At 47.7% G+C, this 71,839-nt stretch overlaps 3 protein-coding genes across 3 annotated transcripts in view; 2 read left to right on the top strand and 1 right to left on the bottom strand.

Moving 5' to 3' along the window:
• The first annotated feature begins 38,801 nt into the window (after positions 1-38,801).
• Positions 38,802-41,590, top strand: LOC125511543 (RHOMBOID-like protein 2). The gene is made up of 4 exons (XM_048676942.1): positions 38,802-39,227; positions 39,783-39,946; positions 40,041-40,458; positions 41,225-41,590. The coding sequence occupies exons 1-4, from the start codon at positions 38,923-38,925 to the stop codon at positions 41,334-41,336; spliced, it is 999 nt and encodes a 332-aa protein (XP_048532899.1). The 5' UTR covers positions 38,802-38,922; the 3' UTR covers positions 41,337-41,590.
• Positions 41,591-41,993: 403 nt separating this feature from the next.
• On the bottom strand, positions 41,994-47,974 carry LOC125511542 (COP9 signalosome complex subunit 1-like). The gene is made up of 6 exons (XM_048676941.1): positions 47,462-47,974; positions 44,397-44,717; positions 43,626-43,742; positions 43,446-43,531; positions 42,509-42,743; positions 41,994-42,413 (listed from the first exon to the last, which is right to left on the bottom strand). Exons 1-6 carry the CDS (start codon positions 47,849-47,851, stop codon positions 42,222-42,224), a joined length of 1,341 nt encoding a protein of 446 aa, XP_048532898.1. The 5' UTR covers positions 47,852-47,974; the 3' UTR covers positions 41,994-42,221.
• Positions 47,975-69,108: 21,134 nt separating this feature from the next.
• Positions 69,109-71,839, top strand: part of LOC125511540 (F-box protein PP2-A13-like) — a 2,908-nt gene continuing 177 nt past the window's right edge. The window contains exons 1-3 of the mRNA XM_048676939.1: positions 69,109-69,775; positions 70,672-70,790; positions 71,375-71,839. The exon at positions 71,375-71,839 is cut by the window's right edge and continues 177 nt beyond it. Coding sequence (XP_048532896.1) covers positions 69,446-69,775; positions 70,672-70,790; positions 71,375-71,839 — 914 coding nt within the window. The 5' untranslated portion in view covers positions 69,109-69,445. The remainder of the gene's footprint in view (positions 69,776-70,671; positions 70,791-71,374) is intronic.

Genomic DNA, 71,839 nt, shown 5'->3' with positions numbered 1-71,839 from the left:
AACACGACGGCGTGGTGGTGATGGAGCTCGTGGTTCTCTGGCAGGGCTTCGCCAAGCACTACGGAGGAGGAGGAGGTGTAGGAGAGGGGGAGGGGCTACGCTAGGGGAAGGGGGAGGAGGAGGTGCCCTAGGGTTTCCCTAGGGTAGGGGCGGCGACCACAGGAGAAACCCTAGATGGGTCTGGGCGCCCCCACCCCTAGGAAACTTGCCCCCCAAGCCTGGAGGGGTGGCTGCCCTAGGGGAGGCGCCCCCTGATAACCCACAAGTATAGGGGATCGCAACAGTTTTTGATAAGTAAGAGTGTCGAACCCAATGAGGAGCTAAATGCAGAACAAATGTTCCCTCGAGTTCTATCAACCACCGATACAACTCTAGGCACACTTAATGTTCTCTTTACCTAGAACAAGTATGAAACTAGAAGTACTTTGTAGGTGTTTTTGGATAGGTTTGCAAGATAATAAAGAGCATGTAAATGAAAATTAGGGGCTGTTTAGGTAAAGACACAACTAACTTAGTTTTAGTAAAGAGCTTTTTGTTACGAGAAAGTTATTTGTCCCTAGGCAATCGATAACTAGACCGGTAATCATTATTGCAATTTTATATGAGGGAGAGGCATAAGCTAACATACTTTCTCTACTTGGATCATATGCACTTATGATGGGAACTATTAGCAAGCATCCGCAACTACTAACGTTCATTAAGGTAAAACCCAACCATAGCATTAAAGTATCAAGTCCTCTTTATCCCATACGCAAACAACCTACTTACTCGGGTCTGTGCTTCTGTCACTCACACCACCCACCATAAGCAAATCATGAACATATTGCAAACCCTACAGCAGGGATCCCTCACGCTTGCGCGACACGGAGAGCACCATAGGACAGTACCAATAATAAAACATGCAACTCAAACCAATCACGATCATCAAATAACCCATCGGACAAAACGGATCTACTCAAACATCATAGGATAGCCATACATCATTGGGGAATAATATATAGCGTTGAGCACCATGTTTAAGTAGAGATTACAACGGGTAAGAGAGAAGTTACACCGCTGCATAGAGGGGGGAAGAGTTGGTGATGATGGCGGTGAAGTTGTTGGTGAAGATTGTTGTGATGATGATGGCCCCCGGTGGCACTCTGGTGCTACCGGAAGCGAGGGGGAGAGAGCCCCCCTCCTTCTTCTTCTTCCTTGACCTTCTCCCTAGATGGGAGAAGGGTTTCCCTCTGGTCCTTGGCCTCAATGGCATGGGAGGGGCGAGAGCCCCTCCGAGATTGGATCTGTCTCTCTGTCTCTCTCTATTTCTGCGTTCTCAGATTCTTCCCTTTCACCGTTTCTTATATTCCCGGAGATCCGTAACTCCGATTGGGCTGAAATTTTAACACGATCTCTATCTGGATATTAGCTTTCTTGAGGTGAAAGAAGGGCATCAAATATTTTAGATAGAAGAAACATTTCTTCTATCTAAAATATTAGAAAGAATGTACCCTTCTATCCAAATCCAATTTGAATCGATAAAATAAATCCAAATTCCAGTAGTAGATGAATAATTGCAAATTTGTGTGTGTATGAGATTAGAATAACTTCAAAATAACCGACATAATTTTTAATTCTGTATGGAGAAACAAAAAATCTCTCATTTCCGACGCGAACAGATTTTTTTTATTTCAAAATAAAGGTTCTTGTCTTGTGGGGAACGATGCGCAATCCACCGCTTTAGTCCACTCAGCCATCTCTCCATGTTCCAAAGCGAAAGGTTTCTGTGATATTATATAGGCAAGAAATAAGAAATAACGGTTGCAAAAAACCCCCCTTTTTTCTTTCAAACACGAGTGTCAGGGGCGCGCCTGCCCCCCTGGGGCGCGCGCCCTGCCTCGTGGCCCCCTCGGGCATCGTCTCGCATGGATTTTTCTTCCCAAAAATCACATATATTCCAAAAAAATCGCCGTCAGTTTTTATCCCGTTTGGACTCCGTTTGATATGGATTTACTGCGAAACAAAAAACATTCAACAAACAAGAACTAACACTGGGCACTGGATCAATATGTTAGTCCCAAAAATAATATAAAAAGTTGCCAAAAGTATATGAAAGTTGTAGAATATTGGCATGGAACAATAAAAAATTATAGATACGACGGAGACGTATCAGCACCCCCAAGCTTAATTCCTGCTCGTCCTCGAGTAGGTAAATGATTAAAAAGATAACTTTTGATGTGGAATGCTACCTAGAATAATCTTGATCATGTAATGTAATCATGGCATGAATATTAAGACACGAGTGATTCAAAGCAATAGTCTATCATTTGACATTAAGATAATAATACTTCAAGCATACTAATAAAGCAATCATGCATTTTCAAAATAACATGGCCAAAGTAAGTTATCCCTACAAAATCATATAGTCTGGCTATGCTCCATATTCACCACACAAAATATTCAAATTATGCACAACCCCGATGACAAGCCAAGCAATTGTTTCATACTTTTGATGTTCTCAAACCTTTTCAATTTTCATGCAATACATGAGCGTGAGCCATGGATATAGCACTATAGGTGGAATAGAATGGTGGTTATGGAGAAGACAAAAAGGAGAAGATAGTCTCACATCAACTAGGCATATCAACGGGCTATGGAGATGCCCATCAATACATATCAATGTGAGTGAGTAGGGATTGCCATGCAACAGATGCACTAAGAGCTATAAGTGTATGAAAGCTCAGACTGAAAACTAAGTGGGTGTGCATCCAACTTGCTTGCTCATGAAGACCTCGGGCGTTTGAGGAAGCCCATCATCGGAATATACAAGCCAAGTTCTACAATGAAAATTCCCACTAGTATATGAAAGTGATAACTCAAGAGACTCTCTATATGAAGAACATGGTGCTACTCCGAAGCACAAGTGTGGTAAAAGGATAGTAACATTACCCCTTCTCTCTTTTTCTCTTTTTTTTGTTTTTTTTAATTTTTTTGGTGGGCTTCTTTGGCCTCTTTTATTTTTTTGTGGGCTTCTTTGGCCTCTTTTATTTTTTTTAAAGTCCAGAGTCTCATCCCGACTTGTGGGGGAATCATAGTCTCCATCATCCTTTCCTCCCTGGGGCAATGCTCTAATAATGGTGATCATAACACTTTTATTTACTTACAACTCAATATTACAACTCGATACTAGAACAAAGATATGACTCTATATGAATGCCTCTGGCGGTGTACCGGGATGTGCAATGATCTAGCGTAGCAATGACATCAAAAAATGGACAAGCCATGAAAACATCATGCTAGCTATCTTACGATCATGCAAAGCAATATGACAATGAATGCTCAAGTCATGTATATGATGATGATGGAAGTTGCATGTCAATATATCTCGGAATGGGTATGGAAATGCCATTATAGGTAGGTATGGTGGCTGTTTTGAGGAAGATAAATGGTGGGTTTATGGTGCCGGCGAAAGTTGCGCGGTACTAGAGAGGCTAGCAACGGTGGAAGGGTGAGAGTGCGTATAATCCATGGACTCAACATTAGTCATAAAGAACTCACATACTTATTGCAAAAGTCTATTGGCTATCAAAACAAAGTACTACGCGCATGCTCCTAGGGGGATAGATTGGTAGGAAAAGACCATCGCTCGTCCCCGACCGCCACTCATAAGGAAGACAATCAATAAATACCTCATGCTCTGACTTCGTCACATAACGGTTCACCATACGTGCATGCTACGGGAATCACAAACCTCAACACAAGTATTTCTACTAATCCACAACTACCCACTAGCATGAATCTAATATCACCATGTTTATATCGCAAAACTATTGCAAGGAATCAAACATATCATATTCAGTGATCTACAAGTTTTATGTAGGATTTTATGACTAACCATGTGAATGACCAATTCATGTCATCTCTCTAAATAGATATAAGTGAAGCAAGAGAGTTTAATTCTTTCTAAAAAAGATATGCCCGTGCTCTAACAAATATAAGTGAAGCAAAATAGCACTCTACAAATGACGGTTTTCTATGTAAAGAGAAACAGGCAATCCAAACTTCAAATGATATAAGTGAAGCACATGAAGCATTCTATAAAGCCATACTCAAAAGATATAAGTGAAGTGCATAGAGCATTCTACAAATCAACCAAGGACTATCCCATATGAGCATGGTGCATAAAAGAAAAATGAAAACTAAATGCAAAAGACGCTCCAAGATTGCACATATCGCATGAACGAAACGAATCCGAAAACATACCGATACTTCTTGAAGAAAGAGGGGATGCCTTACGGGGCATCCCCAAGCTTAGACGCTTGAGTCACCTTGAATATTTACTTGGGATGCCTCGGGCATCCCCAAGCTTGAGCTCTTGCCTCTCTTCCTTCTTCTCACATCGAGACCTTCTCGATCATCAAACACTAAATCCACACAAAACTTCAACAGAAAACTCGGTGAGATCCGTTAGTATAATAAAGCAAATCACTAATCTAAGTACTGTTGTAAACCAATTCATATTTTGTTTTTTCATTGTGTCTATTTTAATATAACTTTTTCATGGCTTAATCCACTGATATAAATCGATAGTTTCATCAGAACAAGCAAACTATGCATCAAAAACAGAATCTGTCTAAAACAGAACAGTCTGTAATAATCTGAACATTCACCATAGTTCTGATACTTGAAACATTCTTCCAAAATTAGGAAAAATAAACAATTTGTATATAAAGACAGTGCAAAAAGAATCAGAACCATTTGACGTTCCAGCTAAAAATGTAAAATCACGCACTACAGCCAAAGTTTCTGTCCTACACCGTACAAACCATCAAGCAAATGTAAACATCCTAAAGGAAAAACTTGACACATTATTTTTATAATACAATGGAATTGTACAAGGGGATAATTATTTTTGTTGAAAAGTTTCTGTAATCAAGATTCACAAAGTTTTCGTGAGCATGAACAAAGTTCAAGGCTAGCTCCCACTTCAACAATGATTGTCTTTCTCACATTCGCTTTTCTTTTTGAAAAAGTTTTGGGTTCCCCTCTTTATTTATTTTTTGTTTTTAAACTATATGAAAGCACTCAACAGAAATAAATGACTCTCTAAAACTTCTGGGTTGTCTCCCTGGCAGCGCTTTCTTTAAAGCCATTAAGCTAGGCATATAGTGCTCAAGTAGTGAATCCACCCGGATCCCAAGGTATATCAAAGCCAATTTTAATTAGCAATGATTTGTAATTTAGTAGTGAGCACAAAGCAACTTATATCATGTAATGACGAAGTCTAACTCTCTTCCTATGCATCGGCATGTCATAAAAGAACAATTCATGCACACAAAGTAAAGGCCAATGCATAGTATAAACAGTTTCTTGCAATTTTATCGTGTTGGAAACATAGAGAGGTGGAGATATAGTTCCTCTCTCATAATAATTGCAAGTAGGAGCAGCAAGCACATGCATATTATATCTATCAAAATCATCATGTGCAACAGTAAACGACAACCCATCAATATAATCCTTAATAAGCACAAACTTCTCCGATATAGTGTAGTTTGGAGAATTCAAAAAGATAATAGGACTATCTTGTGTGGGTGCAATAGCAACAATTTCATGTTTAACATAAGGAACTATAGCAAGTTCATCTCCATAAGCATCATTCATATTGGCATCATGGCCACAAGCATAGCAAGCATCATCAAAAAGGGATATTTCAAGAGAATCAACGGGATCATAACAATCATCCTTCGGTAAGCATGAAGTGAAATTAAACAATGTATGAGTTGAAGAGTTACTCTCATTAGAAGGTGGGCACGGGTAGCTAATCCGCTCTTCCTCCTTTTGTTCTTCGCTCTCCTCCTCATCTTTTTCATCCAATGAGCTCACAGTTTCATCAATTTCTTCTTCCATAGACTCCTGCAAAATATTAGTCTCTTCTTGGACAGCGATGTAGTCCTCAATATATGGTTCAACATAGGCATTAGAAGCATAATTATCATAGCAATATTTAAGTATGGCAAAAATTTCAGATTTGTAAAGAGTAGCATCATATTTTTCAATCAAAGAAGCAATTTCGTAAGCACCCTTAAAAGCAACAAATTCTTCAATTTGTTGAACATCATAGTAATTATAAACACCCTTAGCATACGAAGATACGATTCCATTATCACTAAACTCACATTGATAGGGAAGGTGTTTCTTAGGGTTTTCAGAACAACAAGTAATATCATATATTTCGCATAAATTCTAAGCATATCATTGCAAACGATGAATTTGACCCAGTAAAATTTTCTTTTTTTCAGATATTCGGTGTCGCACATAACAAGCATGCTCATCTAAAGATTTGCCCTCAACTAAGCTAGTTGGGGTTTCAGCACGAGCACATAGGGATCGAAGATGATCCAAGTAATAAGCTTCAGCAGTGTGATAGATTTTGAGTGGTTCTTCACCCATTGGTTCCGTAGGTACAACTAATTTTTTGGTATTTTGCGTTTCCTACCCATAAATAAAGATAGAAAACAACTAAGAACAACAAATAAAAATTACTTAGTGATAAAACAAACAAGCACACACAAGAATATTCACCCAACGCTATTGCTCCCCGGCAACGGCGCCAGAAAAAGGTCTTGATAACCCACAAGTATAGGGGATCGCAACAGTTTTCGATAAGTAAGAGTGTCAAACCCAACGAGGAGCTAAAGGAAGAACAAATGTTCTCAGTTCTATCGACCACCAATACAACTCTACACACACTTAACATTCTCTTTACCTAGAACAAGTATGAAACTAGAAGTACTTTGTAGGTGTTTTTGGATAGGTTTGCAAGATAATAAAGAGCATGTAAATGAAAAGTAGGGGCTGTTTAGATAAAGACACAACTAACTTAGTTTTAGTAAAGAGCTTTTTGTTACAAGAAATTTATTTGTCCCTAGGCAATCGATAACTAGACCGGTAATCATTATTGCAATTTTATATGAGGGAGAGGCATAAGCTAACATACTTTCTCTACTTGGATCATATGCACTTATGATTGGAACTATTAGCAAGCATCCGCAACTACTAACGTTCATTAAGGTAAAACCCAACCATAGCATTAAAGTATCAAGTCCTCTTTATCCCATACGCAAACAACCTACTTACTTGGGTATGTGCTTCTGTCACTCACGCCACCCACCATAAGCAAATCATGAACATATTGCAAACCCTACAGCGGGGATCCCTCACGCTTGCGCGACACGGAGAGCACCATAGGACAGCACCAATAATAAAACATGCAACTCAAACCAATCACGATCATCAAATAACCCATAGGACAAAACGGATCTACTCAAACATCATAGGATAGCCATACATCATTGCGGAATAATATATAGCATTGAGCACCATGTTTAAGTAGAGATTACAATGGGTAAGAGAGAAGTTACACCTCTGCATAGAGGGGGGAAGAGTTGGTGATGATGGCGATGAAGTTGTTGGTGAAGATTGCGGTGATGATGATGGCCCCCGGTGGCACTCCGGTGCTACCGGAAGCGAGGGGGAGAGAGCCCCCCTCCTTCTTCTTCTTCCTTGACCTTCTCCCTAGATGGGAGAAGGGTTTCCCCTCTGGTCCTTGGCCTCCATGGCATGGTAGGGGCGAGAGCCCCTCCGAGATTGGATCTGTCTCTCTGTCTCTCTCTGTTTCTGCGTTCTCAGATTCTGCCCTTTCACCATTTCTTATATTCCCGGAGATCCGTAACTCCAATTGGGCTGAAATTTTAACACGATCTCTATACGGATATTAGCTTTCTTGCAGCGAAAGAAGGGCATCAACCGCTATACGGGGTGGCCACAAGGGTCAGGGGCGCGCCTGGCCCCCTGGGGTGTGCCCCCTGCCTCGTGGCGCCCTCGAGCATCGTCTTGCATGGATTTTTCTTCCCAAAAATCACATATATTCCAAAAAAATCTCCGTTAGTTTTTATCCCGTTTGGACTCTGTTTTATATGGATTTACTACAAACAAAAAACATGCAACAAACAGGAACTGGCATTGGGCACTGGATCAATATGTTAGTCCCAAAAATAGTATAAAAAGTTGCCAAAAGTATATGAAAGTTGTAGAATATTGGCATGGAACAATCAAAAATTATAGATACGACGGAGACGTATCACCCCTACCTCTCCAAGTTACGTGAGATGGGGTGGGAGGGGCGCTCAGCCCCTTAGTGGGCTGATGTGCCCCCTCCCCTTGGCCCATAAGGCCCCCCAACGCTCGCCGGGGCCTCCGAAACCCCTTTCGGACACGTCGGTCGTCACCAGGTATCCCTGGAACAATTCCGGACTCCAATACCCTTCGTCCAATATATCGATCTTCACCTCCGGACCATTCCGGAACTCCTCGTCATGCCCGGGATCTCATCCGGGACTCCGAACAACCTTCGGTAACCACATATTATTTCCCATAACAACTCTAGCGTCACCGAACCTTAAGTGTGTAGACCCTACGGGTTCGGGAACCATGTAGACATGACCAAGACATCTCTCCGGCCAATAACCAATAGCGGGATCTGGATACCGATGTTGGTTCCTACATGTTCCACGATGATCTCATCGGATGAACCACGATGTCAAGGATTCAATCAATCCTGTATGCAATTCCCTTTGCCTATCGGTATGTTACTTGCCCGAGATTCAATCGCCGGTATCCCCATACCTCGTTCAATCTCATTACCGGCAAGTCTCTTTACTCGTTCTGTAATGCATGATCCCGTGACTAACTCCTTAGTCACATTGAGCTCATTATGATGATGCATTACCAAGTGGGCCCAGAGATACCTCTCCGTAATACGGAGTGACAAATCCCAGTCTCGATTCGTGCCAACCCAACAGACACTTTCGGAGATACCTGTAGTGCACCTTTATAGCCACCCAGTTACGTTATGACGTTTGGTACACCCAAAGCATTCCTACGGTATCCTAGAGTTGCACAATCTCATGGTCTAAGGAAATGATACTTGACATTAGAAAAGCTTTAGCAAACGAACTACACGATCTTGTGCTACACTTAAGATTGGGTCTTGTCCATCACATCATTCTCCCAATGATGTGATCCTGTTATCAACGACTTCCAATGTCCATGGTCAGGAAACCACGACCATCTATTGATCAACGAGCTAGTCAACTAGAGGCTTACTAGGGACATATTACGATCTATGTATTCACACATGTATTATGGTTTCCGGTTAATACAATTATAGCATGAACAATAGACAATTATCATGAACAAGGTAATATAATAATAACCATTTTACTACTGCCTCTAGGGCATATTTCCAACAGAGGCAGCTCCAGGAAAAACAAGGTAAGTAATAACCTGTTGTGTATTCGAAAAGAGGAAAATGATATGCAATGACCGAAATGCCATGACATGTACAGAGGCGACGACTGAGGTGGAGACCCTGAAACAGGCCCTAGTTGAAGCCGAAGGGAAGGCTGTCAAGGAGCAGACCGCTCGGAAGAAGCTCAAGGACCGGGTCAACGAGGTCCAACAGGAGCTCGAGGATGCGGTGAAGAAGTTCGAGGCCTTGGAGCGCGATGCGTCGGTTCAAGAGACCGAACTCGCCAAGGCTCGTCAGAGTGCGGAGGCAGCCCGAAATGAGGCCCAGGGCGCCCTCCAAGAGATCCAGGAGGCCAGGAAGATCGTGGCGGGTAAGACATTCAATATGCAAAGCAATAATGTGAAGATGAAATATCGTTTACTAACCCGGATTCGGAGTTCTCCAGGGGCTTTTACTGATCTTCCGCGTAGTTTGGCTGACGTCGTAGAGTTCTTCCGAGCCAAAGAAGAGAGCTCCGCGGAGAAGCTGTTCTGGTCGCAATATCTTGTGCCAGAACATCCGGTGTCCTTCAGTGATCAGCTAAAACAACTGGTCGAGCTACATAGGGTGGTCGAACTGGCCATGAAGGATTTAATAATCCGGTTGTGGCCAGCTGAAGCTATACCTGGCAGTTACTTCGGCCTCGTGAAGCGACTAGTGGATGTCTGCCCTCGGCTGGACGTCGTCAAGCGGTCCGTCTGCATTGAGGGTGCACGTCTGGCCTTCTCTTATTGCAAGGTCTGGTGGGCGAAGCTTGACGCTGTCAAATTAGCGACCGAGGGGCCGCCGGAGGGCAAGGAGCACCGCACACCCGAGCGATACTTCGGCGATGTCTTGGAGGGGTCCCGCATTGTTGCGGATCATCGTGCGAAAGACACTATCTTTGTATGAATGTATTCGAGCTCCCTCTACCTTGTATGATAAAACAAAGTGATTGTGTAATATAATTCTTGTTATGTTTTTAAATTTTCACTTCCTGTGCGGCCGTGTTGTATGAAATCTGAGGGTTAACCAATCGTCGGCTTCTGCCCCCACGTAGGTAGTCCGGGGGTGTTCGGGATAGAATCTAAACAATCTTGATCCAATTAGATGGTCCCTGTGTTGGAAATATGCCCAAGAGGCAATAATAAATTAGTTATTATTATATTATATTTCATTGTTCATGATAATCGTTTAATATCCATGCTAGAATTGTATTGATAGGAAACTCAGATACATGTGTGGATACATAGACAACACCATGTCCCTAGTAAGCCTCTAGTTGACTAGCTCGATGATCAATAGATGGTTACGGTTTCCTGACCATGGACATTGGATGTCGTTGATAACGGGATCACATCATTAGGAGAATGATGTGATGGACAAGACCCAATCCTAAGCCTAGCACAAGATCGTGTAGTTCGTTTGCTAAAGCTTTTCTAATGTCAAGTATCATTTCCTTAGACCATGAGATTGTGCAACTCCCGGATACCGTAGGAGTGCTTTGGGTGTGCCAAACGTCACAACGTAACTGGGTGGCTATAAAGGTACACTATAGGTATCTTCGAAAGTGTCTGTTGGGTTGGCACGAATCGAGACTGGGATTTGTCACTCCGTGTAAACGGAGAGGTATCTCTGGGCCCACTCGGTAGGACATCATCATGTGCACAATGTGACTAAGGAGTTGATCACGGGATGATGTGTTACAAAACGAGTAAAGAGACTTGCCGGTAACAAGATTGAACAAGGTATCGGGATACCGACGATCGAATCTCGGGCAAGTACAATACCGCTGGACAAAGGGAATTGTATACGGGATTGATTGAATCCTCGACATCGTGGTTCATCCGATGAGATCATCGTGGAACATGTGGGAGCCAACATGGGTATCCAGATCCCGCTGTTGGTTATTGGCCGGAGAGTTGTCTCGGTCATGTCTGCATGGTTCCCGAACCCGTAGGGTCTACACACTTAAGGTTCGGTGACGCTAGAGTTGTTATGGGAAATAGTATGTGGTTACCGAAGGTTGTTCAGAGTCCCGGATGAGATCCCAGACATGAAGAGGAGCTCCGGAATGGTCCGGAGGTGAAGATCGGTATATTGGACGAAGGGTATTGGAGTCCGGAATTGTTCCGGGGGTACCAGGTGATGACCAGCGTGTCCGAAAGGGGTTTCGGAGGCCCGGCAAGCGTTGGGGGGCCTTATGGGCCAAGGGGAGAGGGCACATCAGCCCACTAAGGGGCTGAGCGCCCCTCCCACCCCATCTCACGTAACCAGGAGAGGTGGGGGCGCCACCCCTAGGGCAGCCGCCCCTCCCGGCTTGGGGGGCAAGTTTCCTAGGGGGTGGGGGCGCCCAAACCCATCTAGGGTTTCCCCTGTGGCCGCCGCCCCTCCCCTAGGGAACCCTAGGGCGCCTCCCCCTCCTCCCTTCCCCCTATATATAGTGAGGGAGAGAGAGGGCAGCTGCACCCTTCCCCTGGCGCAGCCCTCTTCCTCCTCCAACACCTCATCCTCCTCCGTAGTGCTTGGCGAAGCCCTGCCGGAGAACCACGAGCTCCATCACCACCACGCCGTCGTGCTGTCGGATTTTTCCCTCAACTTCTCCTCTCACCTTGCTGGATCAAGAAGGAGGAGACGTCTCCCAACCGTACATGTGTTGAACTCGGAGGTGTCGTCCATTCGGCGCTAGGATCATCGGTGATTTGGATCACGACGAGTACGACTCCATCAACCCCGTTCACTTGAACGCTTCCGCTTAGCGATCTACAAGGGTATGTAGATGCACTCTCCTTCCCCTCGTTGCTAGGTTACTCCATAGATTGATCTTGGTGATGCATAGAAAATTTTGAATTTCTGCTACGATCCCCAACAGTGGCATCATGAGCTAGGTCTATGCGTAGTTTCTATGCATGAGTAGAACACAAAGCAGTTGTGGGCGTCGATTTTGTCAATTTACTTGCCGTTACTAGTCTTATCTTGATTCGGCGGAATCGTGGGATGAAGCGGCCCGGACCGACCTTACACGTACTCTTACGTGAGACTGGTTCCACCGACTGACATGCACTAGTTGCATAAGGTGGCTAGCGGGTGTCTGTCTCTCCCACTTTAGTCGGATCGGATTCGATGAAAAAGGTCTGTATGAAGGGTAAATAGAAATTGGCATATCACGTCGTAGTTTTGGCGTAGGTAAGAAACGTTCTTGCTAGAAACCTATAGCGGCCACGTAAAAACTTGCAACAACAATTAGAGGACGTCTAACTTGTTTTTGCAGCATATGCCTTGTGATGTGATATGGCCAAAAGGATGTGATGAATGATATATGTGATGTATGAGATTGATCATGTTCTTGTAATAGGAATCACGACTTGCATGTCGATGAGTATGACAACCGGCAGGAGCCATAGGAGTTGTCTTAATTTATTTATGACCTGCGTGTCAACATAAATGTCATGTAATTACTTTACTTTATTGCTAAAGCGTTAGCCATAGTAGTAGAAGTAATAGATGACGAGACAACTTCAAGAAGACACGATGATGGTGATCATGGTGTCATGCCGGTGATAATGATGATCATGGAGCCCCGAAGATGGAGATCAAAAGGAGCAAAATGATATTGGCTATATCATGTCACTATTTGATTGCATGTGACGTTTATCATGTTTTACATCTTATTTGCTTAGAACGACGGTAGCTTAAATAAGATGATCCCTCTCTAAAATTTCAAGAAAAGTGTTCCCCCTAATTGTGCACCGTTGCGAAGGTTCGTCGTTTCGAAGCACCACGTGATGATTGAGTGTGATAGATTCTAACGTTCGAATACAACGGGTGTTGACGAGCCTAGCATGTACAGACATGGCCTCGGGACACATGCGAAACACTTAGGTTGACTTGACGAGCCTAGCATGTACAGACATGGCCTCGGAACACGGAAGACCGAAAGGTCGAACATGAGTCGTATAGAAGATACGATCAACATGAGATGTTCACCGTTGATGACTAGTCCGTCTCAGGTGATGATCGGACACAGCCTAGTCAATTCGGATCATGTTTCACATAGATGACTAGAGGGATGTCTATCTGAGTGGGAGTTCATTAAATAATTTGATTAGATGAACTCAATTATCATGAACATAGTCTAAATTGTCTTCGCAAATATGTTGTAGATAAATAGCTCACGTTGTAGCTCCCTGTTTCAATACGTTCCTAGAGAAAGATTAAGTTGAAAGATATTGTAAGCAATGATGCGGACTAGGTCCGTAGTCCGAGTTGTGTCCTCACTGCTACACAGAAGGCTTACGTCTTTGATGCACCGCTCGATGTGCAAACCCCTACAACGTCGTCTGTGGATGTTGTGAACACCTGACAGACACATCCTGATGACTACTTGATAGTTTAGTGCACCATACTTTACGGCTTAGAATCGGGATTCCAATGACGTTTTGAACGCCATAGAACATATGAGATGTTCCAAGAGCTGAAATTGGGATTTCAGGCTCATGCCCGTGTTGAGAGGTGTGAGACCTCTGACAAGTTCTTTTGCCAACAAGATGGAGGAGAATAGCTCAGCTAGTGATCATGTGCTCAGAATGTCTGGGTACTACAATCACTTAAATCAAGTGGGAGTTAAACTTCCAGATAAGATAGTGATTGATAGAGTTCTCCAGCCACTATCACTAAGCTACTAGATCTTCGTGATGAACTATGACATGCAAGGGATGGAGTTGATCCCGGAGCTGTTCGCGGTGCTTAAGACCGCAAAAGGTAGAAATCAAGAAGGAGCATCAAGTGTTGATGGTTTGACAAGACCACTGGTTTCAAGAAGGGCAAGGGCTAGAAGGGAAACTTCATGAATGGCAAACCAGTTGCCGCTCCAGTAAAGGAACCCAAGGTTGAACCCAAACCCGAGACTAAGTGCTTCTATTGTAAAGGGGACGGTCACTGGTAGCGGAATTACCCCAAATGCATGGTAGATAAGAAGGCTGGCAACTTCAACAAAGTATATACGTGTTATTAATGTGTACCTTACTAGTACTCCTGGTAGCACCTGGGTATTGGATACCAGTTCAGTTACTATTATTGGTGACTTGAAGCAAAAGCTACGGACTAAACAGAGACTGGCTAAGGGCGAGGTGACGATGTGTGTTGGAAGTGTTTCCAAAATTGATGAGATCACCATCGCACGCTCCATCTGCCTTCGGGATTAGTATTGAACCTAGATAAATGTTATCAGGTGTCTACGTTGAGCTTGAATATGATTAGATCATGTTCATTGCAATACGGTCATTCATTTAAGTTAGAGAATAATGGTTATTCTGTTTACATGAATGATACCTTTCATGGTCATGCACCCTATGTGAATGGTTCATTGAATCTCGGTCGTGGTAATACACACGTTCATGCCAAAAGATGTAGAGTTAATAATGATAGTACCACTTTCTCGTGGCACTGCCGCTTAGGTCATATTGGCGTAAGATGCATGAAGAAACTCCATGTCAATGGATGTTTGGAGTCACTTGATTTTGAATCACTTGACACATGCGAGCCATGCCTCATGGGCAGGATGACTAAGACCCCGTTTTCAGGTACAATGAAACGGGCAAGTGACTTGTTGGAAATCATGCATGCTGATGCGTGTGATCCAGTGAAATTGAAGCATGCCGTGGATATCGTTTTTTTCTCATCTTCACTGATGATTTGGGTAGATATAGGTATATCTACTTAATGAAGCACAAGTCTGAAACGTTTGAAAAGTTCAAGCGATTTCAGAGTGAAGTTAAGAATCATCATAACAATAAGATCATGTTGCTACGATCTGATCAAAAGGGGATTTTTCTAAGTTATGAGTTTGGCAATCACTTAAGACATTGTGGAATTGTTTCACAGTTGAAGGCACCTGGAACACCACAAGGTAATGGTGTGTCCGGACGTCGTAATCGAACCCTATGAGATATGGTGTGATCTATGATGTCTCTTACCAATCTACCGTTTTCATTTTGAGGTTATGCGTTAGAGATAGCTGCATTCACTTTAGATAGGACACCATCTAAGTCCGTTGAGATGACGTCATATGAACATTGGTTTGGCAAGAAACCAAAGTTGTCATTTCTTAATGTTTGGGGATGCGATGCTTAGGGCTTCAGCCGGAGAAGCTCGAACCCAAAGCGGACAAACACATCTTCATAGGATACCCAAGGGTGACAGTTGGGTATACCTTCTATCTCAGATCCGAGGGCAAATTGTTTGTCGCTAAGAACGGGTCCTTTCTCGAGAAGGAGTTTCTCTCGAAAGAATTGGGTGGGAGGAAGATAGAACTTGATGAGGTTGTCGAACCTTTACTTCAACCAGAGAGTGATGCAACACAGAAAGATGTTTTCTGTGGCACCTACGTCTGTTGAAGAGGAAGTTAATGATAGTGATCATGAAGCTTCGGATCAAGTTGCTATCGAACCTCGTAGGTCGACAAGGATATGTACTACTCCTGAGTTGTACGGTAATCATGTCTTATATATCATGTTGTTAGACAACAATGAACCTACGAGCTATGGAGAAGCGATGGTGGGCCCGTATTCCGACAAATGGTTAGAAGCCATGAAATCCGAGATAGGATCCATGTATCAGAACAGAGTATGGACTTTAGTGGACTTGCCCGATGATCAGCGAGCTATTGAGATAAATGGATCTTTAAGAAGAAGACGGACGTGGGCGGTAATGTTACTGTCTATGAAGCTCGACTTGTGGGAAAGAGTCTTTTCACAAGTTCAAGGAGTTGACTACGATGAGAATTTCTCACCCGTAGCGATGCTTAGGTCTGTCGGAATCATGTTAGCATTAGCTGTATTTTTCGTTTATGAAATCTGACAGATGGATGTCAAAAACAAGTTTTCTTACCAGTTTTCGTAAGAAAGAGTTGTATGTAATACAATCAAAGTTTTGTCGATCCTAAGGGTGCTAAAAGGTATGCTGGCTCCAGCGATCCTTCTATGGACTAGAGCAAGCATCTCGGAGTCAGAATATATGCTTTGATAGAGTGATCAAAGCTTTTAGGTTTATACAATGTTTGCTAGAAACTTGTATTTACAAGAAATTGAGTGGGAGCACTACAACATTTTTGATAAGTATATGTGGATGACATATTGTAGATCCGAAATAATGTAGAATTTCTGGAAAGCATAAATGGTTGTTTGAAGGTGTTTTTCAAAGGAAGACCTGGATAAAGCTGCTTAGATATTGGGCATCAAGATCTATAGAGATAGACCAAGACGCTTGATGATACTTTCAAAGAATGCACACCTTGACATGTTTTTGAAGGAGTTCAAAATAGATCAGTTAAAGAAGGGGTTCTTACCTGAGTTGTAAGGTGTGAAGTTGAGTAAGACTCAAAGATTGACCACGGCAGAAGAAAGAGGAAGGACGAAGGTCGTCTCCTATGCTCTTGTCATAGGCCCTATACGGTATGCCATGCTGAGTACAGCACCTGATGTGTGCCTTGCCACATGTCTGGCAAGAGGGTACAAAGGTGATCTAGGACTGGATCACCAGATAGCGGTCAAAATTATCCTTAGGGGAATAAGGAAATGTTTCTCGGTTATGGAGGTGATAAAGATTTCAACGTAAAGAGTTACGTCGATGCAAGCTTAACACCTATCCGGATAGCTCTGAGTAGAGATATCGGATACGTATAATGGAGCAACAATTTGGAATAGCTCCAAGTGGAACGTGGTAGTAGCATCTACGATATGACATAAAGTTTTGCGAAATACATAGAGATCTGAATATGGCAAGACCCGTTGACTACAACCTCTCTCACAAGCATAACATGATCAAACCCAGAACTCATTGAGTGTTAATCACATAGTGATGTGAACTAGGTTATTGACTCTAGTAAACTCTTTGGATGTTGGTCACATGGCGATGTGACATGTGAGTGTTAATCACATGGCGATGTGAACTAGATTATTGACTCTAGTGCAAGTGGGAGACTCTTGGAAATATGCCCTAGAGGCAATAGGAAATTAGTTATTATTATATTATATTTCATTGTTCATGATAATCGTTTATTATCCATGCTAGAATTGTATTGATAGGAAACTCAGATACATGTGTGGATACATAGACAACACCATGTCCCTAGTAAGCCTCTAGTTGATTAGCTCGTTGATCAATAGATGGTTACGGTTTCCTGACCATGGACATTGGATGTCGTTGATAACGGGATCACATCATTAGGAGAATGATGTGATGGACAAGACCCAATCCTAAGCCTAGCACAAGATCGTGTAGTTCGTTTGCTAAAGCTTTTCTAATATCAAGTATCATTTCCTTAGACCATGAGATTGTGCAACTCCCGGATACCGTAGGAGTGCTTTGGGTGTGCCAAACGTCACAACGTAACTGGGTGGCTATAAAGGTACACTACAGGTATCTCCAAAAGTGTCTGTTGGGTTGGCACGAATCGAGACTGGGATTTGTCACTCCGTGTAAACGGAGAGGTATCTTTGGGCCCACTCGGTAGGACATCATCATGTGCACAATGTGACCAAGGAGTTTATCACGGGATGATGTGTTACGGAATGAGTAAAGAGACTTGCCGGTAACGAGATTGAACAAGGTATCGGGATACCAACGATCGAATCTCGGGCAAGTACAATACCGCTGGACAAAGGGAATTGTATACGGGATTGATTGAATCCTCGACATCGTGGTTCATCCGATGAGATCATCGTGGAACATGTGGGAGCCAACATGGGTATCCAGATCCCGCTGTTGGTTATTGGCCGGAGAGTTGTCTCGGTCATGTCTGCATGGTTCCCGAACCCGTAGGGTCTACACACTTAAGGTTCGGTGACGCTAGAGTTGTTATGGGAAATAGTATGTGGTTACCGAAGGTTGTTCGTAGTCCCGGATGAGATCCCGGACATGACGAGGAGCTCCGGAATGGTCCGGAGGTGAAGATCGGTATATTGGACGAAGGTTATTGGAGTCCGGAATTGTTCTGGGGGTACCAGGTGATGACCAGCGTGTCCGAAAGGGGTTTTGGAGGCCCCGGCAAGCGTTGGGGGCCTTATGGGCCAAGGGGAGAGGGCACATCAGCCCACTAAGGGGCTGAGCGCCCCTCCCACCCCATCTCACGTAACCAGGAGAGGTGGGGGCGCCACCCCTAGGGCAGCCGCCCCTCCCGGCTTGGGGGGCAAGTTTCCTAGGGGGTGGGGGCACCCAAACCCATCTAGGGTTTCCCCTATGGCCGCCGCCCCTCCCCTAGGGAACCCTAGGGCGCCTCCCCCTCCTCCCTTCCCCCTATATATAGTGAGGGAGAGAGAGGGCAGCCGCACCCTTCCCCTGGCGCAGCCCTCTTCCTCCTCCAACACCTCATCCTCCTCCGTAGTGCTTGGCGAAGCCCTACCAGAGAACCACGAGCTCCATCACCACCACGCCGTCGTGCTATCGGAGTTTTCCCTCAACTTCCCCTCTCACCTTGCTGGATCAAAAAGGAGGAGACGTCTCCCAACCGTACGTGTGTTGAACGCAGAGGTGTCGTCCGTTCGGCGCTAGGGTCATCGGTGATTTGGATCACGACGAGTACGACTCCATCAACCCCGTTCACTTGAACGCTTCCGCTTAGCGATCTACAAGGGTATGTAGATGCACTCTCCTTCCCCTCGTTGCTAGATTACTCCATAGATTGATCTTGGTGATGCGTAGAAAATTTTGAATTTCTGCTATGATCCCCAACACCCTGAAGGAGTTGTTTAGCGCAACAAACCAGGCAACCAGACTATGCGGCTGTAATGCCCTCACTTAGCCATAGGAGTTCGACAATAAAAACATGGGCGCAACCCCTAGTATCCAAACTAGAATGCTATAAGCGTCTGATAGGGAAGTACCAATTCTTCGCATAATGCGGAAGAAATATCCAATGATTTGTAACCTCCGAACAGCTGACCGGCTCTTGCCGCATCATGACAGCCAGTTTTCGGCTTTCTCTACTGAGGTGCTCTTTTGGATAAACCAAGGCACAATCACAGTAGTTCTCCCTTTACTACCTTAGTCGATATAGCGGAACGTAAGGTAGCAAGCACAGGAGCCGGGCAACCCAACTATTGACCAAAGACATGATTCGGAGCCAATGCATATAATGCTAAATTCAGGGTGCCGAACCATACTTATAAAAAGTGTTCGGACTTTTGTTGTCGTAACGTGGGCTGCTATGAAGCCCCTGGCAAACATCAAATGTACCAAAGTGTACGGGTGCTACCTGATAGGGTTATCTGCAAGGGAGATGAAAAAGAGAAAGAAAACAGAAAAGGTACAAAGGTAAAAGGCTGGGGTCCTAAAGCTCCAGCCGCAAACTGTTCTCATTGTAATTTAATTAGTATGTCAAGGCGCATTGATACAGGTAGTGCGATAAGCAACAGGCTATTTGACATGCCGAAACCAAGGGAGAGTTGCATATGGCTCCTGAAAAAACAGGTAGAGTTATCGTTAACGGAATCACCTAAAAAGTCCCCCATATGTCTGCGTTTCTCGCCGCCTTGGTGTGTTTATCCTTCAAGAGGACCGATGACTAGACCACCAGATGGGGCCTGTGGGATTGAGACCTGAAAAGGAAACAATTAAAAGTGAAAGTATGTGTGTATACGATGTCGGTTGAGCCGTACTATGGACCACAAGCTAGCTATGCCTCCGTCGATGCCCATGGGATTTTGAGTGCGTAGTTATGTACGCGCGGCACGAATGCCGCCACTTTATCGGGACTGAGAAGGAGGCCGGATTGCTAGTCGAGCTCCTGACGAGCCGAGCTCTCCTGCTGCAGAGTAGTTCAGACCCTCTTAACGGTGTCCGTGGGCTCAGCAGCCGAATTAAGGTTCTGCTTGAGAAGGCCGCTCTGTACTTCTGCTGCTAAGGCAGCTGTGTGCTCTTCTATATGGAGGGAGCATTCTGTATTTCCATTGACTGTTATGACGCCACGTGGACCAGGCATCTTGAGCTTGAGATAAGCATAGTGTGGTACTGCGTTGAATCGAGCAAACACAGTTCGTCCGAGCAGTGCGTGATAGCCACTGCGGAAGGGGACGATATCGAAGATTAACTCCTTTCTTCGGAAGTTGTCCGGAGATCCGAAGACAACCTCTAGTGTGACTGAGCCCGTACAGCGGGCCTCTACACCTGGTATGACTCCTTTGAAGGTAGTCCTGGTGGGCTTGATTCGTGATGGGTTAATGCCCATTTTTCGCGTTGTATCCTGATAGAGCAGATTGAGGCTGCTACCTCCGTCCATAAGGACGCGAGTCAGGTGGAACCCATCAATTATTGGGTCTACGACCAGTGCGGCTGAGCCACCATGACAGATACTGGTTGGATGATTCCGGCGATCAAAAGTGATCGGGCATGACGACCATGGATTGAATTTTGGGGCGACTGGCTCTATCGCGTAGACGTCCCTGAGCGCACGCTTGCGCTCCCTCTTGGGGATGTGGGTAGCGTATATCATGTTCACCATTTTGACCTGAGGGGGAAACTTCTTCTGTCCCCCTGTGTTTGATTGCCGGGGCTCTTCGCCATCGTCCTCGCTTTGCGACCCCTTCTCCCTGTTCTCGATGTTTAATTTGCCGGCCTGTTTAAAAACCCAGCAATCTCTATTTGTATGATTGGGTGGTTTGTTCGGAGTGTCGTGAATCTGGCACGGACGATCAAGTATGCGGTCCAAGCTGGATGGGCCTGAATTGTTCTTTTGGAACGGCTTCTTCCGCTGACCGGACTTAGATCCACTGAATCCGGCATTGACCGTCGTATCCTCGGTGTTGTCATTGTTGTTTCGACGCTTGTATCTGTTGCGTCGAGACTTGTCTTTGTTATTTTTAACTTCAGGGGTATCGGCGTCGCTTGCATTGTTTTTGCTACGGGCTAACCAACTGTCCTCGCTCGCACAAAAGCGGGTCATGAGTGCGTGAGGGCCGCCATGGATTTTGGCTTTTTTGGCTGAGGTGGCGAGCGAGCCATTCGTCATGGATGCTGTGTTTGAAGGCTGCTAGGGCTTCGGCATCCGGACAATCGACGATTTGGTTCTTTTGGTTGGGCGCTTGAGGTCGTATTCTTCGGCTGCTAGGACATTGGTCCATTTATCATTGAGCAGATCTTGGTCAGCTTGAAGTTGCTGCTGCTTCTTTTTCAGGCTCCTTGCAGTGGCTATTAGCTGGCGCTTGAAGCGCTCCTTCTCAAGAGGTTCCTCGGGCACGATGAAATCATCGGTGCCGAGGCTCACCTCATCCTCGGAGAGCGGAAGATAAATTCCGTCCTCTGATTCTTTGTGTGTGGCCTGTTTACCAGGGCTAACCTGCCCATCTTCCCGATCATCTTGTTCATTAGATGTTTCAATGGGGTCTTCATTGTCTTCGGCACCTTCTGGAGTGTTATCTTCTCCTGTGCCGGTGTTTCTGTCTTTACTGCGGCGTGACTTAGAGCGGCGCCGCTGACGCCGGTGCTTGGATTGTATTTCGGAAGGTTTATCCTCAGCTGGATCTTCCTTGTCATCGTCGCTGTTCTCCTTTGGTGCATCCACCATGTATACATCATACGAGGAAGTAGCCGTCCAGCGTCCAATGAATGGCAGGTTCTGGGCCTCTTCTTCTCCGGCATTGTCGTCCATACCGTCGATGTCCTCGGAGTCGTAATGAAGTGTGTCGGTTAAATCCTCGACCGTGACTATGAAGTGGGTGGCGGGTGGGGAGCAAAATTCTCCATCGTCAGCCCCTAGTTCGAAGCGGATATAGTTCGGCTGTGAGTCCTCCGCCAAGGACAGGTTCTTTAATGAGTTTAGCATGTCGCCCAAAGGCGAGTGCTGGAAGATTTCTGCGGCGCTGAATTCGAAGATCGATAAACGATCAAGTTCGGCATCCGCGGGCTCACATCGTTCGGAACTTACGGCCGGAAACGAGTCCGGAGTTCCGGTGGCACAGGTATCGTGTGAGATCAAGTCTATGTATGGCTCCAACGCCATGGAATATGTGGCCTTCATGGTGGGGTTGATCCTCGTCCTTGGATGGCGCAGTCTGCTCTGGATCTAAGGCCAGAGCGGTTATGGAAGTTGTCTCATGGATGCGGTCCGATGACAGATTTAGGTCATGTCCCTCGGGGTGACCAGGAGTGGTAGCCACGGTCTTGAATCCGGCGAAGATCAAGTCTCCATGGATGTCCGCAACGTAGTTCAAGCTCCCAAATCTAACCTGATGGCCAGGGGCGTAGTTTTCGATCTGCTCCAGATGGCCAAGCGAGTTGGCCCACAGAGCGAAGCCGCCGAACACAAAGATCTGTCCGGGGAGGAAGACTCCCCCTTGGGCAGCATCGTTGTAGATGGTTGAAGGATCAGTCGAACCTCTTGATGACAGCACAGTGGAACTCTCAATGAAAGCACCAATGTCGGTGTCAAAACCGGCGGATCTCGGGTAGGGGGTCCCGAGCTGTGCATCTAAGGTCGATGGTAACAGGAGACAGGGGACACAATGTTTTACCTAGGTTCGGGCCCTCTCTATGGAGGTAATACCCTACGTCCTGCTTGATTAATCTTGATGAATATGAGTATTACAAGAGTTGATCTACCACGAGATCGTAATGGCTAAACCCTAGAGGCCTAGCTTGTATGGTTATTGTCGTGGTTTTGTCACGGCAGATGTCCTAGAGAAAGGACTTAGTCATGGAGCCATCGCGACTGGTTAGCTTGAAGGGGTTAAAGCGGACACAGGGACGCAAGAGAGTTTATACTAGTTCGGCCCCTTCAATGAAGGTAAAAGCCTATGTCTAGTTGTGATGGAATTGATGGGGTTTCGATGACTAGGGAGCAAACAAGCTTCGCCTATGTCTCGAGTTGTTGTCTGTTGTCCTTGAACCGCCGCCGGGTCATCCCCTTATATACACGGGTGACACGCGTCGGTTCACAGAGTCCCAACACCGGTCGATATTCGTATCCGGGTTGGTCTCTCCTTATTCCTAACTTACAATACAAGTTTATATACAAATTCCGGTTTACAGCTACAAGTCTTGAACCGGCTACGGGCCTTAGGCCCTCATCTGCCTTCTTGGGCTTTATCACTTCTGGAACTACTGATGAAGTTGACCCGGCCCAGATAGGCCGGTTTACGCCCAGCAGTAATATCCCCAACATTAGGCCCCAGATTGATTTGAATGGGTTCATGTCAATCCTTTAACAAAAACTTCATCTTCAACGTCTTCTCATAAATTGGTAAACCGCCATGATGTCATCTTCTCTGATTACTGTAAACCGGAGTGACGTCACCTGTCATAACGAAGATATCCATTATGCTTCTTTATTTAACATATCTGCGGATACAGAGGCGACAGCTCCGTTTCGTGGCCCCTTGATTGTCGCACCTGACACATGTCTTTTTGCCATATAAATAGGACCGAAGGGTCATTTCCTTTCTCTTTCCCTTCTTCCCCTTCTGCTTCGTCTTCCTCGCATCGCCCGGCTTCAGAGCTCCGCCGCCACCGTCGACCTCTGCCTCAACCTTGGCCGCTGCATCAACCTGGGCGCACCAGAGCATCGCGGCAACCTTCCGCGTCTTCCTCAGCTCCGGTAAACCTTCTATCCTTTCCCCTGCAGATCTGTTTTAGGGTTTCACAGTTCTTCAGTATTCATCGTCTGCCTCTTGCTCATACGATAGATCTTTAGATGAATCCGCAAATCTTTACTCTATGAAATGATAGTTGTTTGACCTTCGCCTTCACTTATGCATCTCAAAACCATAGATCTATATGAACGTTTTGCTCATTGGTTCAGTACTGCTCCTTTGAACCTCTAAGTATTTATCTCTTTTCTGAACTTCCTTCAGATCCAATGCTATAAGGAAATCTTGTGAAACCTGTTTCTGCGTACTTGTCCATCCGCAATGCTTAGATCAGGCGGTTTAACCTTATAGAAAAATTTTCCAAACCGGTATATGCCATTAGTCCCCTTATTGAACCGCCAGATGCTTGTTGCTTCATAAAACTCCGGTTCAGATAGTTCTGTCTCTGGTTTAACAGTGCCCATACCAATATATCTTGATCAAATGCATTTTTGAACCGGGATCTTCTACCTTGTAGATTCCATCATGGCCAAGCAAGTGTATGAGTGCAATTGGGTTCCTTCTCGCGTCACAGAGGCTCAACTGGACGATTTAGTCCTGATTGGCGCTTTAGGCAGCAAAGATACCATCCATTGGAGGGCTCCTGGCAAAGAATGCCCTCCCACACCTCGAGAAGGAGAGGTTGTTGTTTTCGTAGATCACTTAGCCCGGGGCTTTAAGCCGCCCGGTTCTAAATTTTACCGGGATGTTTTAGCCGATTTCCAGCTCCATCCACAAGATACTGGCCCCAACTCTGTTACAAATATGTGTCACTTCCAAGTGCTCTGTGAAGCGTTCTTTCAACGGGAGCCCACAGTGGAATTGTTCAGAGACCTTTTCCATCTAAACCGCCGTACTGAGTTTACTAACGGCTCCAATACGGAGTTGGGTGGCGTGGCGATTCAGAAAAGGAAAGAGGTCACATACCCTCATGCCAAACTGCATAGCCACCCCAAAGAATGGAATCAGACATGGTTCTACTGCAAAGACACCTCCCCTGCTGGTGAGAATCCCTTGCCTGGCTTTCGTGCGGAGCGGCTCAACAATACACACCCTTTTCCACAAAGATTGACTGCACAGGAGAGAAGCAAATATGCTCCTCAACTGTCAAAGCTCAGAGCCTTTATGGCCAACGGTTTAACAGGGGTTGATCTTGCTCGCTGTTGGATATCATGGAGCATATTGCCCCTTAGTCAGCGCTCCGGTTTGATGTGCGAGTATACTGGCAGTGTTGATGACCCACTGCGACATTCCAAAATCCAGCTCACCGATGAAGAAATCACAGAGGCTGTGAATAAGATGCTGAATGAACCGGAACACGTCTGTGCTAGAAACGGCATGCTTCCCTTCTGTGCCACCAACAAACCGCCAGCTGTAAGACTTTGATTTTTCTTTTTGCTGAATCTATTAATGATATATCTGGTCTTTGTTTAATATCAGTGTCTATGTAATCAGGGAAATGATCCGTTTTGGAGCAAGAAACTGCCGCAGGAGAAACCAGAAAAACCAGACAAACCGGAAAGAGCAACTCGGCAAAAGACTAAAGCTGTGAAGAAGACTGCCCACAGGAAAAGAACCACTGCATCTTCTAATCCGGCCCCTGATGATGATGTGGATAATCCGGACTTTGAGGTAGAGGTTGACTCACTTGGTTTATTTTTCATGCGTCTTATTGATGATGATATTTGTCAGGATGATGCCGAAGCCAGCCACGCGGATGTTGCAGAGGTAATTATTCTCTCTTCCGATTCAGAAACTTTGCCTTCACAAAAAATCCGTCAGGCAAACCGGAAAGTTAAATTTTCTCATCCTCTTGCTTATTTGGATCCTAAATTTCTTATGAAGACCCAACAACACGAAGCTCGTCGCACAACCCGGCACAGCGGCCAGGTAGTTACCTCCGCCGGTTTACCGAACAGTCCGGTTCGGAAACGCCATTCAGAGGTCTCTAATTTGCTTGTCAGTGCTTTTCCTAAAGCGGGCTGCTTTCGTCAACCTCTTAATCCGTCTGACTCCGATTACCAGGTTACTTCCCACTCATCTTCTGGCGAGTAATCGGCTACTCAGCTCCCACCGCTCAAAACGGTGCTTGGGTAAGCTATACTTATTGTGATGTTTGCAGTACATCGCCTTAGAACATATGTTGTATTTGATTTTGTTATTCTTCTCAGGGCCAAACCTAGGCCAAGCAAGAAGGCCCGCCTGGACAAAGCGGCCGAAGAAGATGTCGTTCTTGAACCAGGCAAGACACCCAATCTTGAAGCGGCTATTCCTGAGGATATACCCAACGATCCACCGCAGCAAGACGATGATCTTATTGCTGAAGAGAGACCTACTGATGCCTCAGGTCCTGTCAATCAGCCCACAGGTTCCATCCGGATTGAAAGCTCCACCGGTCCAGCAAAACCTACTAACAAGCCAACAGCCCCAGTGCAAACCGGCGGTACCCAGGATGATGAGGTTGTCATTACTGGCACTGGCCATACTGAGCCAAGCAATCCTGTCGCTTTATCCAAACATTCTGCCAAGGAAGATTTGCTGCCTTTGGCAAAGGCAAGTGGAACGCTGATCTGACGACTTATGCTGCTCTGAACGCCCAAGATATCCATTCCGGCTATCTGAACCGGTTGTATACCAGTCGCGACTATGAAGCCGGTCTGGTTAATATGATGAAAGATAAATATGAGGTAACTTCCATATGCTCCTTCCTGCTTGTATGCTTCCATTCTTGCTGACTCTCCTAGCCCCCAAGGGCCGGTTTGTAATATTCTTTCAAATCGGGACTTACTAATATAAATCTTGATGTTTTGAAATTCGCTGATGTAGCCCCCAAGGGCCGGTTCAACTTAGCGTAGTTAAACCGGTACTTTAAGTAATTAAAATTGCCGCATCAGAATATATACGAGCAAATAGCCATTAGCCCCCAAGTGCCAAGTTGAATACTTGTATTGATCTTGGGACTTTGTAAGCAATTGAAAGATGAAGATCGAATATGCATTAGCCCCCAAGTGCCAAGTGCATAACTTGTTATGTGGTTGATACTTCAATCCTTGTACCGTTTTGTTGAAGCATATAACTGTCTGCATGCAGGCTGAGCTGAAGACGAAAGAAAACCAAATAGCCGACCTCCAAGAAAACCTGAAAACCCAACAAGCTGAAACCTCCAAAGCAAAAGAGGAATTAGCCAGCGCTTTAAGCGCCATGGAGCAGCTTAAGGAGAGCTTCAAGAAGAAACAGGCGGATTGGGCCACTGAAAAGCCCACTTTAATCAAACGAGCAGAGGATGCCGAGGCTGCACTAAAACTGGTGGCGAATGAATTGACCGGTATAAAGTGGCACGTGCATACTATGACCACTGCTATCTTTGGTAAGCCAGTTTGACTTCTGAATTGACTTGGCCTTCTTACAGAGCTGCCGGTTTAACCCTTATGATATTTCAGGGACACGCACTGGTCATTTGGGTTCAGATGTGCAGAAAAAATTGAAGGTCGTCTACACGTTGGTCGAACAGCTGTATACTGGCGCACAGTGGATCATCTGTACCGCATCTCACAACAAACCGGCGCCCACTTTGATTCAAGATACCCTGATGAAACTGTCGGTGCTTCCCGCCCGGGTTGAAGAGCTGAAGAAATCTGCTGCTCGAACCGGTGCGATCAATGCCTTAATGCGGGCAAAAGCCTGGGTGTCGGATTTTGATCCTATTGAAGCGGCTCAGGGCTATCCCAGCTTGAAAGAAGATGGGTCAGAATTTAGTGAAGCGGATCAGCGAGCCATAAACCGGGAGGTGCGTCCGCTAGCTTGTCAACTGGCTGAAGAAGCAGACTTGTCTCGTTATCAAGCTCAATATGATAATCAGAACAACCGAATAGCTGCCCCAATTCATGAGTCGGAAAATCTTATCCCTCCAATCCGTAAGCACACTTACGCTCCCGATATTGACCCGTCATTACTGATCCACGATGAAGCTGTTTTTCAAGCATTAATGGGAATAGATTGGACAATTGTTGATTTCCAGCCACTCGGTAGAGAAACGGAGGCTGAAGCAGTGCAGGGTGACCCACAACCATCAGGCTAGGCTGGTGACCAAGCTTGAACCGGAAGCCGGTTTTGAAACTGCCTCTCCTTTGCGAAAAACAATGATATTATTATGGGCACTGTGTTGCCTTGTAATAGGCTAGCTGATACTTTTGATGTTGATATGCCTTCGTGCATAATTTGTTCTTCCTGTGGTGATGAACTTTCCAAAGCACCTTCTGCAATAAAAAACTCTTCAAGTGCCACCGCGGTTGTACCGTCCGGTGGAATATGATGTCTGCATATATGAAGTCAAAACATCCAAAAAAATTCTTAAGTATATGACCAAATTTTTGTGATACATAATACCTGCCCTTGTTGAGCATGAAGTTGGCTTGGCCAATCTTGAAGCGGAGTTTTGCAAACCCACACTGTTGGAGGAGATAACAGCTCCTGTATATATATGACGTTGGTTTACCATGTAAACCGTGCCGGGTTATAATAAACACTGTGTTACTCCATAAGAGGATGTTAACAACAAGGATCAAACCGGTAAATAGTCTTCGGATTGACGTGAACTGTGTTTCGTGAATTGATTGGTTAAAAAACTTTGTCAGTTTAAAAAACGCAATAAAAAGCAAAAACCCTCCTTCAAAGAAAAGTGTAAATCAAGTGCAATGAAAAAACATTGCAAAAAAAGGTTTATTTGAGCTGATCAGATGGTGTTACCATGGCCGAACACGACCAAGCTCCCGTTAGGTGTAACTATGGTTCTAGTCAGCCAGGTCCCCAAATGAAACCGTGGCATTTATGCCGATCAAGTGGCATGGTCATGGTTTGGGTTCAACCAAGCCCCCAAGTGATTATGTGGCCTTAAGCCGATCAAGAGGCATGACTGGTTCAGACATGACCAAGTCCCCAAGTGATCTGGTGGCTCTCGCCTATCAAGAGGCATGGTATTGGTTCGGACACGACCAAACCCCCAAGTGATATAACATGATGCTTTTAAAAAGCGAACTCAAGGGGTAAACCGGAGGCGGCTTTAGAGCAACTCCGTGTAACCTCACATGATGTAAAAGAACAGATACCCCGCTTTAGCTGAGGTTCCGGTTTATTATATTTAATCATAATATATACATTATCGTAATATGTACATAAGTATAGCCAATGGCTCAGGTATAGTAAGGCCGAAGATGAGCTATGTTCCACGGCCTGTTAGTCTCCTCCTCTGATGTACGTGAGTCTTTATGCTCTCGAATATCGATCAGATAGTACGACCCGTTGCGCAGATTCTTGCTGACCACGAAAGGCCCCTCCCAAGGTGGGGATAACTTATGCATATCAGTCTAATCTTGGATGAGCCGAAGCACCAAATCTCCTTCCTGAAAGGTTCTGGTTCTGACTCGGCGACTGTGATAACGACGAAGATCCTGCTGGTAAATCGCCGATCGGGCGGCTGCGATGTCACACTCTTCATCCAACCGGTCCAAAGCATCTTGCCGTGTTGTCTCGTTGTCCGCTTCAATATAAGCCGTTACACGAGGTGAATCATGATGGATATCACTGGGGAGAACCGCCTCCGCTCCATAAACCATGAAGAACGGTGTGTATCCTGTTGATCTGTTGGGTGTTGTATTGATGCTCCATAACACAGATGGTAATTCTTCTACCCAACAACCCAGCGTTCTCTGCAAAGGAACCATGAGCCGGGGCTTGATGCCTCTCAAGATCTCTTGATTAGCTCTTTCTGCTTGACCATTGGACTGTGGATGTGCCACTGATGAAACGTCGAGCCGAATGTGCTCCCGTTCGCAGAACTCCTTCATAGCACCTTTGGACAAATTGGTACCATTATCTGTGATAATACTGTGCGGAAAGCCAAACCGGAAAATCACCTTTTTGATGAACTAAACCGCCGTGGCCGCATCACACTTGCTAACAGGTTCTGCCTCCACCCACTTTGTAAACTTGTCAACCGCCACCAGGAGGTGGGTCTTCTTATCTTTGGACCTTTTGAAAGGCCCAACCATATCCAGCCCCCAAGTCGCAAACGGCCAAGTAATTGGAATCATTCTCAATTCTTGAGCCGGTACATGAGCACGTCTTGAAAACCTTTGGCAACCATCACATCGTCTGACCAGATCCTCCGCATTAGCATGAGCAGTTAACCAATAGAAGCCATGGCGAAACGCTTTAGCCACCAGAGACTTTGAACCGGCATGGTGACCACAATCTCCTTCATGGATCTCACGCAAAATTTCACGGCCTTCTTCAGGAGACACGCAGCGTTGAAAAGCTCCTGATACACTGCAATGATGCAACTCGCCGTTGATGATAGCCATGGACTTGGATCACCGGATTATCTGCCGGGCCAGAATCTCATCCTCTGGCAACTCGCCCCGGTTCTTGTACGCCAGGTAAGGAAGCGTCCAATCCAGAATAACATGAAGAGCCGCCACCAATTGAGCCTCCGGATCAGGAATAGCCAAATCCTCTTCACCAGGGATCTTGACCGACGGGTTGTGCAGCACATCCAGAAAAACATTGGGCGGGACCGGTTTGCGCTGAGAGCCCAGCCGGCTTAAAGCGTCCGCCGCTTCATTTTTCCGCTGGTCCACGTGGTCCACCTGATAGCCTTTGAAATAACCTGCAACAGTATCCACCTCCCGACGATACGCTGCCATGAGTGGGTCCTTGGAGTCCCAAGTGCCAGACACTTGCTGAGCCACAAGGTCCGAGTCACCGAAGCACTTAACTCGACTTAGATTCATCTCCTTAGCCATCCGGAGACCATGGAGCAAGGCTTCATACTCAGCTACATTGTTAGTACAAGGGAACATTAAGCGGAGAACATAACAAAACTTATCACCTCGTAGGGAAGTTAATACGACTCCAGCCCCCGAGCCTTCCAACTGCCTGGATCCGTCAAAATGGATGGTCCAATACGTGTGATCCGGCTTTTCTTCAGGTGCTTGCATTTCCGTCCAATCATTGATGAAATCAACAAGTGCTTGAGACTTAACCCCTGTCCGAGGCACATACTTCAAACCATACGGCCCCAACTCTATGGCCCACTTTGCAATCCGGCCAGTTGCTTCCCGGTTCTGGATGATATCTCCCAAAGGAGCAGAACTGACCACCGTAATTGGGTGCCCTTGGAAATATTGTTTAAGCTTCTGGCTTGCCATAAAAACTCCATACACCAGCTTCTGCCAATGCGGATACCTTTGCTTGGACTTGATTAGCACCTCGCTGATATAATAGACCGGTCGTTGAACCGGATGCTCCTTGCCTGCCTCCTCTTGCTCCACCACAATAGCCACGCTGACCGCCCGAGCATTAGCAGCAACATATAGCAGTAACGGCTCCTTGTCAATGGGAGCAGCGAGCACAGGTGGATTGTCCAACTGACGCTTTAAGTCCTCAAATGCTTCATTAGCGGCGGAGCTCCAAACAAACTGATCCATTTTTTTCAACATCTGATACAAAGAGATTGCCTTCTCACCAAGACGACTGATAAACCGGCTTAACGCGGCAATCCGGCCTGCCAGGCGTTGAACATCGTTGATACACTTCGGTTTAGCCAGGGAGGTGATAGCCGTGATCTTCTCCGGATTAGCCTCAATTCCCCTGTTGGACACCAGAAAACCCAATAGCTTGCCCGCCGGTACACCAAAGACACACTTGTCCGGATTAAGCATCATCTTGTATGTTCTCAGGTTATCAAAGGTTTCCTTCAAATCATCAATCAGAGTCTCCTTCTCCCTGGACTTAACCACGATATCATCCACGTAAGCATGTACATTACGGCCAATCTGCTTGTGAAGACAATTTTGTACACACCATTGGTAAGTTGCCTGGGCACTCTTGAGCCCGAAGGGCATAGACACATAGCAGAAGGCTCCAAAGGGAGTTATAAATGCTGTCTTCTCCTGGTCCTTAACTGCCATTTTGATCTGATGATAGCCAGAATACGCATCCAAAAAACTTAAACGCTCACAACCTGCCGTAGCATCAATAATTTGATCAATACGGGGGAGGGCAAAAGGATCTGCTGGATAAGCCTTATTAAGATCTGTGTAATCCACAGACATGCTCCAGGTGCCGTTTTTCTTGAGGACCAGCACCGGATTGGCAAGCCACTCAGGGTGAAAAACTTCAACAATAAAGCCAGCTGCTAAGAGCCTGGCTACCTCTTCTCCAATCGCCTTGCGTCTTTCTTCGTTAAACCGGCGGAGGAACTGTTTCACCGGTTTATATTTAGGATCCACATTAAGTGTGTGCTCAGCGAGTTGCCTTGGTACACCTGGCATGTCAGAGGGCTTCCATGCAAAAATGTCCCGATTCTCACAGATGAACTCGATGAACGCGCTTTCCTATTTCGGATCCAAGTTGGCACTGATGCTGAACTGCTTGGACGAATCGCCAGGTACAAAGTCAACAAGCTTAGTTTCTACTGCCGATTTGAACTTCAGGGCTGGATCATGCTCCGTAGTTGGCTTCTTCAACGGAGTCATGTCCGCCGGATCAACATTGTCTTTATAGTACTTCAACTCCTCGGTGGCACAAACCGACTCTGCATAAGCCGCATCTCCTTCCTCGCATTCCAAAGTGATTTTGCGGCTTTCGTGAACCGTTATTGTCCCCCTGTGACCCGGCATCTTGAGCTGCAAATACACATAACAGGGCCGTGCCATAAACTTGGCGTAAGCCGGTCGCCCAAACAGGGCGTGATATGGACTCTGGATTTTCACCACTTCAAACATCAATGTCTCCGACCTGGAATCATGGTCATCCCCAAAGGCTACTTCCAGAGCTATCTTACCAACGGGATACGCTGATCTGCCTGTCACTACGCTATGGAACACTGTATTAGACGGTTTGAGATTTTTATCTGTTAGTCCCATACGACGGAAGGTCTCATAATACAGGATGTTAATGCTGCTCCCTCCATTCATGAGCACCTTGGTGAACTTATAACCTCCCACCTGAGGCGCCACCACTAGAGCCAACTGACCCGGATTATCGACCTGGGAAGGGTGATCCTCTCTGCTCCATATGATTGGTTGTTCCGACCAACGTAGATAACGGGGTATGGCCGGTTCAACAGAGTTGACCGCCCGCCTCTGAACCTTCCGGTCTCGCTTGTCCAAGCTAGTGGTGAAGACATGGTACTGCCCACTACTCAACTGCTTTGGGTTGCTCTGGTAACCTGACTGTTGCTGCTGTTGTTTGTAACCACCCTGGTTGTTCTGGCCATTTTGACCATTATGTCCGCCCGGATTACCATTGAATCCTGAACCGGAACTTCCTCCACCGTAACCCGGCCCGGATCCTGAGCCACCGCCAGATTTGTGATCATACCGGAAATTATTAGAATTCTTGAACTCCTGCATAATAAAGCAATCCTTCCAAAGGTGGTTTGCTGGCGCCTCCTTCGTCCCATGTCTTGGACAGGGCTGGCTTAGCAGATAGTTTAGGCGGTTTGGGTTAGGGTTGGGTGCTCCATTACGATTTTTCGGTCTACCCTTGCATCGCTGGCCATTGTCCTATGCGTTGGTATTAGCCACAAAGTCCATGTTACCATCCGCTTTACGCTTGCCTCCACCACCATTGCCTGCCCAGTGATGCTGCTGACCTTTGGAGCTGCTGTTCTTCTTCCCTTTCCCTGTCTTGTCATCATCAGATTCGGGATCCTTGGTACTATCAGAATCAGCATATTTCACCAAAGCGGCCATGAGGGTCCCCATGTCGGTGCAATGACGCTTCATCCGTCCCAACTTCAGCTTCAGGGGCCCAAACCGGCAGTTGCCTTCTAGGGTTAATACTGCGGTGTCAGCGTTGATGCGGTCTGAGGAGTGCAACACTTGTGAAACCCGGCGCACCCAATGAGTCATTGATTCTCCTTCCTCCTGGACGCATGCAGCTAAGTCCACTATCGACATAGGCTGTTTACAGGTATCCTTGAAATTGCTGATAAACCAGGCTCGTAATTGGGCCCATGAACTGATAGAATTAGCCGGCAAGCTTTTTAACCAAGTACGAGCCGTTCCTTCAAGCATCATGGTGAAGTATTTCGCACACGCCGCGTTATCCATATCAAGCATCTCCATGGCCATCTCATAGCTCTCCACCCATGTCTCTGGAGGTTGATCCCCCGTGTAATTTGGTACCTTGTGCGGGCCTTTGAAATCCTTGGGCAGGCGCACGTTGCGTAAAGCGGGGATAAGGCAAGGCACCCCCAAAGAACTAGAAGTAACACCAGGTTCAGTCAAGGTGGTTGGACGAACCAGCGTGAGCTGCCGAGCCTGATGATGTGTGGCTAACTCGGCCTCCCTGCGCGTGCGGGCCCGGTCCACCACTCCCTGAGCGTTATCAGCACCACCCGCCGGGTTGTTGTCACGGGGTGCCCCACGTCGTTCATTACTCGACACTGCTGGTTCATCCATATGTCTGCTATAGCTCCGGCTTGGACGGGGGGTCGAGTGGATCCGGTCGCGGCTGTATGAGTACGATTTCTGTTGGGCCAAAGCTGTCCTCAAAAGTTCCTTGACCCGTCGCGTCTCTACTGCCTGCGGCGAGTCACCTTCAATTGGAATGGCCTCCAGACGTGCAGCAGCGGCAACAAGATTGTCCATTGGGTTGGAGTAGTGACCCGGAGGTGTTAAAGCAGCCTGAGGTATAACGGTGTTTTGACGAGGCGGGTCCATCTGACGAGGCTGAACCGGTGCACCGGTCCCAGGGGCTTCTGCCCGGTTTCCCTCCAGCGGATTGCCGGCTCTTGGTCCTGGAGTGTTGAAAAGGTCTCTGGCCTCGAAAACCGGAGGTAAGCGGGATCGGTGCTTCCTCCTCATGACTTCATGCAACGCGCTCTGGTCCAACATAAGCCTATAGGCCTGTGCGTCTAAAGCGGCCCGCTCTGCGGCCATCCTGGTGTCCTCAGCCGCCAGATCCGCCTTGGCCTGGGTGATCTGTTCCTTTACCTTTGCAATCTCCGCGTTGTGAACGTCCTGATCCGGCGGATTAACTTCCGCCATAAGCACAGCCAACGCATCAAATAGTTCTGATAGAACCTGAGCCGGCGGGCGCACAGGGCCTCCTGCCCCAGCAGCCATCGCCGCTGCTGACCCGGAGATCGTTGCCGCACCTGTCGAAGAATGAAGCGCTGCTTGTGTTCCGGCCATGAATATTCCAACCCGGTTGGGCAGATCAGAGGGGTCCGGAATACTGTCGCCATCGGAACAGCTCCCAATCCGGCCATCTTGTAGCTGATAAAGAGATTCGGTTTCTCCGGTCGAAGATTCGTCACCGGAACAAACGACGGTCGCGCCGCGAAATTCCGATCCGTCCTCATAACTTCCTCCATGGATGACTCCCACGAAGGCACGCTTCATGGCCAGTTTAACCCAGGAGGATCGCGCATGCTGAGCCGTCTCGACGAGGTCGGTGCAGATGTCCGGCTCAGGTCCCGGTTCACCGATCTTGCCAATGAAAACGTGAATGCTACCAAAGGGGACCCGGTACCCATACTCAATTGAGCCGGCCTCGGGGCCCCAGCCTGCGTCGTCGATGTAGAGCTTGCCGCGATGACTCTTAGTCATCCGGCCTACAGCGTAGCCCTCGAGTCCTTCAAAGAGGCCCTCCAAGAACCGGAAACCATCGTGCGATTGCCCCACGGTGGGCGCCAACTGTCGTGGTTTTGTCACGACAGATGTCCTAGAGAAAGGACTTAGTCGTGGAGCCATCGCGACTGGTTAGCTTGAAGGGGTTAAAGCAGACACAGGGACGCAAGAGAGTTTATACTAGTTCGGCCCCTTCAATGAAGGTAAAAGCCTACGTCTAGTTGTGATGGAATTGATGGGGTTTCGATGACTAGGGAGCAAACAAGCTTCGCCTATGTCTCGAGTTGTTGTCTGTTGTCCTTGAACTGCCGCCGGGTCGTCCCCTTATATACACGGGTGACACCCGTCGGTTCACAGAGTCCCAACACCGGTCGATATTCGTATCCGGGTTGGTCTCTCCTTATTCCTAACTTACAATACAAGTTTATATACAAATTCTGGTTTACAGCTACAAGTCTTGAACCGGCTACGGGCCTTAGGCCCTCATCTGCCTTATTGGGCTTTATCACTTCTGGAACTACTGATGAAGTTGACCCGGCCCAGATAGGCCGGTTTACGCCCAGCAGTAATATCCCCAATAGTTATGATGATGTCTCTCCCCTCCGGACTAAGTCCTCCAGTTTATATAGACACCGGGAGGATCTAGGGTTACACAAGGTCAGTTACAAAGAAAGGGATCTACATATTTAGTCACCAAGCTTGTATTCCACGTCAAGGAGGGTCTCATACGGACACGGGTGCAGTCTCCGGTCTTCGTATCTTCACAACCCATCAGTCCGGCCCATGGCTAACAGGCCGGACGCACGAGGACCCCTTAGTCCAGGACTCCCACACCTGGCCACCGCTGGGTCCTCGTGCCCGCGTAGGGGCCGGCGTGCACGAGGAGCCCGAGTCAGAGGCACATACAGCCCGACGCGAGCGGCATTGGGCAAGGAAGAGGGGGAGGCGATGTCCGCGCACGAGTCCGTCGGTTGATCCCGATGCCGCGCTCCTCGCGTCGGTCCTCCGTCGCTCTCTCATGACGGCAGAGAAGGATGCGCAACGCCTCCACCACAAGATTTCCAAGGCGCTCTGACTCGCCATCGAGTTGTCGGAGCGCGGGGCAAACAAGGAGGTTGCGGCGATGGCGAAGGCGGCCCGCCATGCGAAGGAGCGATACCGCCTGCTCTACAGGCTGTCAGGCATGAGGTGCAGCTCCGACTCCGACCTGATGGACAGCTCCACCTCCAGCTCTGATGATGACGCACCTCCGCACGCCGATGCCTACACAAAGGACGGGCACAGCCGCGCCGACGGCTGGAAGGGGAAGGGTCCAGCGAGGAAATGGTGATTTCCTTAGAGCATCTCCAACAGCCGCGCCAAAAGACATGCGCGCGCGGTAAGCTGGCATTTTAGTGCGCGCGGGATGTTTTCACGCGCTCCAACGGAGGCGGGAAATTGGCGCGCGCGGGAAACGATTGCGCGCGCGAGAAAAGGCGACAGCTCGCGCGCTAGATTTGGCGCATCGCGTCCGGCGCGTCTATAAAATTGCAGCGCCCTCTGCCACTCTCTCATCGCTCCCTCTACCGCTTTCTCTCCCCGCCGCCGACACGACACCACTGCGCCACCATGCCGCCTCACCGCTGGGGAGCTTTGGGCTACCGCGGCGTCCGCGTGCGTCCATCCGGCACCTACTCCGCCGAGATTCGGTCAGGCGGCGGCGTGCGCCTCGGCCTCGGAACCTTCGACACCGCCCAGGATGGCGCCCGCGCGTATGACACTGCGGCGTGGCACCTCCGGCGGTCCCGTTGGGACATGAACTTCACTGACGTGGCGACGCGGGAGCGGAGCGGGCACATGAGTTGGCGCCTCCCCCGCGGTTTATCACCGACGAGGATCGTTGCGAGTACCGGAGGCGGGAGCGCCGTCTCAGCCTGGCCGAGATGGACGAGGAAGCCATGGCGCTGTGGCGCCAACGCTTCCCGCAAGACATCATCAACGAGGAACAGTTCTTCGCCAAGAGGAGGGCGGAGAGGGAGGAGAGGAGGGAGGAGCGAGCCACCTATCGCGAGGACAAGCGAACGCGGAAGGTGGTCGCTAAATTCAATATCAAGCTAAGAGATGCGTCGTCCTGGGACTCCAGCGACGAGCGGTTCCTTGACGCCTACGCTCAGACGTCAGAGGAGGACATCATCGAGGCAGAGTCCGAGTCGAAGAATGACGAGTAGTAGTAGTTTTTCATTTTATTTATCTATCTATCTATCGTAGGAGAAGACTATGAACTATCTACGCACTATTTTGTATCGTAGAAGCAAGCTATGTGACGAACTATCTCCATATTTGTACTATTGGAACCAAATATGTATCGAATCGTAGTTCACATAGTAGGCGCCAAGGAAAAAAAGATTAAATATAACGCACCTGCTGGAGCGGCTCGAACACGCTTTATTTTGAGGCGGCCGTTGGAGCCAGCGCACCACCGCACGCAAAAGCTGGCTCACCCGGCGCTGTATTTTGATTTTTAGCGTGCCGCGCATTGCGCGGCTGTTGAAGATACTCTTAGTCCTTCCCCATTCCGTTTATATTTTAACTGTGTGTTAAATTGTTTGTAGTATGAATTTGGCGTTGAACTACTCTGACATACTATGCTCCTTTTGTCCAGCGATGCAATGTTGATCCGATAAACTATGCTCCTTTTGTCCGGCAATACAATGTTGATCAGATGAATTGGGATATGAACGTGTTTTACATAGCGTTGCGTGGGTTGTATGGTTTTGAGGAACGCGTGTGTGAAAACTAACAAATGAGATGTGTCCGGTCACTGCCTGCGGACGCGTTGGCGTTTGAGGGCCTGGTGCTTGGGGAAATGCAGAACACTGCAGTTCGAACAAGTCAGCAATGCCCATTGAACACGATTAGCACGAGCACCGACTGTCTGTGCCGCTTCAAAGAGAAAAATACTACTGTAGACGCGTAGCACCGACTGTAGGTAGCAGCACGTACCGTTTCGGCCCAGGGAGTCAAAGGGGGCGAGGACCAATGGCAGTGGAACCGCGTCGCCTGCAGCCGTCCGTCCGTCCGCCCGCACATTACACACGACACGAGAGATAGATGTATACACCGATGCCACATGCACATGGGCCCGGACCCTTCCAGCCAGCCAACAGCCAACCGCGCGGTGCCTTCCGTGCGACCTCCACTCCACCCGTCGCCCCGCTCCTCCTCCTCCCCTGTATTTATTCCCACTCCTCTCCCCGTCCTCCTCACACTCCACCGCCACCACCTCTAAATCCCAGCCTCCGCCTCCGCCTCCACACGAGAAGAGAGACTCAGTAGCAACCCACGCCAAGAGCAGGCAGCTCCGTCCTAGCACCAACCAATGGCGACGTCGCGGGCGGACGTGGAGAAGGGCGGGTCGTCGCCGAGGAAGGCGAAGCAGGAGCCGGGCAAGGTGCCGTCGCCGCTGTACCCGCAGCACGAGGGGGAGCGGGAGTGGACGCCCTGGCTGGTGCCCTCCATCCTGGTCGCCAACATCACCGTCTTCACCATCGCCATGTACTACAACAACTGCCCCGCCCACAACGCCAAGCCGGGGCGCGACGGCCAGTGCGTCGCCCGCTTCCTCCACCGCTTCTCCTTCCAGCCCCTCCGCCAGAACCCGCTGCTCGGCCCATCCTCCGCAACGTAAGCACCTCCCTCTTCTCAATCTTTTCTTTAATTCTCTTTGTCTGTTAATCAGCTTCTGTTCATGGAAATGTTACTGCTACTAGTTGCTGCCTTTGCTTACCTGCAAAGCTAGGTAGTTGCAATAGGAGGCAAGAATCATGTAGTATAGCTGTCTGCAGATCGACTGTGCACACACGATTTCTGTTGCGAGAAACAAGTAGTAGAAAATAAGTGCTATTCATCAATTCTGTTTCTTCGCAACATTATTAGTCTGAAATCTGAATGAATTAATCAACAACCGAAGAACTTGCCAAGATGAGATCCGGCACCCAAATAATTCGTAGGGCAGAGGCGCCAGAGATGACCCAAAAAAGAAACACGGGTAGTGGTAGGACACCAACCACACGCCAAGTGCAGATGAGCTGGGCCTGCCTGTATTGCGGCGGTATGCCAGTACAGCCCCTGTCCATATACGGCAGCATGGGGTACATGCATCCATCCTGATGATGAGCTGGGGCCCGGCCGATGGATCCTGACCGTTACACTCCTGTGCTGGATGTGCATGCATTGCAGGCTCGTTAAGATGGGCGCGCTGGTGTGGGACAAGGTGGTGCACGGGCACCAGGGGTGGCGCCTCTTCTCCTGCATGTGGATGCACGCCGGCGTCCTCCACCTCGTCGCCAACATGCTCAGCCTCCTCTTCATCGGCCTCCGCCTCGAGCAGCAGTTCGGATACGGTATGCATATATGATTACAATTTGCAGGCCACAGATTTCAAACACTCACCTAAGAACACCATTGACATCAAGGTCTTCTTTTGGTTGGCTGCAGTGCGGATCGGCGGCATCTACCTCATCTCCGGCGTGGGCGGGAGCGTGCTGTCGTCGCTCTTCATCCGGAGCGCCATCTCGGTGGGGGCCTCCGGGGCGCTCTTCGGGCTGCTGGGGGCGATGCTGGCGGAGCTGCTGTCCAACTGGACCATCTACACCAACAAGGTGGCGGCGGTGACCACGCTGCTCTTCGTCATCGCCGTCAACCTGGTGCTGGGCATCCTGCCGCACGTCAACAACTTCGCGCACATCGGGGGGTTCCTCACCGGGTTCCTCATCGGCTTCGTGCTGCTCATGCGCCCCCACTTCGGGTGGATGGAGCGCTACCGCCTCCCCGCCGGCAGCCCCTGCACCGCCAGGAAGTACCTCCCCTACCAGTGGGCGCTCATGGCCGTCGCCCTCGCCCTCGCCGTCGCAGGGTAAGCATCATACTAGATATTACAGTTATTGTGCATTTAAAGTGTCATTAAGCAGCAGCATTACTTCGCCTACGTACAACACGTTTAGCCGTTGGAAACATATGAATATCCTTGTACTAGTACGTGGACATTTGTTGCCACCTGCAGAAGAGACTGTAGTTAACACTTATGGACACCTAAACTGGAGTAGTTAGTGGGGAAAGAAAAAGTTAAAAGTGGAGAAGCGAAATGTGGGTTAGGTACATGGGCACTGCACATGCGTGCATCCCGTTAGTAGATTAGATTTGATGCGCCAACGAGCCTGCGCACCCAGGTTCCTTCCTCCTCCCATTAAGGCACTCATGTGAACCGACAGGCAAACACAGAGCACCATGGCTCTTTTTATTATCTAATATATATACAATTGTTAAATTAACCATATCATCATCATCATCATCATCATAGTCATAGTGATCCGTAGCTGGCCTTGTTATTCTTCTTCCTCCACCATGTAAAACAAAGTTTTCTTGGTCGCCTTTCCCTCCTCCAGCCTAACGTGCGACACCTTGACAGCCACGCCCAACCTGCACACACACACACACACACACACACACACACATATTACCATGTCGTAGTATAACATATTTTTATGTCTGAAGTCTCAACAACTAGACGCGTTTCTGTCGGTGAATTAAAATAAGGTGGCGAGATGGCCGGGCGAAGAAGAAAGGAGGCCATTCTTTCCGTGCTCGCTCTGACTGACTGTTGGAAACCTTTTTCGCTGCAGATTCGCGATCGGGCTGGCCATGGTGTTCCGCGGCGCCAACGCCAACAGCAGCTGCGGCTGGTGCCACTACCTCAGCTGCGTCCCCACCGCGAGCTGGTCATGCGCCAACTGAGCACACACCACCAACACACACATGAGAATTCCAGCAGCGAGCGCTTTCCCCGTCGTCAGGAATTCTTCCAGCGGGTGCCCCCACAACATATTGTCCGGTCCATATTTGTAGATATAGATCAAGGGAGGGAAGAAAAAGGGGCTACTGCCTGATTGGTTAGACACACACACAGACAAGACTCGTTGGGGTCTTTATCTCTTGTCCATTTGATTTATTCTTTTGTAATGTATAATGAATGAAGATTGCTTTGAGAATCGTCTCTCTCATCTGTCCTGCCATGTGCGACGTTGCTTCCTTCCAGCTGGTGTTTACCCTTTTTGAGTCAGCGGCCAAGCAACGACGCAATAGACAGCTCCTGTGTGATCCCCACAACGCTGCCAGTTGAGCTGCGCTGTAGAGTTGAGGTGTGGTCTGGCCTGATTGGCACATGCGCAAGATTCCATTTGGCGATTAATAATAATCAAGTTCCAACAACAAGTCACACAGAGCAGCCAATTTTGCATAAGAAATGCAATCAACATGCAAACCACCGCATGCTACGCGGTTGACATTTCACCGACCGCCGCACCAAAAAAGAAAAAGAGACATTTCACCGACCGTGTAATCCGCGGGCGCACAGACTATGCCGGTTAAAAGAACTTTCTAAATCACATGGAATGGCATCAAACAGGTAGTATATCATATCTCCAGATGCATAACCTATTCATAAACCGTTTGTGCCAGCAACATTCACAGCCTAAGAGCCAACAGAAAGAAGAAAAACAAAGTTGATTGTTCAGCCATCAAGGCGGTTCACCGACAGAAACCTCTCAATGTGCCATTGCACCCTTTGTCCCAAAACAACTATTTCCAAGCGGAGGAGACCTTTTAGCATTAACTCAGAGCTCACAGGTTCATCTTCCTTTGTCCAGGCCAGTTCTTCTGGTTGAAATCGTGCTTGATGAGGTTGGCTCTCAGGAGCATGGCCTTGATATCTCTCTCAAACTCATTGCCAGTCTGGAGGGCCCGCTGGAAGGTTGCGTTTCTTTGGTCAGCATGCCTTGCATACAGGATCTTGTTGTGGGAGTCTATCCGAGCCTGCAGCATAAAAGGTAACCAAGAAGCAGGTCAGAATAATAATATGAGAATTATGATGGTATATGCAGCAAGATGAGAAATCTTCTCAAGGGTACCTGTATTTTGTTCTCGGTGATCAGTGCAGCCAGCTCTTTCTCCAGCATCGATACTGAGCTCTTGAAGGCACTAGCCATTGTGTTGAGATCCACAGATATGAACGGAAGCGTGTACTGTATGATAGCTTTGTGGCGGATATCATTGTACAGAGTCCCAAGATGCTCACGGAGATGGATATCCAGAAGGAGATTTGGCTTTAGCTTCTCAAGATGCTCCAAGCATGATCCATAGCGACTAGTTTGGACATTTTAATTGTTAGCATATTTATTTAACACAAATCGGTTGGAAAAAAACTACAACCTAATCTAGCAGTGACACAAACAAATGTTTATCCTCAAAAGGACTTGGAGCCCAACTTTGTAACCAAAAAATGGTGTACAGGCAATCAAGCTTTCATGGTATTTTAAATTGTAAACCCAAAAGGCACATTAATCGACACCATATTCTAGAAAATAAGGTCTAAAATTGAAGGAAACTGTCGATATGGCCCAATAACTAAAAGGGTAATGACTTTAGCCTCATTGCCAACAAACGGCTGTCTATATGGCCCAATAAGTAATGATGTGGCATATAAAAGGACGAGAGTTAGAAAACCAACTGATTCATTTCTCATTATAGCAGTTACTGTATTTGAGTTGACACTGTCAGAGTGACCAAAAATAAAGGGTTGTATACATCATTTTAATTATGCGAGCGCCAATACTTGTGAAATTGTTATGATTTATCAGTGCAAGTTCTACTGCTTGTAAAAGGGTTTCCATTACTGAAAAAAGAGCAATGCATATATTCTATTTTGAGCTCTGATGATATAGTAAAAACAACAGTTGCAAAATCTTCCACATATCCTATCAGAGCAGCAAGTGTAAAAACAACCAACACACTGAAAAGGTGGGCAAGAACAATAAAATACTAAAGGCTGTTCCAGTAGGAGCATACCTTGCATAGAAATCATTGACCAGCTCCCTTACTTCAGGCACTAGCTCAAGAAAGTTACGGAAGTTTATGTTGTCAATAACTTTGCTCTGGCAAGATAAACAAACAATCATGTTTCAGTGTAACCGTAACCAACCAACCATACAAAAGGCACACAAAAAAGAAGAAGAACAAGAGGTAAACCTTCAGTTCTGAACGATCGAAAGAAGCAAGAGCACAAAGGGCACCATAGACAGCCACATCTTGCGGAGCTATGACTTCAGAATAGTTGCTTCCTAGTTCAGGTCCTGTCTCGAGAAACTTCATGGAAAGGGGGAATTTCAGCAAGAATACTTTATACCAGGCAAAAACACAAGACATTGCCTAATTTACTTCAATTTTTGGACAAGCCACTATCTATAAATTGGAGGTGGAGCTGGATGTGGATCCCAATGTGCGTAAACTACTAGCTGGAGGAAACAATGGGAGGCACTTTAAACGAAGTTACGCTGATCATTTATAACAAAGAGAGTAAACAAAATTCAGTTTAAAGTGCAGTACCATATTGATATCTGTCAGGAAAAGTTTGTGAGTGCTGTCTAATCCACACATGACAATTGATAGTTGTAAATTTAGTTACAATGATACACTATTAGTAATTTCACAGAATAGTAAACGAACAAACAAATCACTTGGATCTGTTCAAGGCTTTTCACTGATATCTTGAAACAAGTGGGGGTTTATCAAGAATATACTACTGGCCCTTGAAAGAGGTACCGCATGAACAGAACTAGCAAGATAGGACTACCAAACATGAAGTTTCAATTTAAGTTGAATTAAAATTCTTGCATACAGAAGACTGATTTACAGGAAGCAATAATCATCTCTAGAACATCAGCTTAAAAGCTTACAGGTGCAAGGAAAGCTCAGCTCAAGGAAAAAAAAGAAACAGAACAGGGTTTCTGGAGGACAAACCTTACGGGCAGCAAGTTTGTATTTCTTCGTCTCCAAGTTGGCTAATCCTGCAGCTGCTCGCAACTTTGCAACAATGACAGCATCCAAGGTGTCTGGGGTTTGCTCTGCTTTGCTGACATAGTTGGTAACATGCGCAAACTGTCCCAACTCAATGCTGACCAGAATCACATGCATACACATCTGAACTATATGCTTGGAAGTGGTGCAATAGTCCCGTGTCCGGATATAGCTTTTGAAGGCTTCTGAAAGGTGGCCATGAGCATAGAAGAAGTCACCAATGTCGTTATAACCCATTCTGATGCTCTCTTTGATCAGGTTAGTCTGCATTTAAAGAAGCAACATAAATGCAGAGTCACTTGTTTGATACATATATCACGTCACCATTAAACTCGCCAAGGCCACAAATAAATACGAAAACACTAACGCCCACACGTGTGGCAACATTGCAACTCGCCCACACGCCTGGATCACCATCCAGTTAAGTTTCCACGAATCGACAAGGCCAGTGTGTGGGTGTTGGAGAGGTCGCCCACACGCCCCACATCACACGGTTGCCAGCTGCGCTGTGTAGGCGAACTAGTTTCTGCCCACACAGCCACCACCTAGTCCACGCACGTGTGGGCGAATTGCTTTTCGCCCACACGACAGTCGTACGTTGTTGGATGGCAACTAGGCAAACACACATGGCAACTATGATTCGTTTGCTAGACGGCAACTGCAGTTGCGTGTACGTGGCAATCAGATAAACATACATGGCAACTGTGATTAACCACACGTGGCAACTAGGTAAACACACATGGCAACTATTGTTTGACCATATGTGGCAAGTAGTTAATCACACACGACAACTATGATTTGATTATACGCGGCAACTACCATAAATTAGACATGACAACTATAGTTAGGCAAAACAGAGAGAGTTGCGATGCTTTTACAACCATATTTGCCATCCCGGATAACTACATCTGCCATCCCGGATGGCAACTAAATCGTCATCCCGCGGGTACCTAATGTAGCTGGGTCAGGACGTGTGGGCAATTATACTGTTCGCCCACACACAGCCCGTGTGGGCTGTCCCCTGCTCATGCCACACACGGTGTGTGGGCGAATGCCTATTATGCCACACGTGTGGTGGATATCGGTGTCCAACAAATATATTACACTTAGAATTCAAATGCAAGAGAATAAAGAATACAACAACAGATCTAACAAATACTTTCACACATGTTATAGATTTTCAACGTACATTATGCCTATATTCAACACTACCATCTCTTCCTAAACTGTTGTTACAGGCCCATGCATATAGATTGCATGATTCACAGAAAAAATAATCATAACTCTTTTAGGTTAGTTAGTTATGACTCACTATAACAGATGCAGTAATTGTGGACCCTAGACAGCATCTATCACATACCTAGAGCGCACATTGTGCTGGATGATAAACACTGCCCACACCCCATCCTTAAACCAGCAGACAATTGATAGGGATGCAAGCGGGGCAGGCTAGCAGACAATACCATAGTAGAAACGTAGTGTTAATTTTAGGCAAGATTTGAGCAAATTATGAGCTAATTTATGAGTTTTGCAGGATGAAACAGGATGCTGTGGTGGGGTAATGATGATTCCGCTTATCTAACTACCTTTTGCCAATTTTACTGCTTGTTTAACTAGCTTATCCCTACTCCCCTAGCTATTTTTCCGTAACAAAATATAAAATATGTCCAACACAACAAAATTCGGCAACTGTAAACTGGGACTGAAACTCAGGCTCAAAGGAAGCTCTGGCAGCAGAAACAACATCTTATATTGGAGAAGGCAAAGGAAATTTCAAGTGTGCTCACAATCCTATGTTCTAAACAATTTGAGCGTTCCTAGTAATGAATAAAAGTATATTAGGTAAATTTCACATTTGAATCACAGAACCACATTTCTATTATGGACCCTAGCAGCATATACAGAGGCAACAAAGTGCAGGAAGGCATGCCACAAAAACACAGAGGCGCGAGAAGGCAGAATACAGACAAGGTAGCATGCACTCCCTCCGTTCCTAAATACAAGTCTTTTTAGAAATTTCAATATGGACTACATACGGATGTATATAGACGTAGTTTAGAGTGTAGATTCACTCATTTTGCTCCGTATGTGGTCCATATTGGAATCTCTAAAAAGACTTATATTTAGGAACGGAGGGAGCAGTGAGAATTGGTGATTAGAAAGGGGTGTGTCCCTTCTATAAACTGCAAATAAATCAGATGATGGCTTGTACATGTGTGAGCCAAGTCTAGCACCAATCGAAGTCTGGGTTCATACGTAATAATGAACAGACTGATCACAATGGCAGAAAAGAATAATTGCTGAACATACTGGGAAACAGTTCACTTGGCTCAATATTGGCATGAAATATCTTGGTTTTACCTTGATTCTGCTAATATTAGGAACAATGGCTAAATCAGCTAATGGCTCTATTTACTTCCAGTGATTGTTTCCATGTAAAGAGTTTAATTGTGCACAATGAACTTTTCCTAAAACATCACGTAGTGGCAAAAGGATTGCATTCAGAGAAATCGTGCATGACTGTCATCCCAGATAACTAGATAACACCTATAGTTCAGCACCGCACCATGACCAAACAATCATCAACATCAGCGTAAGCAACGTGCAAGGTAACCACAATTTACTATCTTATCATCACAGCATAGAAAATCATGCTCATGCAAGGAACACTATGCTTGCACATAGTAAGGGAAGACACCATAGGCTAATAGTATAAATTAGATACTACTACTCGCACCATGCAAATCAGTCATCCACACTCCACAGAGTAGGCAGTACATCAAATTAATCCGTCAATGATAATCATAAACCAGACAGATCAGCCAGGAATACCAACACGGGAGGCGCAATTCATCGACAGATCAGCCAGGAATACCAACATGGGAGGCGCAATTCCTCGACAGATCAACGCAACCACCACATCCTAGGCAGAAACTAATGGGAACGATGCAGTAAATTCAGAGAAGCGGCCAGAACAGGGGGTCAGTGGAGGGGTAGGGTTTTCTCACCCTGTAGCCGTTGAGTTCGGTCTCGAGCTTCTCCTTGCGCTGCTCGGCGCGGCGGTTGACGGAGTCGACCCAGGCCTGGTCGTGGCGGTAGCGCGGGCCGAGCCGGCCGTTGATCTTGAGGACGGCGTCGAGGTAGAGCACGGTGTCCTCGCGCGCCCTGGCCTCGTCGTGCGCCATCCGCAGCGCCTCGAGCTGGATCGCCTCCACCCCGCACCGCTCCGCGATGAAGAGGAGCCGCGCCACGCGGGTCCGGCCCGAGTACTGCGCCGCGTACGCCTCCACGTCGAGCTGGTCGGCGGAGACCGGCGCCGCGGCGGCCTGCTCCCCGCCGCCCAGCCCGTTCGTCACCGCCGTGGCCGCGGCCGCCGAGACCTCGCAGTCCACGTCCATGCTGCCGGGGATCGGCGGTGGGGTTCGCCGCAAAACCCTAGAGAGAGAGGGGGGAGGCGGAAGCTTCGGGAGAGGAGAGATGCAGAGGAGGGGAAAAGACGGAGGGCCTGGGTTGGAAATAGCACGGGTGGTGCGGGCAGATATGTAAAGTTACGTTGGGCCGGGCATGGGTTTTGTTCTCAACTTGGGCTGGAATGAACGCCCCTTTCTGGGTCATGTGCTTTGGCCCAATGATTCGTATGGGCTAACAGGCCGAAATACCCTCTTTATATGTATGTTATGGTGGGCTGGTGGCGTGCTGTGTTCACGTTTTAGGTCCAAAGAAGATTCCGACGAGCGAGGAGGTCCAGCACTCGAGCGGCGGCGGCGGCGGCGGCGGAGATGAGGGCGGTGAGCGGCGAGGTGGTCTCGTCGAAGCCGGTGGGCTTACACAAGGCCGCCCGCGTGTTCAGCCGCTTCGCGGCCAGAGAGGCGTCGAGGCTGCCCGCCGGGGCGGGCGTGCTGGTCCTCTGCGCGGCCGAGGCCGCCGCCGAGCTCCACGCCTTCCGCTGCGCCCGCGTGGGCCCCGATGGCGAGGCGGAGGTGGATGCGGCACCAAGCGGAGAGGAGCGGCGCAAGAAGAGGAGGAAGACTGGGCGCGAAGGTGTGTCACTAGAGTAGGCTCTCTTTTTTGGGGGGTTTAAATCCATGTGTTACTGTGGTACTGGTAGCTTGCCTGTTGTTCTTCATGCTGTTAAATCCATTTGTTACTGTGGTAGCGACTAGTAATAATATATCTGGTGTTGTTCACGATGTATCATTTCATCATTTGGGACGAGCTGTGCTGTGTCTTGTGTGTGATGTATGTATCCTGCTGCCGGGGCTACATTTTATTTCAGTGCAATCGGCTGAAAACTTTCACCGCCACTCCAAGAGAGACAGAGAAGACTGCAGCACCACACACAATGCACCTGAAGGAAAGACGTCTGATGAGCTTGTGTGTTGTGCTCTTCAGTCCATTACTGCATCCCCTGTTGTCCTTGAACTGTTTTTTTTAAGAGAAACTTGGAACTGTTTTAGTTGGACGTTGAGCATTTTAGTTTTGCTTTTTAACCACAACCGAACTCTGTAGTAAGGTGCCATTATCTCTTGTCTGTCAGTGGAGCCTCCCTGATTTTCCAAAACGAACAAAATTGTCGCTGTTAATTTGGTTCTGAAGTCTGAACTCGTGTGCGTTGGAATTTCAGTGTCTGATTTCTCTCTCGGGGCCTTGAGAAAGAGACGGATACTTGTGTTGTTTTAGCACCTTTCAGCTCAGCTAGAACGTTACTCAAGCTGCTGGATCCCATTGGCTCAGACATTGCTGAGAGTGAGTACACAAGTTATTGCCGACTCGCCGGCACCTCTGCTTCACCTGGCCGTGGCCGGCAAGTAAATCCCCAGGCAAATACGCAATCACATCTCATCCAGTCAGCCGTCACGTTCCATGAAGATTGCCGAAGTCAGCCACACAATCCACACAGTCCAGGCAAATTCAGTGCAATCCGGTCCAGTCCAGCTTCCCAACCTTAATTTTGTGCTTGTGCTATAACTCGTCTACATTGGCAGTTCTGCGTATCATATACGTATCTCTTAGATTCCTTGAGAAGGACATATGTATGTAACACCTTTCCACTGAGCTAGAACAGTATACCATTAGATCTCACATTGCCATGAAAGATTGCCAAAGTTAACCACTTATTCAGGCAAAAAATTCGATCAACAGGGGCCTTGTCTCCGGTTTCATTTCAAAGAAACAAAACAAAGTTAATATAGTATTAGGTGTGAAATTTTGAATATTTGTGGACAAAGAATAACTATGTTGTCTTCGGGTTGATCTCTTTCTATAAGATTTAATAAAAGTCGACAAATCGTACTACTATAATTGCCTTGTACTTTTCTTTTTAAAGAAAATCTTATATATAATTAATCGGGATTGCTAAATCTCAGTCGACTGAGACTTAACCAAAGTCTTAGTCAATGCTATATTTGTGGGTTCTTACATGAAGATTCGTGTAAAATTTTCTTCCTTCCTTTTGTATCTTTTGTCACTTGATTGAGATGTAGCCACGCTCATAATTAATTATAAAAAAACCTATTGCTTCCTAGTAGTTCTTACTGTTGAAGATCTGGCTGAAGGTGAAACGAAGGCACAAACTAAACTATCCCAACCAAAACTCTCGCTGGAAAAGGGTTTCGAAGCCGAAACACTACTGATCAGCACCAAAGTACAGGCGAGCATACATTCTTCTGGAGTGGATGACATGGATCGCATCACGGGGTTCAAGATTCTACTTGAGGAACTCCAAGCATTTCTCCAGACGCGATCTGCATTTCTAGTGCCTTCCAGGAAGGAAATGCATACCAGACTCGTACATCCGCTCAGTCTTGTGATCATCAGCTCGAGGAAGCGATCTAGCTCCGCATTCAGGCAAAGTCGGTTCAGTCTGCCCTGCCCGACCTGGAGCAGACAGAGTCTGCTCGTGTCACTACCAGCTCGCCGAAGCATACAATCACGCGCACACACTTGGACAAGACACCAATCCAAAGACACCGCATCTAGCAACCAAGAGGATCCCATTGCACTCACTCACATCTCATCCAGTCAGTCGTCACGTTCGGCTAAGATTGCCAAAGTTGATCACTCATTCAGGCAAATCCAATTCAATCCAGTATGTTCCAGCTTCAGTGTCTGCTCTTCTCGACCTGGGGGCAGACAGAAGCTGCTTTTTTTTTTTGAAACAAGGCAAAAGATTTGCCATTTCATTGAATAAGAAGTTTTAGGACAAAGCCGCAAAGCGGCAATAATAAAAGAAAGGACTACTCTCGCGGCATTACAATACCCAACTGCTTTGCACCGGCCAAAGCCCAAAGAGACACCTCGTCTTTAATCTTGGAAATGAGAACCATCGAAGGACGGCCGTGTTACGGAAGACTCTAGCATTGCGTTCGGTCCAAATCTCCCATGAGATGAGCATCATCAGAGAGGCCAGCGCCTTGGGAGATCCAACCCGAGTGTGTATGTTGTTGGTCCACCAATCTCTCACCGAGACCCTCGTCGCCCAGGTGGCCGTGTTGACGTGGTGCAATCCAAGCCACGGAATAATATCGTTCCACACCCGAAGAGTGAATCGGCATTGGAAGAGGAGATGAGCCGCAGATTCCTGGCATTGCTTGCATAGAGGGCATTCACCACAATTGGGCCAACCCCGCCTAATTAAGCGATCGGACGTCCAGATCCTATTTTGTAGAACAAGCCAAGCAAAAAAATTGCATCGCGGGGGAGCCCACACCTTCCAGACCGATTGCACCAGATATGAAGTGGTAAGCCCTTCAAACTGTGCCTTGTATGTTGAAGAGGCGGAGTACATACCATCTTTAGTGAACTTCCGTACAATTGAATCCTCCATCCCCTCTTCAAGGGTGACCGAATTCAGCTTTCCCCAAAGATTTGCAAACTCTTGGACGTGACCAAGGGAAAGGCCATTGGAAATGTCGATGTTAGAGATCCACAGATTGTTGTGTAGAGCTTGCTGGATGGAACAATTTTTCTTTCGAGAGAGGTCAAAGATGTGAGGTGCGATGTCACGAGGTCTCAAGCCCTGTAGCCAAGAGGAGTTCCAAAATTTTGCCGTTCGTCCGTTACCCACCGTGACGCGCGTGGCAGCCGCAAAAAACGCCCGGTCATCATCTGTGCACGGCGTGCCCATACCGATCCATGGTTTTGTGGGATCCTTCCACTCCAACCAAAGCCACCTAGTCCGAAGAGCCTTAGCAAATTTGGCCAAATTTAACACGCCCAGGCCACCATTCTTCTTCGGCTTGCAAACAAGGTCCCAGTTTATTTTGCATTTTCCACCGGAAACTGTATCTGTGCCCGCCCTAAGATAGGCGCGCCGTAGACTATCAATTTTCTTCAGAACCTCGACCGGGATGTCGAGAGGCGTCAGGTGATATATGGCAATAGCGGTGAGGACGGCCTTAACAAGAACGGCCCGACCCGCAGTGGCGACATGTTTGCTTTGCCAAGGGGGGAGCTTGCTAGCCACCTTATCCTCGAGGTGTTGAAAATGAATCTTCTTGAGACGCCTAACGGACAACGGCAGCCCAAGGTATCTCATCGGGAACGAGGTGCGAACAGCCGGGAAAGCTTGAAGAATATCATCAAGATCAACATCGCCGCAACGAATAGGGGGCCACAAGGCTTTTGGTGCAGTTAGTGACGAGGCCGATGACCTCCCCAAAGGAGGCCAGGGTGGATGCAAGAAATTGAACGTCTTCCTTGATAGGCTTGACAAATATGGCCGCGTCGTCGGCATATAGCGATGCACGGATGGTCGTGGCTCTTCCACAAGCGGCTGGAGGTGTCCCTGAGCAGTGGCCTTGTTTAGAAGGTGGTGTAGAGGGTCAATCACAAGGACGAACAAAAGGGGAGACAGGGGGTCTCCCTGTCGCAGCCCACAGCCATGCGTCAGCGGGTCACCCATCACTCCATTGATCAAGACCCTCGATGTGGCCGTGGAAAGGAGGGCTGAAACTCACTCTCGAAATCTGCTTGGGGAAGCCGAGGTGTCGTAGGAGATCAAAGAGGAAATCCCATCGAACCGAATCAAAAGCTTTCTTGATGTCGAGCTTGAAGAGCAAAGTTGGGGTTTTGCGGCGGTGAAGCTTCCTTGCCAAGTTTCTGACATACATGAAATTATCATGAATACTTCTTTTCTTTATAAAAGCGCTTTGGGCATTTGAGACTAGGCTTTGCATGTGCGGGGCAAGGCGTGTGGCCATCATCTTAGCGATAATCTTAGCAATGGCATGGATAAGACTAATGGGCCGGAAATCGGAGATGCACTCTGCACCATCCTTCTTAGGGATGAGGGCGATGTTCGGAATCAACTCACCAAAGCAGAATCGGAATCGGACCCCTCGACCTGGACACCCAGCCAAAGAACACCTCACCCACCAACCAGACAACACTAAACCTCTCGATTATTTCCAGCCAGGCAATCATGGCCTGACGCCACGTGTACAACCCCTGTGGGTGCTGAGTCGGATCAAGGATATTTTGGCGCGGCTTTATCCACACCTGAGAGCCGCAGAAAAGCGCAAATTGATATTTTGCTGGCGTCGTTTGCTTCCCTTGTTTGGGTAAAATCTTTTGCTTCTTCTTTTTATTATTGCAAAAATCTTTTGCTTCCTGGTAGGTGCCAAGCAAAACAAGTGGTTTGACTTTTGTTTAAGGTTGAGTGCAACAGCTGAGAATGACATGTCACTGATCAATATAAGCCGCAATAGTATTATTACATATCTGACTCTTAGTTGCTCCGTGCTGATGCAAATTAAGCAAGTTATTCCTTTATGGTCGATTAAGGGGGGACAAGCCGTGTGTTTTTGCTATTCCTGGGAATACTGACCACAACATAACAAATTGCGTTCCGTTTAACCTTTTTTCACTTTTTGATTAATCTTGCAAGGCTTCTGCCGCTGTGCCCACGTAGGCGATGGCGAGGCGGCACGGAGCGGATAGGAGCGATAGTTTTGTTACTGGAGCAATAGTTTTTTTCTCAAGTCCATGTGTTACCGCACTTGTTAGCTTCAGTCTGCTGCCCAACCTTGATTTTGTGCTATATATAACTCGGCTGCATTGGCTGTTCTGCGTATCATATCTCTCTTAGATGCCTCGAGAAAGATATATGTATGTATGTATCACCTTTCAACTGAGCTAGAACACTATACCATTAGATCAGACATTGGCAATTGAGATTGCCATGAAAGATTGTCAATATTCAGGCAAAAAATCGCTTTCATCATTTCATAGAAACAAGTATTAGGTGTAACATTTTGGATATTTGTGGACAAAGAATAACTATAGTGTCTTCAGACCAGTGATAGAATAAAAAATGACAAGAGACCTTTTTTTTCAAATACCTGCAAAAAAATCTACCTCTTTCTATAAGATTTAATGAAAGTTGACAAATCATTTAATATAAAATTGCTATGCTTAGTGTGTGGCTCGTACTTTTCTTTTTTAAAGAAAAACTTATATACTCCCTCCGATCCATATTAATTATCTGTCACTAATTTAGTACAAAGTTGATTGGAGGGAGTAATAATTATTTCAAAAAATAACTAATGACCAACCTATTGCTTTGTATTGTTGAAGATCCAGCTGAAGCTGAACAAAGACAGGAACTAAACTATTATAACCAGACTCTAGCTGGAAAGGGTTTCGAATCCAAAACACTATGGATCAGCACCAAAGTACAGACGAACATAGGAGCCTCAGGGGTGGGGGACATGGATCGCATCACCAGCTTCAGGATTCTACTTGAGGAACTCCAAGCATTTCTCCAGCCGTGACCTGCATTTCTAGTTAGTACCTTCCAATTCCAGGAAGGAAATGCAAACCAGACTTGCACGTCTGCTCGGTGTTCTGATCATCAGCTCCAGGAAGCTGGAAGAGATCTAGCTCCCCATTCAGGCAAATTCGGTTCAGTCCGGTCTTGTCCAGCTTCAGTCTGCTCTGCCCGACCTGGAGCTAGCAGACAGAGGCTGCTCTTGTCACTACCAGCTCACTGAAGCACAAGCACACGCACTTGGACTAGACACCCAGCCAAAGATGCCGCGCCTAGCAACCAAGAGGATCCCATTGCACTCACTCACATCTCATCCAGTCAGCCGTCACGTTCGGCTAAGATTGCCAAAGTTAACCACTCGTTCAGCCAAATCCAATTCAATCCAGCATGTTCCAGCCTCAGCCTCTGCTCTTCTCGACCTGAAGCAGACAGAAGCTGCTGGTGTCACAACCAAGTGTCCGTTTCAGAAAAAAGAACAACCAAGTGTAGAATCAACTCATCAAAGCAGAGTCGGACCCCTCGAGGTAGACACCCAGCCAAAGAACACCTCACCTAGCAACCAGACAACACTAAACCTCTCGACTATTTCCAGCCAGGCAATCATGGCCTAACGCCACGTGTACACCCCCTGTGGGTGCTGAGTCGGATCAAGGATATTTTGGCGCGGCTTTATCCACACCTGAGAGCCGCAGAAAAGAGCCTCCCTAATTTTCTACTCTCTCTGGGCTTGAAGACATTTCATACAGGGTGCAAATTAGCTCATTTTCAGTTGTTATAAAAGTGAACGGAGGGAGTAGAAAAAAAAACTGTAGCTCTTTCTTTTTTGGTTCTGAAGTCTGATCTCTCTCGAGGCGTCGACGTTATTGTGTTGTTTGACGCCTTTCAGCTGAGCCAGTACTAGAACGTTGCTGAAGCTGCTGTATCAAATTGGCTCATTCAGACATCGGTGAGTGAGGACGAAGTTATGTCCGACTCGCCGGCACCTGGCCGTGGCCGGCAAGAAGGTCCCAGCGCAAATACGCAGTCACATCTCGTCCAGTCAGCCGTCACGTCCCACGAACATTACCGGAGCTAACCAGACGATTCCGGCAAATTCGGTTGGAATCCAGCACGTATTTTCCAGCTTCAGTCTGCTGTGCCCGACCTGGAGCAGACAGAAGCCGCCCGTGCCACTACCAGGTCACCATCAACCCAGCGAAGCAGAGTCACACGTAGCCCCCTGAGGTTTGGATCAGACGCCCGGCACAGTCAGCAACCAGACGACACTAAACCTCTCGGCTAATTACAGCCGCACAATCAGAGCCGGAGCGCTGACGTCGGCTGCCGGGCGGCCGCCACGTGTGCCGGCCCTGTGCGTGCTGACTCGGATCCACGATATTTACGCCCGGCTTCATCCGTTCCGACCTGCGATGGACCCAGAAAAGCGCAAGTTGATATTTCATGTGGGGGTCACGAAAGGGAAAGTGCAACTTGGTGGTGCCTTTTGCTTCCTGGAAGGGGCCAAACCAAACCAAACAAAATGCGGTTGGTTGGTCGGACTTTTGTTTCAGGTGGGGTGCAACTGCCGAGAATGACACGGGATTATTAATCTAAGCCGCCATGGTGTTTTATATTACACCATTTAGTTGCTGATGCAAATTAAGTACGTAGAGTAGAAATTTTCTTGGTTGATGGAAGGGGAACAAACTACCTATGTTTTCTTTGGTTGCCAAAACTGGCCACAGAGCATAGTGCCCCCTCTGTTTCTAAGAAAATATGTATTTTCCCTCCTTTTTACCGTGAAAGAACGCCGCCAAGGCAGAACCTCGCCGTTCGCAGGGCAGCACTAACGCGGGGCTTGCGTGCGTCCATGCGCGCCATCGGTTATGGAGAGTTCATTAGTTTTGGCGTATGCTAAGTTATTAGGGATTAAACAGACAGATTTCCACTCTTTACTTTGTTCCTAGGTCTTCACGATGAAATTTTACGCATTCTTTTTGAATACGCAGGGAGTGGACTGTGTTGCATTTCATTCATTGATTTTCCCTTTGCTTTTGGTATGATGTAGAGCCAGATAAGGTTCTTGCTCTTTATTCCCTAACTATTATATATAAAAGGAGTGCATCATGGTAGGCTAGATTGGATTCACGATTTAGGTGGGACGCTGGGACGGAAAGGCGGCAATCAAGATTGGTTAGCCGTATAAACAAAGAGCTCAGGGTGTCGCATGCCTTCTTTACACCAAGGCAGCAGAAAATGGTGGTTTCATTAGATTCTCGGTTCATCGTATTTTAGCTAGCAAACTTAATTATTTTCATGGTAGATAGAAAGTAGGGATCCCAGCTCTTAACGGCTAATAATATTTGGTTACACTTTCGGAGCTAGCAAAGGTCACGACAACTTGATTAATAGTTTAGCTCGACCGAAAGCTTCATTAGTTGGCCATCTTGTTAAACAGAGTCTCGGAGCGGCAAAGCTGGCAACGGCCGATTTTTGGGAAGGGTTTGAACCTCAGTTTTGGATTTTTTTTTTATCTCCCTTGTTTTTTTAGTCATTTCAGGGGGGGGGGGGGGGGGGGGGGGGGCAGGGCTTGAAAAAACTATGATACAGGTTGACAGGTTGTTGAAAACTAAGGTTTGAGGACTGTGATGAAATTATACCGAGTAGTTGAAATATGTGGTTTATTTTTGTAATAAAAGCGGAAAGCTTGATGAAAATGGGGCATTGATCAATTGGCTACTGGCATGCGGCTAGCTGGGTGACCTAGCCCACCACCTACGTGTGATCCTTGGCTCCATTGGGTGTGTGCCTATATTTCTTCTTAACAAAATACCATAGGCGCTTGTCCATGTTGCCATGTTTTTTTTTAAAGCTTAGTAATTTACCATCTATATTTCTTCTTAACAAAATACCATAGGCTCCATTGGGTGTGTGCCTATATTTCTTCTTAACAAAATACCATAGGCGCTTGTTCTCGAAAGTTGTCCAAACTTAGTTGGTACTTCTTTATGCTCGACTATGCCTTCAATGGCGGCATCATTCACCGATGAAGAGTTATGATTTGATATTCAAATTAAATTCAGTTTTTAGTCAAACATCGTCATGATTTGATAAACTTTCTTCCGAAAAAAAATTACATTTGCAATCTGTTTCTGAAATTGTTAACATTGAGCCCCTCCTGGCCCAAAGTGGTCTACTCCAATGTAGCAACATTAATAACTAGTGGTGTGTTGCAACCCAAAACCGTATACGATGTTTCGTTCCCAAAACAAGTCAATTGCCAAAAAAAACCACCAAAATTGCGTCTGATAGTGCCAAAAAACACCATTTTCATAATGGTTTGCCAAAAATATCGATTTTGAGTAATCATATTACCGAAAGCACTAAGTAGTGGATTGATCACGTATTGGCAGACAAACTGATAGGTAGGGCCCACTAGCCATGGCCACATGGCAAAGGGCAAACAACTGGGATGACATAAGTTATTGCAGATGTGTGGGGCCTGTATGTCATAAGAAGAAAAAAAGGAAGAATAAGAATGCCGTCAGAGCAGAAAATGGCCGTTCGTAGGTGCGTTTGTGCGTGCCATCAGTTACGAAAACAAGTGGATTATGTCGCTGTGGTTGAGGAGAGATTAGTTTTAAGCTTTTGGCATAGGCTTAGTTATTTTTTAGAGAAAAGGCCAGAGCCCGACTTTATAAATAAAGCCACATGGCAGCGTCACGAGACCAAACAGGAAAGAGACCAGTTAACGAGGAGAACGCACACAGCGCACGGAACGAAAAGTATATAAGAGTAGCCAAGGAAGGATGGATACAGGCAACTGCCATACACGGCTCGCAGGCCGGAAAGGAGTGAGACCTAAACTCCGCAAACAGCACCACCAGGATTAGACGACAGGATCCCGTCCGGAGATGTGAGATGCCGAAGCCCGGATTTTGTCGATGAGCAGGTCCAGGGCATCCCGATCAACCTCCTTAGTCAATGATCTCCACTGCTGCAATAATATACATGATTTGAAAAGAACGTCAGCAGGCTTAGATGGGAAGATATGCTCAATAGTAAATTTGTTCCTAATGGTCCACAGAGCCCAACATAAGGCACCCAGGCCAACCCAAAACACCCTCTTGGTGACCCCAACCAAAGCTTTGGCTAGGGTTCGAATATCGGAGAAAGAGGATGGGTTCCAAGAGACCTGAAGCCAAGATCTGACACAGCACCAAACCAGCTTGGCCAGCACGCAATTGAAAAAGATGTGATCAGAGTTCTCCAAGGCCCCACATAGATGACAGAAATCCGAGCCAGGCCCATTGCGCTTTTTAATCTGGTCAGCAGCCGGCAGGCGACCACGAAAGGCTTGCCAAAGGAAAATTTTAATCTTAGGAGGAACTTTGGACTTCCAAACACAAGAGAATCTGGTCGAAGGAGTACCACCAATAAGTCTAGAATAAAGCGACTTGACCGTAAATCTACCTGAGGCCGAATGAGGCCAGACTACAGAATCGGCCGACTCCGAGAGCACGGGAAGAGGGCAGAGGACTTTGCCAATCTTCCAACTCTTCAGGAGACAGGGCCCGATGAAAGGCCAGATCCCAGTTATTAGCCGCCACCTCCGCGATGGAGATACCCGGTTTAGGACAGTAAGAGAACAAAACCGGAAAACTCTCAGCGAGGGGGGCATCCCCCGACCACCAGTCCAACCAAAAGCGGACTGCCATCCCATTACCAACATTAAATTTAACATGTTCCAGGAAAATAGGTCTGACTTTGACAAGGGATTTCCAAAATTGAGAGCCGTGCCTCGCGGTGGCAAACAGCGGGTTGGAATGTGGGAAGTATTTAGCCTTAAGAATCGAGAACCAAAGCGAGTCAGCCCCACTAGTTAAAATTTTCCACCACCACTTGATAAGCAAACAAATGTTCATCACCCGAGTATTAATAATACCTAACCCCCCACGGTTTTTAGGCTTACACATATGCTGCCACTTGACCAGCCTATATTTCCGTTTGTTATCCGCGGAATTCCAGTAGAAGGCTCCCCTATGTTTGTCGAAGCCAGCATGCACGCCATCCGTAAGAAGATAGAAGCCCATAAGAAACATGGGGAGAGAGGATAAGCAGGAGTTAATTAGAGCAACTTTGCCAGCATTGGTATTATATCTGCCTCTCCAAGGGAGCACCCTGTTCCCCACTTTAGCGACCGCCGGAGCGAAATCTTTAGCATGGAGCACGCCAGGAGAGATAGGAAGGCCTACATATTTAAAGGGAAAGGAACCCAAAGAACAGTTCAGAAGCCTGGCAACCCGTAAGGCTTCCGCCTCATCCACACCCGTCACCAGGACCTCACTTTTAGCGAAATTAATCTTTAGACCCGAAACAGCTTCGAAACACAATAGGATGAATTTAAGATTGGCAATGCAGGTGTCATCCAGCTCCACCAAGATAATTGTATCATCCGCATATTGCAAGTGGGAAACACCCTCCGGAAGTAAATGAGAGACCACAGGAGCAATGTGCCCACAACAGGCCGCCCTGGAAAGCATGCACGAGAAGGCATCGGCCACAAAATTAAAAATAACAGGGGAAGCAGGATCCCCTTGGCAAAGGCCCCTACCATTGGCGAAGAAATTGCTAACAAAACCATTAACCGAAACGGTAGTATGGCCACCCGAGACCAACTGCATGATACGATGAACATAAGCACCGTCGAAACCTTTAGCAAGAAGGACCTGCTTGAGGAAGGGCCAGCTAACGGAGTCATAGGCTTTCTCAAAGTCTAGCTTAAGGATAACCGCTTTAGCTCTCCGAGCGTGAAGATCGTGAACAATCTCATGAAGGGATAGGATACCATCAAGGATGAAACGCCCTTTGATGAAAGCAGATTGATAAGGACTAATAACTCTATGAGCAACCGGCTACAAACGATTCGCAAAGCCTTTAGCCGGGAATTTGGCGAAGTTGTTAATCAAAGCAATAGGTCGGAATTGGGAAATAACATCAGCACCCTTAACCTTGGGGATCAGGGTTATCACTGCATAGTTCAGGCGGGAGATATCGACAGTACCAAGACAGAAGCCCTGGATAACATTACAAACCAGCTGTTTCAACTGGGGCCAGAATTTCCGAAAGAAAGGAATAGAGAAGCCGTCTAGCCCAGAAGCAGCATTAGGATTGGCAGTGTTAACAACATCCCAAATTTCCTGATCAGAAAGAGGGATCATCAAAGAGGCATTCTCCTCGGGTGAGATTTTAAGACCTAAGTTCCAAAGGGAGGGAGAAATGGAGAAGCCCGATGGAGGTTTAGCCCCCAACAACGAAGAGAAGAAATCCACCACATGAGCCATAATAACAGACTGCTCTGAAGATCGCACACCATTAATGAGCAGGCTATTAATACCACATCGTCTACGCCTGCCGTTCGCGATCGCAAAGAAATACGCCGTAGGGGAGTCGCCTTTTAGAGTCTAGTTTAGAGTACCCCGTTGAAGCCAATAAATCTCAGCCTGATGGTGTAACTGTATTAAAGCAGCCTCCAGATTATAACGAACCGCCCAACCATCGTCAGAGAGCCCAATAGAATCAGCCGCGCGATCCAGCGACAAGATCTGGTCTTCGAGGAAAGATTTGGTGCGACGATCCTCCGCCGCACGATTACGAGACCAACCTCTGAGGAATTTACGCGGGTTATAGGAACACGAATGCCAATCATCCAAAGGCCCAAAGGAGCGAGCATTGGATGATAGAGAAAGGGAGATCTTCGCCGCAACCATATCGACAAAGCCATCCACAACCAACCAGGAGGCGTCAAATTGAAATCTAGCCGGAGGCCTGAGGCTAATGGAACCATCGTCAAGAATTAAGGGGGTATGATCGGAACCGATAATGCATTTGGCGTAAAGAGAGGCCCTAGGGAACAAGGAATCCCACCTAGGACAAAGGAAGACTCTGTCAAGCACTGATCTAATAGGGATTGACTGATGATTGGACCAGGTATAACGAGCTCCCCCCCGAGGCAGCTCACGAATAGCATTGGCACTAATGAAGTCGTTAAAGGCATTAGCCAGCGGCCAGGAGAAGTTATCATTACTTTTGTCATTAGGGCACCGCAGAAGGTTAAAGTCTCCCCCGATAACCATCGGTAAATTACAAGCATCGATCTTCAACGAAAGTTCATTAAGAAATAAAGGCGACAAGGAATGGTCCGCAGGCCCATAGACGACGATAAACTCACAAAGAGTATTCTGAGCTTTATGAGAGAGAACAACACTGGCCCAAAAGATCCCATGATCAAAAGCAACAAAATCAAAAATATCTTTATTGGAGCCTATCAAGATCCCGCCAGAGTGCCCCGAAGCAGGTAAAAAGTTCCAATTAAATCTGTCCATGCCCACAATAGCAGAAAAGTCATTAGGGGAGAAGGATTCCTTGAAGGTTTCTACCAGCCCCACAAAGTCAATAGAGTTAGAACGAACCAGATCTTTAAGTTGGTCACCGCGCCCCTAGCACCGAACCCCCTAATATTCCAGAATAACGCCCTCATTTATAAGAAAGATTCTTGATTCGAAGGCTCGACCTGCAAGGGGCCACGCAGGGTTTAGCACGCTTATTGGTGCCCCTTTTAGACAAGTTGGATTGGGGCTGGCCACTACCAGCGCCCGCGTCCACGACCGGACCACTACTAGAAGCCCCTACCTGAGAGGCAACGGCCTCTTTGGCTTTGGCAATGGCAGCCTGAGCCATCTCGTTAGCCCGAATAATAGCAAGAAGAGAACTAGGAGAACCAACAGACGAATCAACCACCACCCCCACATCCGACATAATATTTAAAAGATGATCATCCGAAAGAGAAGGTAGAACCAACCGAACCGGAGAAGCAACAACAGAGGGAACGGGAGATGTACCTGGGGGAGGGAGATCCTTCGCCGCAGCCCGCTTTTCAGCCCGCTCCAGGACAGAAACACCTGAATTCGCCACCCGCCTTCCTTTGCGAGCCGTGGACATAGGGGATCGAATCGCAGGCGACCGCGCAGTAGGAGAGCCAACATGGGAACCCGAACGGGACATAGATCCCAAATCTTGATCAAGACGCCGACAAACCCCCGTCATGGAGTGCTTCGAGCCCGATGAGTTCCGGCTCTTAGCCGAGAATTTGCGCACTGAGGATTTCTTCTTCCGGAGGGACTGGGATTCCACCACATTGCGAGCCGGGGAGGCCGGAAGATCTTCAATTCCCGATCGAGTGGGGGAGAGCGGGCGGACAGGAAGATTGGAGCAAGCACCAGAAATGGGGGTAGCAGAGCAGGGCGGGAACTTCGACATATCAGCACCAGCAACAGGGACATTGGGAGCAGCAGACGGGATCACCGAATCATCACGAGGAGCAACACCAGAGGGAGCTTGGGATTGAAACAACTCACGTTCAGAATCTGCTAAACCATCCCATTCAGATTGGGTGAAGCGGAGGTTAGATCCATGGCTCTGATTAGGGCCACCCAGAGATCCGTCCCCCTCCTTATCATGCTTGTCCGAAGGGTTAGAAGGGGGAGGAGGGGGAGGTGGAGTCTGAAAAGCAGCCACCCTCTCCACCCGCACCCGAAGCTTAATACCATTGGGAGAAGGGAAGATATCAATCGAGCCATGAACCCGTTCAGGATCCACACACCAAACCTTCATCCTAGCAGGGCCAACCTTGTTCAGAGAGTCTTCATCCACCTCGATGGGCTTCCAATCATAACCCCGAAAGACATGAGAAAAACAGACGAACGGAGACCAGCAGGCAAATCGTCAATCAAAACCCAGACTTGAGAGAGAGGACCAACTGCCGTACCACTGCAAGAAGCCGCTTTAACAGAAACCACCAATTGATTGAGGGGCAAGGTGAAGCTAGTGCATGAGGCAATCATCCGCAAACATTCTTTGGAGGGAAACACCACAGAGAACTCAAATTCAGATATCTGCACAACTTGCCAGTCCCATCCAGCCTCATCCCAAATGTGAAGCCCTTCCAGAAGAATTTGGGGCGAAATCTTTTGATCCTTGACCGTAACAATCGCAGCATTAGACAGAGCAGGTGCCACCTCCCGGACAGGCAGGTCACCGTCGAAGGCGAAAAAGGCGCAACCGGGGAGGCCCGAGCCGAACTGGATGACCGCGGGAGGTTTCTGCCTAGCCATGCAGTTGACCGTGAGGTGACCATCAGAGCGACAGATCAGGCAAAAAGGAGGGTTGGTGCAGCGAGACTGGAAATGGCCAGGCCTGTGACAAGCGAAGCAGGTGAGCGTCGAGGGGTTGTTATGGGAAGCAGAGGACGAGCGGGATTGCGGAAGCGACGGAGGAGGAGGAAGGATCCCATCCCCCATCCCCGGAAAAGGGGGCGCCCCAGAGGCCGGACTGGGCGGCCGACGCGCCGGCCCCGCGAAGGACCGAGGCGGCGGACGAGCACCAGCACCAACCCCAACCGAGCGAGGAGGAGGAGGAGGGCGCGACGGAGCAGATGGACCGCGGCCCACTCCCGGAGCAGGAAGGGAGGCAGAAGACGAAGAAACACCACCGCCAGAGGCCACCGCCGCCTCCCACGGGTCCAGCACCGGAGAGAGAGAATGGCCAGATCCAGAGCCCTGCGGGCTGGATCCGGGCACACCAACCCTCTCCGAGCGTTGCGACCACTCCGGACCCAAAGCCCGAGCCTCGCGGTCATGAGCCACCTGCTCGCGCGCCGCCTGTTCCGCCTCCAACTTGGAACGGAGCGAAGCCTCGAGCTCCATATCCACCGCGGAGGAAGGGGAGTCCTCACGACATCGCTTGCTGCCCGAGAGCGCCTCGCAGGAAGAGCCCTGCGACTTGTCCATGGATAGCACCACAACAAAAGGAAGGAGGAGGGGTGGAGGTGGGGAGGATCTAATGAGGTGACGAATGGGAAGACGGTGACGGCGCAGATCGGAAGCGGAAGCCGGAAACCCTAGCAAAGGGGAGGAAGAGCCGCAGGGGTCCATAAATAGCCCGTCCGAGCCGTGCCCACCTGGGCCCGACTCGCCACATGGGCCAAAGAAGGTTGAGGAGCAGGAACCCGGACGATGGGCCCAACTGGGCCGGACGGGACCAGAGGGGGGAAATCTGCCACTGACAAAAGAGGGGGAGGAGAGGCAGGCCCACTGGGTAACGGCAAACCGCAAGGCCCATCAAGCCCACCCGAGGGGACGTCCCGCGGCCCGATGGCCACCTCGGAGAAATCGAGATCTAGGTTACACGAAGCCACCAGCGACCCCGCCGTCGCCGCCGCCGTCGCTGCCGCCGGCGACGAGGCCGCCGCAGAGGCTGCAGGAGAGGGGGATGGGGGGCCACCAAGCTCCCCATCAGGCGCACTGCCCAGGACAACGAGATCAGGTGACGCAACAGCAAACTTACCAGACTTACGCCGCCGCCGAGAGATCCGAATCCAGCCATCGACCGACGAAGACGGGACTAAATTTGCAGATTTGAACTCTTTACTCCATTCCTTGGTCTTCATGCATTTATTTCGAATACGGAAGGAGTAGACTGTGTTCCATTTCATTCTTTGGTTTTCCCTTTGTTTTGTTTAGTCCTTGGGTGCCCTTTATTCCCCAACTATAGAAAAAAAGTGCATCATGCGAGGTTGAATTGGATCCACCAATTAGGTGGCCGCTGAGACGAAAAGGCAGCAATCAAGATTGGCTAGCCGGATAAACAAAGAGCTCAGGATGTCCCTGCCTTCTTTACACCAAGGCAGCAGAAAATGCTGGTTTCATCAGATTCTGGTTTCATCGAATTTAAGCCACCAAACTTAATTATTTTCATGATACACAGAAAAGCGGGGATCCCAGCTCTTAACAGTTAACAATATTGGATTGCACCAGCAAATAATAATAATATTGGATTGCGCTTTCGGGAGTTATTTACCCAAAACCACCACACTTGGAGCTAGGGTAACAACTCGGTACCACATTTAAGCCAGGTCATAAAAAACCACCAGAAATACGCCTAATACGTAACGCAGAGCATTAATAGTTTGATTTGCCCACGAAAACAGCGAAACTGACAAGTTGGCCCCGTTTGTCGGGCTGACGTGGCCTGCCAATGTGGATTATTCGCTGAGGTGGCCCAAGGCCCCACCTGTCAGGTGCATCTCTTCTTCACCTCTCTTCCCTAAAAGAAGTCCACCATAGCCATATCCCGCGCCGCCGCCGGAGCTCAATCCCGGCGAGCCACCCCACCACCGGCGAGCCACCCCACCGCCACATCCACATGCCATCCGCGCCGAACCACCCTGCTGGAGCTCGATCTACCTCCATGAAGGCGGACGCACATCAGGCACCAGCGGCCGTTCGGATCCGGCGAGGATCCGCCCCGCCGCCCAAACTGCTGCCTGGCGCCGGCGCCGAGTCGAAGAGGAGGATGACTACATGAGAACTCTCCTTGTGTGTTCTTGGTTCCACCGCCACTTGCTGCTAGCTTGAGTACGTGCGCGGCCTGGGACTCCTGGTGGGCGCGGCGAGCACGGGCGTGGCCATGGTGCTCCATGACGGCGCGCGCGGCCAAGGTTTCCCAGGCAGGCGCCGCGAGTACGGGCATGCCCATCGCGCTCCACGATAGCGCACGCAGACATGGCCTCCCGACGAGCCCCGCAAGCACGTGTGTGGCCATGGCGCTCCACAACGGCGGGCACGGCCAAGGTGCGCAACCACGGCGCGCGCAAGTTCCCTACCAAGCTCGACGGATCCAGGCACGCTGAGGGCTGGGGCAGCGCGACGACGACGGGGCAGCGCAACGATGACTGGGTAGTGCAGCGAGGTCGAGTTCATCCATGGCGGCTGCCATGGCAGCAGGTTCTTGTTTGAGAGAGAGAGACACAAGGGATGAAGGAAAAGAAAGGGGCGGTGAGAGGAGCTCCAGCGGCTTGACAGTGGCAGCCAGGTCTGGGATTACCGCCGACCAGCAAGGACGGCAAGCGGCGCCGGCGGCGTGCAGTGTGTAGATAAGCGCACATTACCTGTTTGATGAAATGCCCAGGAAGAAAATTCCTAGGAGAAAAAGAAAAAAAAGGGAAAAGAGATAAATACTTGAGTCATTGACAGGTGGGACCCTCGTCCAACTCAGCAAATTGTCCACATAAGCATGCCATGTCAGCCCGACAGGTGGGCCCCACCTGTCGGTTTCGCTGTTTTCGCGACTAAATTCCAGCATCAGTGCTCCGCATTACGTATTAGACGCATTTATGGTGTTTTTTTGTGACCTGACTTGAATGTGGTACCGAGTAGTTACCCTAGCCCCAAGTGTGGTGGTTTTGGGTAAATAACTCCGCTTTCGGAGCTAGGAAAGGTCACAACAGCTTGATTATTACTCCCTCCGTTCCAAAATAAATAACCTAACTTTATACTAATTTTGGTACAAAGTTGGGTCATCTATTTTGGAACGGAGGGAGTAGTTGTAAGTCGGTTCACACACGCACACACCTACACGTGCGCGGACGGATTGTTGTGAGCTATGCCGCCTCCTCCCCCTCCTCCAAAAAAAGAGCTAGGATTCCTGTCTCTCGCCGGTGCCGCTGCAGGTCCGCCTCGTCTCCAATGGCCCTAGGACCATGGGGGCGCGGTGGATCCTGACAAGAGCCGGCGGGAGGGCTTCGATTTTAGTCATTCCTTTCCGTTTTGTTAGAGTTTGTGTCCTGCTTAGAAAGGCGACACGGCGGCTCCCTGAAGATGGAATAAAGGTCTCTCCGCCTAGCCCCCCGTTCCATCGGTGCGTCTAACATCGTTGATGGGCGTGTGAAGGTGTGTTTCCGGCGGATATATCTTTGGTGGATTTCCTTGGATCTTGTCGTTGTTCATGTACGTTCGTGTGTCTTTGGGTTGGATCTCTCCGATCTACATTATTCTTCATCGGCGGTTGTTGTTCTGGTGTGCTAGTCCTATGGGGCCTTAGTACGATGACTTCCCGAGTGTCTACTACAACAAGTTCTATCCGACTCCGGTGATGGAGGGGCGATGACGGCGGCGTGCTTTCTGCTCGCTTCAGTGCTTGTAGTCGTCGCTAGGTGGTCTATGAATCTGGATGTAATTTTTATTATTTTTGGTGTTTATTGTACTGCCATGATTGAAGATGAATAGATCAGAAGTTTTCTCGTAAAAAAAAGCTTGATTATTAGTTTAGTTCGGCTGAAAACTTCATTAGCTGGGCGTCTCGTTATAACCAGATTATCAGAAGCGGCAAAGTTGGCAACAAACGTTTTTTGGGAAAAATTATCAGCTTTGAACAGTTCTAGATTATATATCATTGTTTCTTTTGTCGATTTGAGGGGGTGGAGGGGGATTACTGGGCTTGAAAAAGTATGATACAAGTTGTTGATAATTATGGTTTGGGGATTGTGCTAGAATTATATTGAGTGGTTGTAATATGTGGTTTATTAGTTTTGGTAACAAAACTGGAAGGCCCAATGACGAAAAAATGGGCATTCATCAATTGGTTAGTGGCGAGCGGCTAGCCGGGTGACCTAGCCCACTAGCCGCGTTTGATCCTTGGCTACATTCGGCGTGTGCCCATATTTCTTCTTAAGAAAATAGCACATGAGCTAGTCCATGTTGTCATGTTTTTTTCAACCATTGTTGCCATGTTTACTTACTGTATTTTTTTTCTTCCTAAAAGTGCATTCCATATTTTAATGACTATCTCTACTTTTTAAAATTTGTCCAAATTTAGTTGGTACTTGTTTCTGTTCTCATGGTTTTTCTTGATTATGCCTTCAATGGCGTCATCGCTTGGCAGTGAAGATGGTTGTGTGTGGAGACAAGGATCAAAGGGTGGGGAAAATGGTAAGGTTTTGGTGCCTTGGTGTGCATACGACGGTTAGGGAGTAGTGGGTTACACCGTTAAAAACATGATATTTTCCACGAGTGGATGTGAAGTAGTAGCAGAGGGATTTTCTATCTTGAAATTTTAGACTATATCCGAATTAAATTTAGTTTTTTAGTCAAACATGGTCATAAGTTGGTAAACTTTCTTCAAGAAAAAATACATTCGAAATATGTTTCTGAAACGGTTAACATTGAGTCTAAACTATTCTACTCTTAATCCAGCAGAGCCAGTGAAAAAATAGTGCACCATGACAAAATAGCTGGCCCTTGAAATATGCTATTAGCATGCTATTTCACGCTACATCGTGCTATTAGCGAGACATTGTACACGGATTTTTTTGCAAGGTCCACATAGATTTATTTAGCGAGACATTGCTCAGAATGCTATAGCGTGCTACTCTCTCCGTTTCTAAATATAAGTCTTTTTAGAGATTTTAATAAAGAACTACATATAGAATAAAATGAATGAATCTATACTCTAAAATATGTCTATAACACCCGTATGTAATTCATAGTAGAATCTTTAAAATGACCTACATTTAAGAACAGAGGGAGTATTAGGCCCTGTTTGGTTCGGCTGTGGATTTCTAAAAGCAGCTGTAAAAAATCTGTTGTGGAAAAACAGCTGTGGAAAATCTAATGTGAAAAAGATGTAGGTCATTTGGCAAACCAGCTGATACAACTTTTTCAGATTTTGGCCCACAGTGGAATCAAATTTTGGAAAGCACGTCCTGAGCTGCTTCCGCTTTTGATTCAGATTTTGATAGCGGATTTCTAGAGTCGGATTCTGCTGGGTTCGCCCTTTTGTTCAGATTCTGCTGCGCGGCAGCGGAATCCGTTAATAAAAGCTGAACCAATCAGAGCCTTAGGCTATAGGGCGGTATTTTTTTCACTGAGCAGAGCACTAGTGGTGTGTCGCAATCCGAAACCGTATATGACGTTTGGTTCCCAAAACCCGTCGGCAGTTTCAACTTTTGAAAGGGGGTTTAGTGACAGAAGAAGTGAGAAAGTCGCCCGCGAGGATAATAAATTGGTCCGTTCCGGCCACCCCGCGCTTCCCCTTTCCCGCATTCTTCGCCTCCGGCCTCTGCTCGCGCTCCCGTCCGCGCTCCCGTTTTCGCCACGCACGAGCACCACGAGCGCGCTCGAGCCTCGAACAAATTCCAGCGCCCTCGCTCGGACCAACCCGATTCTCCGCATCTGATTCGTTCTCCCTCCTGCAAGGCCGTCCACAAGTTCCGGCCTGCTTCTTCTTGCTTCTTGGCGCGCTAGCTAGCTATTTGGTAGTACGAGATCGAGCACCGGAGCTACCTGCCGCACGCACTGGAACCACCGAACGCGGCATTCCTCGCGTCACGGAGCCAGGCATAGGCAGCATGGGCGCGGGCGCGTCGGACCTCGCGGCGCCGGCGGAGGCGGCGATGTCCGTGCTGGGCGACATGCCGGAGCTGTGCGCGGCGGAGGTGCTGCTCCGGCTGGGCGCGCCCGACATATGCCGGCTCGCGCGGCTCAACCGCGCGTTCCGCAGCGCCGCGGCCGCCGACTTCGTGTGGGAGGCCAAGCTGCCCGAGAACTACGGGTACCTCATGGGGTTCGTTGACGGTGACTCTGAGGAGGGAGGGGCAGGAGGGAAGAAGAGCGCCGTGGGGAAGAAGGAGGTCTACGCGAGGCTCGCCAAGGCCGTGCGGTTTGACGACGGCAAAAGGGTGAGATTTTTCTTCCTTCATAATCCTGTGTGTGCGTGTGTGTGGATTAATTTCATTTCGATTTTCAGTGTTCTTCTAGAGGAGGATTTGGAGCACCCGGGTGCTCCGCGCGCTTATATGAACAATTCATTCAAAAAAATACCGTGAAATTTGAAAAAAGACTGTTTGGGTAGATTTTTGTTCGGACAGTATTTCCTTCGCCATGGATACATTTTTTAGAATTTTTCCACGAAATTTCACACGGGAGTAGATTGGTAACCCAAGTTTGATATCCCCAAATTTCAGATTTTTTATTTTTTGGTATTTTTTATGATTATTTTTCGTATAGGGGTGTGGAGCACCCAGGAGCTCCTGTGTATTTTTCCTGTTCTTCCAGCAGTTTTGTGAGACTCAAATGGAATTTTCAGAGACCTTTGGGAATCTAAACTCTAGATATTTTTCGTCAAAAGAAAAAAACTGTAGATATTTCAATTGCCTCTTTAAAAATCGTACATGTGTTCTGAATTTCTTCATACTTTCCCCTATGTTTTGACTATTAGTATGTTTAGTTATCTGAACTGATGTCAAAATCTGAAAGAAAATTGTACTGTCTGTAACAAATTTGATCCAAATATGAACTTACAGTTGCTTTAGTAATTTTGGGTTAAAGTTCCATACAAGAATCTGAGAAAGTAATTAAGAAACTATGAGCTGTAAGGAAACCATGATAGGCTTCTTTTAAAAGTTCCCATGCTTTGGCTATGTCAACATAAACTAGTGCAAAATATGCCGTGCACGAAAAAACTTAATCTCTTCTTGGAGAATGATTCTATAGTCGATTTCTCAAACTCGTGTATCTCGGCTTCTTTTTTATTATTCTTGTTTTGACGAAGAACACTCCTGTGGTTGCCTTGCAGGAATTCTGGCTGGAGAAGAGCACCGGCATGGTTTGCATGGCATTGTCCTCGAAAGCGTTAGTGATAACGGGGATCGATGACAGGAGATATTGGGTCCACATGCCAAACACAGAGTCTAGGTAATATTTTGAATTCAGATCTTGCTTCCAATCATATATATGCTTAGTACTACTAATGTTTTTCATCTTTTGCTTTGTCTATACTACTAGTAGTTATTTTGAGTGTCGCACACCCTGTTTAATTTGTACTAGTTGAACGAAAATATCTACCATTAGCTTTATGTAAAAGAAATATCTACCGTTACCATTGATGATGCCAAAAAAAAGTGAAACAAAGTGTAGCTTTCATCCCTTTTTGACAAATTTGTATTGCTCAAAATGCCGCGGTTGCCAGCTCGCATACCGATGATGTGATCATGGACGCTGGCAAAAAAATGACAGGAGATAGTTGGTTGAGTACAGATTTTTCGACGGAGGTAGAAATTTTCAATTATATATTTTTGGATTACTGAAATTTCAAATATCGTGTCAACCCTTACGTCCCTTTCGTTTGAAATCTTCATCAGATCATGCAATCAACAAATCTTTCAATACGACCAACAAATCCTTATATGTGTATATAATTCTATTTCTCTTGATGATGATTGTTGAAAATAATAGGAGTTATCCTGAAGGAAATCTGAACCTTTCTTCTCTCCCTGCAGGTTCCAGTCCGTGGCGTACCTGCAGCAAATCTGGTGGTTCGAGGTGGTCGGGGAGATCGACTTCCGCTTACCGGCGGGGACCTACAGCCTCTACTTCAGGCTCCACCTCGGGAAGCCCTCTTCCTCCAGGCACGCCGGCCGCCGCGGCTGTGGCGGCTCCGAGAAGGCCGGCAACGGCATCCACGGCTGGGACAGGAAGCCGGTGCGGTTCCAGCTGTCGACGTCGGACGGCCAGAACGCCGTGTCGCAGCGCTACCTGGACGACGAGCCGGGGAGCTGGGCGCTGTACCACGCCGGCGACTTCGTGGTGGCCCCGGACACGGAGGAGCACGGTCAGGGACGGCCGGTGAGGGTCAAGTTCTCCATGGCGCAGATCGACTGCACCCACACCAAGGGCGGCCTCTGCGTCGACTCCGTGCTCGTGTACCCCAGGGGCTTTCGGACAGAGAGAGTGGTTGATGCTCA

Source organism: Triticum urartu, chromosome 5 (genome assembly GCF_003073215.2).
Source record: "Triticum urartu cultivar G1812 chromosome 5, Tu2.1, whole genome shotgun sequence".
NCBI lineage: Eukaryota > Viridiplantae > Streptophyta > Magnoliopsida > Poales > Poaceae > Triticum > Triticum urartu.
This window is presented reverse-complemented; position numbering and strand designations above follow the sequence as displayed.

Bases quoted from the DNA above. Each gene is read 5' to 3' on its own strand.
- LOC125511543 (XM_048676942.1), top strand. From the start codon at position 38,923: ATGGCGACGTCGCGGGCGGACGTGGAGAAGGGCGGGTCGTCGCCGAGG. The intron at 39,228-39,782 runs GTAAGCACCTCC...CATGCATTGCAG, and splicing joins CTCGGCCCATCCTCCGCAAC to GCTCGTTAAGATGGGCGCGC. The intron at 40,459-41,224 runs GTAAGCATCATA...TTTTCGCTGCAG, and splicing joins CTCGCCCTCGCCGTCGCAGG to ATTCGCGATCGGGCTGGCCA.
- LOC125511542 (XM_048676941.1), bottom strand. From the start codon at position 47,851: ATGGACGTGGACTGCGAGGTCTCGGCGGCCGCGGCCACGGCGGTGACG. The intron at 43,743-44,396 runs GTTTGTCCTCCA...CTTTCCATGAAG, and splicing joins ACAAACTTGCTGCCCGTAAG to TTTCTCGAGACAGGACCTGA. The intron at 43,532-43,625 runs GTTTACCTCTTG...TTATCTTGCCAG, and splicing joins TCGATCGTTCAGAACTGAAG to AGCAAAGTTATTGACAACAT.